Source organism: Neomonachus schauinslandi, chromosome 15, assembly GCF_002201575.2.
Source record: "Neomonachus schauinslandi chromosome 15, ASM220157v2, whole genome shotgun sequence".
NCBI lineage: Eukaryota > Metazoa > Chordata > Mammalia > Carnivora > Phocidae > Neomonachus > Neomonachus schauinslandi.
Genome location: NC_058417.1, coordinates 2,466,130 through 2,527,141, shown reverse-complemented (window position 1 = coordinate 2,527,141; position 61,012 = coordinate 2,466,130). Strand labels below are relative to the sequence as shown.

Here is a 61,012-nt window from a genome sequence, read left to right as displayed (position 1 = left end):
GGAATCCTGTCCCCCTGTACTGTCCACCTCACCCCTCCAACCATCCAGCCCAGTATCCCTTCCCCATGTATCACCCCCCTCACCCCTCCAACCCAACCGGCTCCCCACCCTTCCCCTTGGCTCTATGTGAGCCAACTCTCAGCTTGAAAGCCGTTCTACCCGTCCTCCGTCCCAACTCCCGCCCAGTCATTCTCCAGCCTTCTTGTCAACTTTTGAAGTTTTTTATTTTTTTGGTTTTTGTTGTTCAAATTTCCCTTTTACAGTAAAACTATCGAGGTGACGGCCATACCCCGCCACCTCCCCCATGGCAATATCAACTTCCTGTTCTCTGGAAGGAACGATTAGAAAAATCAGGAAGGAGCTGGGAGCTACAGCACCAGAGAGATGACTGGACCTCTGGTCGACAAAGTAACCATCCTGGCTGGTGATTGAGGTGGCCGACGTGGTGCCCAAGGGGCAGCTCTGATCTAATGAGACTGAGCCGGGAGCAAAAGAGGGCAACACCCAATCTGTGCACTACGGGGCAGACAGAGGTACACGCTGGTCGCTATGGAAACAGTGACAGGGGCTAAGTACCACCGTCCCCTAGACCAGTCAGTAGGCCACCATTTTGGTCACTAAGAAGGGAGCTGTGTCGAGTCTGAAGGGACGAGGAAGTGGACGATGTGATGAACAAGACAGCCCTCTGGGTTACTGGGGACAACACGCGGGTTCTTGGGATAGTCCTGTTGATTAACAGAGATTATACTGGGGTGGGGAGAGGGAAGAAGAAGACAAACGGGGCCTGCTACACCTGGTGGCAGTCACCTTAGCCGTCCTAAAAATAGCACAGGGAGTGGGGAAGGGAGGTCCCGGGAAGTGCCCCTGGGGACTGGGAGAATCCTCCTCAGTCCACCCTGTCTTCTAACGGTCAGTTCCGGCTTCCTCCTGAAACAGGAAGTACTTCCGGCCCCCCCCAACACACACACTGCTCCACAGAGTAAGAACCATCTGCCGCCCCCACCCCCGCCCCCCAAGACTAAGCCACTTGGAGTTCCAGCCAGACCACTTCCTATTTCAGAAGCGCTACTTCCTGTCCTGGATGAAGGCACTTCCAGTTCCTGCTGCACCGCTCCTGCCCCTTGACCAGGCCACTTCTGTCCAGGCCTCCCCCGGGCACTTCTTGTCTGCAGCAAGTCACTTCCCGTCCCAAGCGGGCCCGTTCGGCATCAGACCAAATCCACACGTGTGCCCCGACCGGGTCGCATCTTGCTCGTGGCCACTGACAAAACAGGACACTTCTTCCACGGCAGCTGTCACAACCCAACCACCCCAGATGGGCTGGAGTAAGAATGTATAGGCCTGCGGCAGGGCAGAGAAGGAGGCCCCGCTGCCAGTGCCCGGAGCTGGGGTGGAGGGCCCGAGCCTGCCCCATAAGGCCCCCACTTTTGGCAGACTGAGGGGAGCGGCTGGTGAGAGAGGTCAGAAGAGGGAGCTCAGGGGGGAATGCTTGTGTCCCCCCACCCGGGAGATGGGAGAGGCCGAGGAGAGGAAGCCGAAAAGGTAAAAGGAGACGCAGGGAGGAGGGTGCTAGGAAAGAGGAACAGACCTAGAGACAGGAGAGAAAGAGAGAGAGAGAATACGAGAGAGAGAGAAGAGAAAAACAGTGAGAGGCAGAAAGGAAGAGGTGCCAACCAAAAGACAGACTGTCCCCGCCCCTAGTCCTGGGGGGGGGGGCATAAGGACGGGTCACGGTCAGAAGAGGAGGCTGAGTCTCTGCGGGGGCCACGCGCGGCCAACCGAGGGCAGGAGTCTTAAGGAATCCTAAACATGGGGAAGGGGTCCACAACAGCAGGGGCACAGGAGCTGGTGGGGCGAGGGGGCCAAGGGGATGCTAGAGGTGTCCCTCCAACCATGACTTAAACTGGAGGAACACCCCCAAGAAGGGCTGGATCCGGGAGAGCCAGGTAGGAGAAGCCCTCATACCTTGTAGTAGATGTTGGGAGGGCTCTGGGGGGGCCCATCCTGCACGATGTACACAGGATGCCCATAGTCACCACTCACCTTCTCATAGTGGGGACAGAATGGGGGGTCTGCAGCCCCACCACCCCGTAGAGCTATCCCTAGCTCCCCAGGCTCAGCCTCCCGAGGCCCCATCCCACTTCCACCTCCCAGGCCCAGAGACCCTCCCCTCCCGAAGGAGCCAGGACCAGGGTGGCGACTCTCCGAAGGCTTGGCCCGCCGTCTCCGCCAGCACATGGCACCCCCAGCCCCTGCCACGCCCAGCAAGAGCAGCGCCAGCCCCCCCGCTGCCCCGGCCACCGCGGGCATGCTGGGAGGGGGCAGGGGGCCTTCAGCACCCCGGGAGGTTGCATTGCTGGTGGGGTCACCTGGCAGGGAAGGGGTGAAGGAGGAAAGAGGGGGAGGGGCTGAAGGAGCCACCTGGGCATCTGGACACCCAGCCTTGGGGGTCCCCATGGGCTTCCCCAGCAGGGCCCAAGCCCCCTGGGGACCCCACCTTCCCTTCCCCCCCAAATCCCACTCAGAATCCAGGTGTGTCCAGCCCTTCAGCTCGGTGCCAAATAGTCTTCCCTACTTCTCTGACAGCTCTGATTGAATTGGCTAATTAGTTCTAATTGAGTCTTTTCCTCATTTGGTTTCCACTCTCCTCCCACCCTCCCAACCTCTCTTCTCTTTCCTGTATCATCCCCCCCAAAACTGAAGGCGGAGGGAGAGGGTGAAGGCTGGGCAGCTGGGGTCCGAGAACAGAGGAGGCAGGGGGAAGGCAGGAGGCTGGACCCCTGGCTCCTACCTGGCATGTTCTCTTTCCCAGGCTCCAGGCTGTGGGCTGCGCCCCGGTCTCTCTCCATGGGGATTTCAGACACAGGCTTTCTGGGGGCGGCCCCTCCTCGGGGACCTGGAGATGGGGAAGACCCAAGAGAGAGGGGCTGAGACAGCAGCCCCCTGACCAATACGGGACTACCCGAACCTCCCTCAGCTCCTGGGAGGTGTGCCCCAGCCCCCACTCACTTTGTCCCACTCGGAGAAGCACCTTCATGCCTCTAGTGAGGCACACGCCTCCCTTCAAACTCTCCAGGCCTTCCCGGGTCCCATCCGACGTGGCTGGGAGAGAAGAGCCAGAGGGAGAGGCTGGCAGTCCAGAGCCGAGCCCCTACTCCGTCCCCGTTCCCGGGCCCTGACACCTCCCCGGGGAGGGGGGCGGTGGTGGGAATCAGGGGTCTCTCTGGGCTCCTCCTCTGCCCTCAGTCTCGGGGGCACCTCCCCCTGGACCCTGCCCTCTGCCCGGCAGTACCAATTATGTAGTAATCGTGGTGCGAGCGGAACTCATGACCCCAGAGGTTAGGGCTATACTCCTGGAACTTGATGGTGAAGCGGAGATCCAGGTCCGGCCGGTCACAAGTGAGGAGCAGGTTTGGGGCAGGGGGTGCTTCACAGCGCCGGCCCTGGGCACCCCCGACCAAGTACAGCTTGTAGAACTCGTAATTGGGAGAGGAGTGGGGGCCGGGAGGCCGGGCCCGGGGGCAGAGCAGGTCGAGCCGGTCCCCGATCTGCGGGTACAGCACGTAGCCACCCTCCGCCTGGAACCTGTCAAGAGGAGGGCGAGGTGGACGAGGAGAGGTGTCAGCGGTCTGGCCCCCCAGAGCTTCGCCTCCCTCGCCGCACAGCCCTGCAGGCCAGCCTTCGACAGGGCAGGCCCTGAGGACTCAGCAGCAGCAGGAAGCCAGGCTCAGAGGTCTCCAGCCCCTTGGTGTGCCCAAATGCACTCTCCAGCCCGCCCTCGCCACACACACACACTGCCATCTCTCGCTCCATCACTAGCCCCGTTGCCATGGCAACGGGATGCCAGTTACCAAGGAGCTGGCCTCTCTGGAACCACACAGCCCACCCATCCCAGGTGATTTCACTATTCCACGGCAGTCAACCATGGGGGCAGAGCCTCCCCTTCCCCCAGGCCACCAGTGAATTTGAGGGATCTCAGGGCAAAGGAGGGGTGGGGGTTGGAGGGGGGGTGCCGAGTGTGGAGGGTAATCCGGACCAGTGTCCCAAGTTAGCCAGGCAATGTGACAGGAGTTAAATGCCTGGTCTGGCAATGGCCCTCAATGAGGCCAATGGGAAGCAGGGTCTGGGGGTCAGCTGCCCCAGACATCTCCCTGCTCAGTACCCCTCCTGCCCTGGGGCTCAGACTTCCTAGGGAAAGGGCCCTATTGCTCTGGAACTGACTTTCCTAACCACAGCCTCCACAAGCCCACGCCTCCCTCTGCCCTTGACTGCAGCCCCTCCCTGTGCATGAATGGGGATGGGGTCCCAGAGCTGGGTCCCCGGGGGGGAGGGGAGACGGCTGCTCAGGATCTTCCCAGACTCCCAAATGACCCACTCCCTCCCACCCCACATCCCAAAGAGCCCCCAGCACCCTACCTCCCTCTGCTCAACCCTATAATAAGCCTAACTTAGATCCTCAGGCTGCACCTGATACTCAAACCGCAGCTGGGAGTTGGTGGGTAGCAGACTGAGAAAAGATATTTGAGATTATACCCAAAGAGACATAGTAGGGAGGGAAGCTGGGAAGTCAAGAGAAGACAAACAATAATCCTAGTTCTCCTTTAACGAGCATGTAATATGTTCAAACACCTTACCTCTCTAATCCTCATGAAAGGTGTGAGGACTGAGGATACAAACTCAGAAAGGTTAAGTGACGTGCCCAAGGCCACACAGCTGAAAGCAGCGGAGCTAGGACTAAGATCTTGGATGTTGTGGGCTCCAAAGCCCACCCCCTACCCCTTCCCGTGGCCTCACACAGCCTCTCCCAGGGAAGTGGGAAGTTTGCAAAACACAGAACTCTTTTGCTAGCGGGGAGAGGGCTCTGCATGGAGGCCCAGGGACCTGGATGACCTCCCAAGGGTTCCGTCCTACCCAGTGTGACTTGAAGTTTCATGTGAGCCCTGGCCTTTTTTCAGAGCAAAGCAAGCATGCCAGGGAGGGAACAGAGGGTCTGATGGAAGAGTTTGCAGCAAAGATGGGGGAGGGGGCAAGGGAGTCCTCGGGACTCTAGATGCAAGAGAGAAAGGGGCTCCAGGTTTCTTCCAAAAAAAAAAAAAAAAGTCTCCACGCCAGGAAGGCAGGAGTATCTTCTGCTTGGGAACTCCATCGGCCAAGGGCTCACTGACCCTCTGGCTGTGGGCAAGAATTAGGGGACAGACGGTGTGGAGAGTCCAGAAGCCTTGGGTGAGATGTCCCCAGAGCCCCCACGCGGAGCCCCCTTCCCTCCCCTCGTCTACACAAAGTCCCTTCTGGGGAGGGAGACACCCTGCCCTTCCCCTCTGCGCTCAGCGGCACCTACTCAGCGGCTCTCCCGAGAGCTGACATTAACCAGGCTCCCTCCAAGCCCAGCCCCCGACAGGACACAGGTCCCTCACAAACCCAAATAACCACTCCACCACCCTCCCGGCGGCTACCCAGGAACTTTCTCGGATCCTTGCCCCTGTGGGGTCCTTCCAACTCCCGACACATGGTTGTCGCCACCCACATCCAGCTCTGTCTGTCTGCGACCCAGGAGTCTGGCTCCCAAGATCACCTCTGTGTTGTTACCCGTCAGCTCGCATCAGAGCACTAGCACCCCTCCCTCCGGCCTCCTCCCAGCTCCGAGAACCAGCCCCCCCAAATCCCCAAAGCGCCCCTACTGCCTGCCCGAAGGGTGTGGGGTCTCCCCAGCCGGGGCCACTCACCTCTTATTCGCCGAATTCCAGTAGACAGGCTCCAGGCTGAGCCCAGACACCAGCCCCAAAACGCCGAGCAGCAGCAGGGCCCCGACTCGCACGCCCCCCGGCCCAGAACGGGGGGCCCCCATGACCCCGCCAAGGCCTGGGGGGGCGGGGCACCAACTCCCCCAAAGTCGCTCGCCCCCTGCGGTGACTGCCTCGGCGGCCCGGGCTGCTCGGCCCCGACCACCCCAGCGGCGGCCGCCCCCCGCTCCCACGCGGACCCGCTTCCTGCTCTGCCCGCGCCCCTGCCGCGGAGCGCTCAGCCCGCTAGAGCCCTTCCAGGGGCCGCCTGCGGGCGCCCTACGCCCCCGGCCCGCGCTCGGGCACCCGGGGATCGCAGGGCCGGCCTAAGTGGGGGACTGGGGCAGCCGGGGGCCGGGCGGGGGCGGCATGGGGCGCCGGCCGAGGGAGCGAGGGAGGGGCGCGAGCCGGAGCCCCAGCCTCGCCGGGATTGAGGGCAGCGGGCTCGGGGAGGAAACCAGTGCCGAGCCCGGGAGGGGGGAGTTAAAGGAGTGGCGGGGAGGGGGAGAGGATGGCGGAGGGAAAAGCCGGAGCTGGAGCCGGCGTCGGAACGGGCGGCGGAGCCCGCAGCCCACGCCCCCCGCACCTCCCTCACCTCGCGCCCCTCCCGCGCGCCCCGCCACCGCCCCCCGCGCCCCCTTTGTCCCCGCCCCACCCCACCCACCCCGCCGCCGCCCCGGCGCGTCTGCCCTCCGGCCCGCGGGCCGCCCGAGCGGCTGGAACCTTCCGCGCCCAAATCCAGAAAGGCGCTCGCCCTCGCCGCCCGGAGGAGCCCAGCCCCTCTCTCGCTCCCGCAGCCTCCTCCCCCCGCCCCCCCACCCCGGCCCGAAACGCCGCCGCGGCTCCCGGCAGGTCTGGAGAGAATAGTAATAACCTTGAAGGCTCCGCACTTTACAAAGTGGGCTGAGTTGGTCGTCACGACTACCTGTGTGAAGTGGGAGGGGCAGAGCCACCGGGCCCCCATTGTGGGGATGAAGAAACTGAGGCTCGGGCCTGGGGGGGGGGGGGCGGGGTGCCGAGACGGGCCCAAGGTCACACGGGGAGCGGGCGGCACAGGCGGACGCCCGGCCCGGGTCGCCGCACTCCTCCTCCTCCTGGGCCCTCTCCCCGTTACCTGGGGCTGGGTGCGAGGTAAGAGTTCGGGGGGTAAACCGGGGCCCTCGCTGCCTGGCGGCGGGGAGAACCGGGGCCGGGGGAGAGGAAAGGGAGTACCTACAGCCCCAAACCCACATCAGCCGGAAGGGCTGTTTCCAATTATCCTGGGGGAAGGGAGGAGGATTTGCCTTTTCGGGTGTAAGAACCCTCGCTTTCAGCACCTCTGGGCAGAGGTGACATTCCTCGCCCCGCTCAGCCGTCGCAGGCCTCCAGGCCCCTGGCTCTGCAGAATGGCGAGGTCCCACGTCAGATCTCCTGCCCGAGGGCTCTTAGGAGCCCCCTTCTCGGTGTTTGGCGAGGTTGGGGGTGGGGAGGAGCCCCTGCTTGCAACCACACAGCCGCCCCCCACCCCCAAAGCGAGCAGATAAACGGAGACACAGGCCCGGTGACAGCTGCCGCCTGAGCCGCTCCCGCCCCGGTCCCGCACCTAGAACGGGACGTCAGTACTTCTCGGCACCTCTGCCCTCTCGTGTGTGTCCTTGACTCGGGCTACTCAGTCCCTGCCTCCTGGGGGAGCCCAGGGGAGGCGGGCGGGGGGCCCTGCGGCTCCCCTCCCCCCCGGGCAGAGTAACGGTCCCTCTGCTGCCGGGTGGTGGTAACCAGCGTGCCGCGCGAGTGAGCGGGCGTCCTGTCTGTCACTGTCTGCACGGTCTCACGCAGTCACACCCAGCAGTCTGACACACGGCGCCTGCCACCGCTGCTCAGCCGCGCTCACCCTGACCCTGCCGCCCCCACCTTGGGAGTGAGATTTCAAACAGGTTCCCCCTTCAGTTTACCGAGTTGCCTAGCAACCCGCCAGTCAAAGGCATGGAGCCCCACCCCCACTCCCTTGACTTCACACCGAGCTCCGCAGCCCCATTGGCTCGCGCCTAGTCCCACCTCTCACCCTGGTTTGGGGAACAATATGCCAAGCCCTACCGCTGCTGGACAAGGGAGCCCGCGGGTACCCCTCCCGGCCCCATCTCCATCATGCGCCTCCCAAAAACAGACACAAAGCCTCCGGTACCACACAGAACCTTTTTATACAAACTCGCCCCCGCCTTCCTCAGTCTCCCCCGGCCCCTTCTTGCCCTGGCGAGCATCAGCCGCCCTGGCGTCGGGGCCCCCCCCACACCACCAGAGCTGAAGCTGACATTCAAGGTGGACGTGGCGCATGGAAAGCAGGGGAAGGTCTGCGCCCTGCTCCCCGTCGTCCTCACTGTCCGCGGGCTCCGGAAACACGCGCTGACCCGAGGCAGTAGCCAGCAAAGGCAGACTAGGGTGCAGGCTGCGGGGAGAGGGGCGCGCAGGGCGCGTCAGCACCTCAGCGCCCCCCGCCCCCCAGCCTGAGCCCCCAGAGCCGGGCGGCACGGGATCACCTCACTCCATTGGTGCAGTCCTTCTGGGGCAGAAAACTCAGCACGGGCTCCGGCTTCCCCTCCTGTCCAGCCCCGCTGGAGTCCCACACAGACACAGCCCCGTTAGTGCTGCCACTCACTAAGAACTGCCCAGTCCTGGGGGAGAGAGACGCCCGGTGACACGGAGTCCTCACCCCCGGGGCTGGGACCTACAGCTGGGCTCCGGCAGCCCTGGGGCATTGGTACCCTGGGCCGGAAGGACCCGGTCACTCACGGATCCAGATCGAAGTAGATGCGCTGGTTGGTGGTCACCTCTCGACTCAGGGACCACAGTGGGTGACCAGGCTGCCGGAGGTCCCAGCACAGCAGCTCGGCATCCTGGAGACACAGAGCAGGGGGGGCCTGGAGTCCATCCCTCCCCTGCCCACCCCCTCCACCCCCCAAGACATCCCTGCTTCCCTCAAGGTTTACAGACGCTCCCTTAGCTTGGGTTAATTTTTTCCCACGTCTGTCCCCCAACACAGCACGGACTACGTCCCCATTCCTGCCTTCTGTGCACCCTCTTTGGAATCTCGGGACGTGACCCCTACCTTGCGGGCTCCTGAGAAGAAGCGGTTGCCATCGGGGTGGAAGCAGAGGTGAGTGACACCTCCTTGGTGTCCTCCCAGCAAGGCAAGAGGGGAGCCACCATCACAGGCATAGAGACCCAGGGACCGGCCGTAGGAGCCACAGGCGTAGAGGGGCTGGGCTGGGCTGAAGGCTATGCAAGATATGATACCACTCTGGCCCTGCTTTTTGGCTAGACAGGGAAGGAACAAAGTTGGGCAGAGGGCAAGGACACCTGACAGTAGCGGGCTAATCAGAGCTGCATCTCTGTCTCCTGTCCCATGAGCCGGGAATGAACGCCTCCCCTGCCCCGTTTGTCACAGCAGGATAAAGACCTCTGAGGCCCCCCAGATCCTTCCATCCCCACAAAGGACCGAAGTGCTCAAGACTTATTTCTTCCTTCTCAAACCTGTGTCATCTTGGAGGGATGGAAAGCTGAAGGCTTACAGGAAAATGAAACAGCTTCACCGCCAATTTCCTAGAGATACCAAGATTTTGGAGAGCAAAAGGGACACCGCCGACAGGGCCTGCGCTCAGGAGTGAAGCAGCTCCTTACCATGCAGCTTGACCCTGGGACAGGTTCACCCCCTCCCTAAATCTGTTTTCTCCTCTGCCCACTGAGTACAACCTGCCTCCCTGAGCTGTCCTGAAGATGATGGGCCACGCCCGGTCCCCTGGCTCGCACAAGGCCCCTCTGCACAGGGCGGTGCCCTTTTCCTTCCTCCTCCCCTGGGGGGCACAGATGCTTACCAAACGTGGCTCGGACCTCACAGTCACGGCCAGGTCGGGCCGTGGAAAAGATGCGCACGGTCCTGTTGAAGCCACAGAAGAGCTGGGAGCCATCCGGGGAGAAACAGAGCGAGTGGGCTGCCGTCAACTCGTCCTAAGGGAAGGAAAACACTGCAAACAGGCCCAGCAAAGCCTCAGCGGTCCCCAAGGAGGGAGAGCGGGGCCAGGATGAGCCCTGGGCCTGGACGGGGAGGCCCCTACCAGGTGGTTGTAGGCCCGAAAGGAAGCCCGGAGCTCTCCGGTGAATGCATCCCAGATGTGAATGGGGTTCTCCCGGCTGCTGCTGGCCACGCTGAGAGAGACACGGACACTGAGGTCCCGGTGCTGTCAAAGGAAGGGGAGGAAGCCAACTGACCGGCCCTCTCTGCTTGCATCTGAAGGGTACACCAAGCTGTCCTCCCACAGAAATCCCTGGCACCCCTAGCTCCCTCTCAGTTGAGGGTCCCCTTGAAACAGAGGTGGGGGCCGGGATGGGAAGGGAAGGCGGGGGCAGGCAAAGGACATCACTTACTAGGAGGTGTCTGGCTCGGTTGAAGACATCAGAGAATACCAACAATAATCATAGATGGTGTCACCTTCCACCATGCGAAGGACAGGGGCCTGGACAGAGACGCAGGGATGCCTGGGTCACTGGCAGGAGAAGGAGGCCGTCATGCCTCCAGCAGTACCGTGATGGGGGGCGGGGGGGGGCTGTCCGTCGGCACTTAACCAGGCAGAAGGCAGACGGGGTTAATATGAAGAACAGAATCCTGATCTCAATGTTCCAGGGTCAGCTCAGACTCTGACGTCAGATTTGGGCCGCCAAAGCCATACAGGTTTATCCTTTTGCTTTTTAAACGCTTAGGAAGAAGCAAAGAACATATCCCAACAAAGAAACCAAGAACCAACCATTGATACAAATACTTACTGAGCACCTACTAGATGCCATTTGATCCTTTAAAAAAATTATTAAACGGTTCAAACATGCACAGAAGGTTTTTTTGGTTTTTGGTGGGCAGCAAAACCAAGTTTATGGAGCGATGGTACAAAGCTCCCGAAGAGAGAGGGGACCTGAGAGGGCTGCCCAGCAAAGAAGTATTTTTAGAAACTCCTGTGACTTCTCCAACCAGCTTAAAAAATAAAATATAAAACAGTTAAAACTTCTTCCCAAGAAAACCTTCCCTCAGAGGTAAACACTATCTTGAATTCATCATTCTCATCCATCTCTTTAGAAATACATTCTTTTTTTTTTTTTTTTTAAGATTTTATTTATTTATTTGACAGAGAGAGACACAGCGAGAGAGGGAACACAAGCAGGGGGAGTGGGAGAGGGAGAAGCAGGCTTCCCACGGAGCAGGGAGCCCGATGTGGGGGCGCCTGGGTGGCTCCGTCAGTTAAGTATCCAACTCTTGATTTGGACTCAGGTCATGATCCCAGGGTCCTGGGATCAAGTCCCGCATCGGGCTCCCTGCTCGGCGGGAAGCCTGCTTCTCCCTCTCCCACTCCCCCTGCTTGTGTTCCCGCTCTCGTTGTCTCTCTCTGTCAAATACATAAAAAATCTTAAAAAAAAGAAGAAACCACCACCCAAACGCAAAGTACACCATTGTCCTGCATGCCTTTCCGTTTAGTACCAATGGTGCAGACGGTCCACCTCTCTGTGACGGGGGCCGTGACCACGATGACGCACCAAGCTCTACAGCTCAAGCACCTTCGCCGCTGGGCAGCCCCGCTCACTGTCCTTCTCTGCGACAGCCGCGGCGTTTCTCCGCATTCCGGCGGCTGTGCTTTCAACATTCGGGAGCAGGGGTGCGAGGGCAGCTCTACGGCTGCTCGTCGCCCGCCCCGCAAGAGGGAGCCACGCTCGGGCCCGAGTGCCCCCGCCATCCACTCTCCCACCGGCAGCCTGTGAGTGTCTGGTGCTCGGCGTCCTCTTGTATGCCAGACCCTCGACTTCTTCCCAGGTGGCGGCTGTGAGAGAGAACCCCACCGTGGTACAAACCGGCACCGCCCTGGCGACCTGTGCTCAAGGTCACACAAGAACACCTTTTCGTAACTTCTGCTCCTCTTTCTACCGGGTTGTTGTCTTGTCCTTACTGATGTGAAGGGACTCTTTTGAGACATCTGGGTGACCGTCCTTTGTCAGCTGTTCCCTGGCCTTCGGCGTGACGTCATGCCCCAGGACTTGCGTCTCCACTCTGAACCCACTTATCAGACCGCCCGGCACGCAGCTCCAGGCGCACAGCCCACAGCCACCTCAAACTCAGCTGGTCTGTGACGGACCCAGCTCCCGCCTCCTTCAAACCTCCTGCTCCCCCCGGGCTCCACACCCAAATGTCTAAGCGTCCAATCCGAGCACCAGCCCGGACCACTACGGCTCTTCGCTCCCTTTCCACTCCTGACCAAAGAGCAGCTGGCGACACGAACCTCGCCAGGCCCGCCTCCAGGCGCTCCTGAACGCGTGCACTCCCTTCCAGTCCCGTGCCAAGCCGCCGCCCTCCTGCTAACATCACTGCAATTCTGCAAGTTCTCCAGGCCTCCCTGCACCGTCACGCTCCAAGCTGCCCATCCGTTCTCCACGCTGCAGCCACGGCAGGCCCCAGAGACCTTGCTAAGTTGGCATTCTGTCCAGCATCATGCTCCCGCTTAAAACGTTTAATGAGTCCACGTAACCCTCAGTACAAACCCCAATCTCCTTACCAGGTGGCTACCCCCTACTCACCTCTCATGGCTCATCCCTCCGGACTCACTCCTTTAAAATCTCTATATCCCACCATTTTGACTCCCAGTCCCCAGAAGGTGCCAACTCACCACACCCTCGATCTGCAGGCTTTCACTAGCATCCAGGTCTGGAATATTCTCCCTTCACCTCCCTCAACAACTCCTTCTGGTTGAATCCTAATCACTCTTCTGGTCTCTTAGATGCTTCTTCCACTGGGAGGCCTTCCCTAACCCCTCAGCAGAGCAAGCTGCCCCGCTCCAGGTTCCTACAGCCCTCCGTGCTCCTCACTCCACACCACGCCCATCAGAGGAGGCAAGAATCCTATCTGTCTGGTTCACCACTGTTTCCCCAACACCTAGTATATTATCAGCAGTCAATGACAAATGTCTTAATGAGCAAACAAAGACAGGAGACTGTTCCAGTAACATAAGGACCCCAATAATAAGACCTGAATTAAAGCAGGGGCAGCAGAGTGGGAAGAAGCAAATGGATCCGAAAGATTAGGGGGACTCGATGGAATCTGGCAATTAATTGGATGTGGGGGTCAGGGAAAAGGAAGATTAAAGGATGAGACCCGGGCTTCTGGTTTGGATACCCAAGGTCACCAAGATGGTGGAAAGACTTGGGGTGCACAGGAGAGCCATGAGGTGTTAATGTCCTTGGTGGATAAAGGAGACTCACAGAGCATAAGCCTCAAAGGAAAAGTTTTTACAAAGAGAGAGTGCAATTGTCTGAATATACCATCTAGGAACAAGGACAGTCCCCGCACCGAACCTGAGATACGCAGGGCACAGAGGATGTGCGGTCTCCCCTGGCTGGGCTAGAGGGAGTGAAGGCCTCGAGCAAAAGCTCCAGGGTAGGAAAAGAACTCAGGGGCGAGGTTGGGGAGTTAGGAATGGGAGTTTCAGAAAGCTCTGTGAAAAGTCAGAGAGGAATTAGGAAACTATGTTGGGAAGAAGAAACGGGTATATGGAAATACTCAAAATCGGCCTTCCCCGATTTCCCCACCTACACTAACTGTGTCCATTTCCAAATACTGAGCTTGCAGACACAGAAAGTGAAATTCTCTAATGAACGAAGCTGTGATGGATCTGGTACACTCACACTGCTAACAGCAGATCAAAAGCAAAAAGCACGAGAGCCTTGAAGACAAGTCGGCTACCGGTATCATGAGACATGAAACAACTACGGGGTACTCCTGACCCGGAGTATCCCTTACTCATAAAATGTCTCTTACGGAAAGACTCTCCATCAAAACACATGAAGATGGTCACTGAATAATTTATGATACAACAATCCTGGAAACCCAGACGTGTGAAACGGGACTAGGTACGGGGACTGACTGATCAGAGGCACCCAGCGTAGCATCGGACACCAGGACACACGACTATGGAGACCAAAGCACCACGGAAACCACTCAGGATACGACTGTTAAGAAATAAAAAAGCAGGGGCGCCGGGGTGGCTCAGTTGGTTAAGCGACTGCCTTCGGCTCAGGTCATGATCCTGGAGTCCCTGGATAGAGTCCCTGGATCGAGTCCCGCATCGGGCTCCCTGCTGGGCGGGGAGTCTGCTTCTCCCTCTGACCCTCCCCACTCTCATGTGCTCTCTCTCATATAAATAAATAAAATCTTTAAAAAAAAAAAAAAAGAAATAAAAAAGCAGTCTACAAAACCATCTGCTATAGGATCATAACCACATAAAAAGCTTCCACGCAGTACAGAGCTTGGAAAGAATGGACAAAAACGTAAAGGGCTGACTTTTGTAGAGTGGTGGCTAATGATGGTTTTTCCCTTAATAATCCTGTTTCTCATAAACGAGCTGGTGCAATCCATTCCCAACCTGCCATGGTTCCAGAGGCTCTTCTCACTAGCCCCGCTCCTGGGCTCCTGCAGGAGAGCCCCGGCATGCTCGCCCGGCCCTGAGACACCCCCGGTTCCTGCTGCAAGAACCAGGGGCGAGCGCAAGGAGGCAGACCGCCTCCCTGCCTCACTCCCCACAGATTCTCCTGTGGTTCTCGGTGACGTTCACTCCCACAGCACCCTGAGAGCTCGCTCCTCTCTGTGCCCAGCATATTCTTCCCCAAGATGTCAGCCAGTTCACTCCCTTCCTCCCTTCAGGTCTCTGCTCGAATGTCACCTTAATAGCGAGGTCTTCCTTGACCATCCTTTTTAAAATTGCAGTCCATTGCCCCAATCCTCTTCCTTGCTTTATTTTTCTTCATGGCACTTGTCAGGTATACCTTTTACTTGGTTATTTCTTTATTTTCTATTCCCTGCACTGGATTATAAGCTATCGCGCAAAGAGGACAGGGGGACTTGTGTCTGTTTCTGTTCCCGACTAAGCCCCAGCACCTAAAATAGGGCCTGGCCCATAGAATGAGCTCAACAAAAACGCGTTCACCAAATGAATCAATGAAAGAACGAGTGGGTCCCTCCGACACTCTGGTCTCTCCCAGTGCTTGCCTTCTGGAGCACCCACAGCCACGGCCTTCCCTTGACCCTGGCCGCCCCTCCCACAGTCGAGTCCCAGGCCCTGTCATACCACAATCTCCAACTACCGTCTCCGACCTATCCAGCTGACTTGCTCTATTTCTACCACCACAATTATTCTGCTTCATCAAAAACGCATTTACAGTCCATTTCCTTACCTGCTTTACATTCCAGTCAACCAACTACACACACCCTCTGCAGATGCTCTAAGGACACCCTTGTTTTTCACTGCCGGCAAATCCCAGCCCATGATCCTCCTATTCCATGCTTGACTCAACTAATACCAACGACTAGCGTTTACTGAATACAAAACAGGCACCGATTCGTACACGTTACATTAATTTTTTTAAATTCTCACAACTAGCCTATGAGCTGGGCGCCACGATGCTCATCCTCGCTGTACAAACAGAGAAAATACAGCCCGTTCACTTGCTGGGGAGAGAGCGATGCACAATGAAGTCACCAGACCTCACTTTAAATGGGTGACAACAGGGGCGCCTGGGTGGCTCAGTCGGTTAAGCGGCTGCCTTCGGTTCAGGTCATGATCCCGGGGTCCTGGGATCGAGTCCCACATCAGGCTCCCCCTGCTCTGCCGGGGAGCCTGCTTCTCCCTCTCCCTCCTTTTCTGCCTACTTGTGTTCTCTCTCTATCTCTCTGTCAAATAAATAAATAAAACCTTTAAAAAAAATAAATGGGTGGCAACAAATTTCCAGTGGGCCCTGAGCACAGAACAGCAACGCTACCACGTTCCTTGCTGCCTCTGATTTCCAACTCCCCAGGACCAATCATTCACACCTTATGCGCTCTCCCCACAGACCCTCTTCCTTCAACTGATAACCTCCCTTCATGCTTCACTGAAAAGTCAGGTGAGGAGATGTGGAAATCCTCCAACCACTGAGCAGCTGCCTCACTTCCTACTGCAAGAGAGGACTCTGCACCTAACAAAGTCCTCTGCTGTGCTCCGGATCCTGTCCCCGGTCAGCCGCTCAGGGACCTGCTACCCCCTCTCTCCTCCAGCATCAGTTCCTCCCTGTCTCTTGGGTTATTTCTGACCCTGCAGAAGCACCCCATTAACCCTTCTTTGGCCCCATATTCCCTCTGGTCACCATCCCATTTCTCAACTCCCATCCACAAGAAAACTTTCCAGAGAATTGTCTCCAACTCCTCTTCCCCCCGCCCTACTTGGCTTCTGCCTCCATCACTCCTTGGAAAGTGCTCTTGCCAAGGTCACTAATGTCTTCTTGGGTCATTCTCTAAATTTGTCTCACCCTCAACAGCATTAGACCTGACTCTGCCCCTGCTTTTGTCATCCCTCTTGCCCTCCACTCAATCTGCTGGAGCGCTCGGGGCTCTGTTAGAGCCTTCTTTTTATTTTAAAGATTTTATTTATTTATTTGACAGAGAGAGACAAAGCAAGAGAGGGAGCACAAGCAGGGGGAGTGGGAGAGGGAGAAGCAGGCTTCCCGCTGAGCAGGGAGCCCGATGCGGGGCTCGATCCCAGGACCCTGGGATCATGACCTGAGCTGAAGGCAGATGCTTAACAACTGAGCCACCCAGGCGCCCTAGAGCCTTCTCCTTCTCCAGCTACACTCAAGACTGAATCCGTTCACAAGATACCAGGTACCATCTACATGCTTCTCCGCTTCCCAAAGTACACCCCCAGTCCCAATTTCTCCCTTAGCTTCACATTTCACAGATCTAAACACTCTTGACTTGTCCCAATACCTCTTCATATCTGTTTCCTCCTGAGTTAAATCGTACCACCACCTACCTGGCTGTAAACACCTGGACCCTTGATTGTTTCCTTCCCTGCACCTTCACATCCAATTGACCTCCACGTCCTACAAAATACACTTTGAATCAGCCACACCTCTCCATTTCTCCTGCTGCCACTCCAGCCCGAGCCACCACCGTTTCTCACCAGGACCATGATAGGTGCATCCCAATGAATCCCCCTGATTTCACTCTTGTTCACCACAATCCATTCTCTAAAAACTTCAGCCATCATTTCGCTCTTCTGTTTTAAAACTCTCCTCTGGTTTCTCAAACTCCAAATGGCCTACCCACCAGATCTGACATGGGTCACGGGTCATGGGATCCATCCTCACACTTTCCCCCTCACTGGCCTCAGTCCAGGCACGCTGGCCTTCCTTCTGTTCCCTGAAAACACAAAGCTCCTGCCCCACTCTGGGGCTCTGTAATGTCACTGCCTCTTCCTGGGATGCTCTTTCTACAGCCCCTCACATGATTGATCCCATCATCCTTCACGTCTCAGCTCAAATGTCGCCTCTTCAGAGAGCCCCTTCCTTATCTAAAGTGGTCTCCTCAAGGTAGTCCTTCCTCATTCTGTTTCTTTTCTTCACAGCATTTAGCATAATACGTGATGAACTTCGTTATTTATCGCTTTACGTGTGTGTCGTCTAGCTTCCACAAGAGGAAGCAAACCAGCTCTTCACCTGTCTGTTTCAGCACTTTATCCCAGCACCAAACACAGTAACTGATCCTTTGGCGGTCATTCAGTAAACATCTGTAAGTCAATTAAATACTGTCCTGAGAAACGCACTACTCTTTTACAGAAAACAAGTATCCACAACTAAAGGAAGGAAGGACACCTCTCTAAACTTCACATCCTGGCTAGAAAGTGCCACCTGCATACATTCATGAAAAAATGTTCTGTTTGTGAACAGGAAACATGTGGACTCAACTTTCTCCACCTACTTGAAGGACTGAAATGTGCAGCATTGGTGAAGGGTCACAGGTAGTCCCTACCCTTACCATCTCTGCATATTCCAGCTGCTCCCCGTCATTGTACAGCTCCGGGGGTAGGTTATAAATCCGTAGGATATTATCGGCACTATTAGTCAAGATGCAGGAACCATCAGGGGCCCTGTAGGAATGGGAAAGAGAAAGCTGGACAGGGCTCTGTTTTCCAAGTGCGGGGCTAAGACTCAGCCTATGCCTGGGGTAGGTAAGCCCCCACCCTACCCAAGGCCTTGAGGAAAGCAGAAGACACATAATCCTAGATGAAATTTAAGCTCAGTCCAAGAGAACTCTTACTCCTTCTCCCAGATAACCGGGGTTGTTTTATGGTGAAAATCCTGAGCACGGTTATCTCCCGCCCGATTATCCTTACTTACCACTTACAGCCTTTCAAGAAGTTCTCGGGGTGGCTGCTGAACTCCGACCAGGAACCACTGAGAAACCGAGGTAGCTGGGAGAAGCTGTAGTTCCAAGTGCTGGAAGGAAGATGGGGGGCCAACAAACTAGGTCGGCAAAGCAAGGAGGAAGCGGGCCTGCAGAAGTGGGGCTGAGGACCGGCGGATACGCGTGCAGTGCACTTCCACGCATCTCCCACTCCCGATCCCGATCCCCTCGGGCCCCCACGGTCCTGCCATCACCACTTACGCGTATCCCTCGTCCTCCAGGGCTGGGTCCTCAGACACACCTTCCACGGCTTCTCCGGGCCGCGACTCTGGCCCGTTCGCTTCTTCTGCAGGAAGGCTCACGTCTTCACAAAGTGCTGGCTCCTCGCTTCGAGGGCTCAACTCGCTAGGAGCAGCGAAGCCCGCCTCCGGGGCGGTGGAGGCAGAAGCTGAGCCGCCCTCCCCCGGCTCCTGGGAACCAGCCGTGCGATCCGGGGACGAGCGGGGAGGGTCGTCCCCAGCCGGTGGTGGTGGCGGCAACACTTCGGGATCCGTATTTTCTTCCGTCGGGGATGCCTGAGCGGGGGCCTGGTCCGCAGCAAGGCAGTCCGAGGCTAACCCGGGCGCCCCCGGTGCGCTCATGCTGCCGAGGAAGCAGGGACACCGGCCTCGGCCGCAACCCTCGTCCCGCGTGGCCGACACGACCCCAAAGTCCGCTCGGCTCCCGGACGCAGACCTGGAGAACGCGCCGGGGCCTTCCTCCTTCTTCCGGGAGGGGGCGGAAGACCCCCGGGAGGCGAGCCGGACAGGTGGACAAGCCGAGGCTGCAAGCACCGCGCCTCTCCGCCGGGTCGGTCGCTAAGAGCCGCTCGCTCTCGCGGGATTTGGCCCCGCCTTTCCATTGGACCTCCGCATCCCGGATCAGATTTCGCGGGCGACCCACGGGAGGGGCGGGTCACGCAGGCTTACCGTTCCCATCAAGCCGTGGGGCTCCTGGTGGCTGCTGGGTATTGTAGTCCGAGAGTTTCTGCCTCGGCGAGAAGTGCCTGCGCTCCCCCTGCCGTCTCCCTCGGGCACTCTTAAAGCACCTACTCCCTCCGCCACCTGCAGAGGGCGCCACCGCTATATTTGATTTTACAGGTTTTGACCGTCTTTTGCTTCTCATTCCGCCAAATTCCTGACTTCCGTCTCTTTTCATTCATTCAGTGTGTTTATTACCGTGCTCTTCCTTTCTACCCGGTACTGTACTAGGCACTGAGAAATACAACAATGAATAAGACAGTAGACAAGGTCTCTGCCCCCAAGGCTTACGCTGCTGTGTATTTAAGGCAAGGAACAGATCTTTGCAGAAAACGGTCAGGGCTGTGAAGGAAATTAAACAAGACGGTGTGATACAGAGTATCTGAAGGCATTCGTTGCATTCGGATGTTAAGGGAGTCCTTCCTAAAAGCTGACGTTTTAGCTGCTGAGAAGAAACTCTCCAGCTATCTGGGAGAGGAATGACATGTGCAAAGGACCCTGTTCCTTCCACCTTCATGTTTGACACATGGCAGGAGTCTTCTAAAATGGTTTCCACCAACTCTGCCCTCGCAGCTCTGGCTTGTCGAACTTCCCCCACCCCAACGTCAAGGAGCAACAGCACCAACACGGCGAGAGTCCCGACTGCCTCCCTGTCCTCCCCGCGGACTCCATCCCCACCTCCTCCGCCCCGGCGAACTGCTTGCCCTTACTTGTCATGGCGACTGTCCAGCTTTGTGCCAGGAGCCTCGCGGGGGTTGCTGGGATTGGGGTTTTCCCCTCCCATGTGCTCCGACTGGCGCTAAAAGTTTTGAGCCTCTCAAAAGTCCAGAGCCACGATCCTGGGCGCAGGTGGCCGCTGGGCTCCGGGGTCACCTGGCGTCCGGCCTCGGAGCGTGCTTCCCAGGACGGTGACACGCTCCCCTGAGGTTCGGGTAAGCTCCTGACTGAGCCAGATGAGTCCTCTCTGAGTCACCGGCTCTCGGCTCCGTGTATTTTCAGCTTGGGAGAATTGAGGGGGTCTGGGGGTGGGGCACTGGGGACTTAGCGATTTGCGGGAACGGACGTTTGGCTGGCGGCACCAACCTAGGAATGCAAAGTTGGGAGGCCTGGGTGTAGGTGATGGGGATGTTAGGACCAGCCGGACTCGGAGCTGAACAGGAGAGTGGGACCTGCAGCAGGCCTAAGGGGTCCTTCCCCACCCCACCCCACCCATCCCAGTGCTCGGTGTGGGGAACCCTGAAATAAGACGCACAAAGCATCAGGGTCTGAGATTTTCGAATCTCGGAATTTGGGGGGCCCGTGGCCCCAGATTTTCGAGCCCACCGCATCCTGGTGGAACCTCGGCTCCATTCCGAAATGACTATTCGGGGGGTTGATCCAGGAAGCCCAAGCTGCTAAGGTCCCATAACTTCCGGACCTTTGTCCTTCCTGGACGGCTCTTTCCAACCGGTCCCCGGCTCCGCTAGATGGAGAAAATCCAGTTAGACTGTCAGTCGTGGAAGTGGGAAGCGCTCCACGGGAGGTCGGCCCGCGAGGCCGGGGAGGACTGTCCAGCTCCGAGAGGCCCGCGAGCCCTGTTATTGTTTGGCTGTACGTTTACATTTCTGCCACTTTGCCGCAGTGTTTCCGGTTTCTTTTTTCCGGAGCAGCTCACTGTCCACCCGGTTGGAGGGAAGAAGAGAGAAAATGTCATTTAGCCCGGCTCCGCTTAAGTGCAGGAGGAGCGGCTAGCCCCCTCCCCTGCTTTTTTTTTTCCCCTTCCTGGACCACTTAGCTGCCACTCTGGGGTGGGAGGGAGGGTCTGTCTTGATGCAAACCTCAATCCCTCCCCCTCTTTGAATGGTGTGCTCCACCCCGTCGGCTGCAACCCGGGCGGGCGCTACCATTGCGAGGGACGGGGTTTTAAAAAGCGTGCCGACGGCAGGCCCTGGGTATTTTCGAGAACGGGTTCATTTGAGAATTAAATGATGACAGAGTGCGACGGTGCGCCGCTTGTTTATGGTCGGGACCCGGTTTCTTTGGCATCCGGCTCCGGGCTCAGCCATTCCGATTTCGGACGCAGAGCGAACGTCGTGGGGGCGGAAGGGGCGGGGGCTGGAGGGGGCGGGGCGAGCCGAGGAGAGCCGGGCCGAGCCGAGCGGAGCCGAGGGGAGCCGAGGGGAGCCGAAGGGGCGGGGGTCGGGCCTCCCGCCCGTCCGTCACTGCCGGCGCGGCGCTTCCAGCCTGCGCTCGCTCACCTGCGCACCTGCTGCGCACCTGCTCGGTACCGGCCCCCGCGCGCGGGGCGTGTGTGCAGCTTGTTCCGAAATCGAGGTAGCATTGACACCCACTGCAATTAGACGAGTTTTGGCAGCTAAGCCCCAGCCTGTCAAAATGCACATTTTCATCGCCCTAGAGAAGGTTCTCGTGCCTCTACCCAATCGGTCTCTGACCCTCGTCTTTATTTTGAGTTCTGTCACCAGTTTTGCCTGTTGGAGAACATCGTGTAAATGGACCCACACAGGATATGCTCCTTTGTGTAGGTTTCTGGTGGGCAGCATAATGCCTGTGACATGCATCCATGTTACTAAATGTATCAGTGTTTTGCTCCTTTGTATTTAGCACATCTCATCGGATGAATAAACCATGGATTGTTTATCCATTCTCCTTTCGGTGACCATTTGAGTGGTTTCCCGTTTGGGGTTATTTCGAATAAAGCTGCTATTAACATTCTTGTACAATTCTCTTTGTGGTCATATGTTTTCATGTTTTTATTATTATTATTATTATTATTATTATTATTATTTGGATAACTGCTTGGGCATGGAATTGCTAGGTAAGAGAGGAGATATAAACTTGACTTTTTAAATTCTCATATTTCAGAGTGGTTGTCCCGGTGTTACATTCCCACCAGCAAGAGCCATCCTTCCTCACATTTGGTTTGTCAGTCTTTCTAATGTGGTACATCATTGTGGTTTTAATTTGCAATCCTCTTAGCTAGGATCAGTTTTCATGTGCTTATTGGCCATTCCTATGTCATAATGGAAGCGGCTTTTCAAATCTTTCCCCCATTTTTTTGAAGTTGGTTTATTTGCTTTTTTAAATTGTGTTCAGCTGCATGCAGTTCTTTATATATTCTGGATAGGCTTCTTTTGTCACTATTTGTGTTTTCTCCTGACCTGTTACTTGCCTCTCTGTCACTGTCTAAGAAGGAGCAGCAGAAGATTCATCTTCTGTCTTTCAAATGTTTTCTGTGACCTGTTTAGAAAATCTTTGCTGACCCTAAGGTCATGAAGAATCTCTAGGATATTTTCTTCAAGAACCTTTACGGTTTTAGGTTTTATACTTAAGTGTATGAGCCATAATTAATTAATTAATTTTAAAATAATTTTTATGATGTGAGGTAGGAGTTCTGTTTTTTTGGGGGGGGATTCCTATATAGATATCCTGTTCCTCTAGCTCCACTTGTTGAAACAGCCTTCCTTTCCCTCACTAAAATGCTTTTAATTGGAGTGCTTGGTCCATTTAATTTAATGCAGTTATTGTAAGGTTTGGGTTTAAGTCTACCATGTTAATGCTATTTTCTATTCTATTTCTTCTTTGTTCTTCTCTTCAAGCATTTGAGGAAGAAACAGTACCAATCTTATGCAAACTTTCAGAATATAGAAGAGGTAACATTTCCCAACTAATTTCATGATATCCTGAGAATCCTGATACCAAAACCAGACAAGGGCATTACAAGAAAAGAACATTTAGACCAATATTCTTGCTAATATATACGTATATATATGCAAATATGTATATATATACATATACATATGTATATGCAAATATGTATATGCAAAAATCTTAGCAAATCAAATCTGATAATCTATAAAAGTGGTAAATACATCCTGACCAAGTAGAGTTTATCTCTAGACTGCAATGATGTTTTAACATTTAAAAAAGCAGTATAATTTGCCACACTAACAGATTGAAGGATAAAAATCCTATGATCATTTCAACAGATGCATAAAAAGCAGTTGACATTATGCAGCACCTATTCATGATTTTAAAAAGAAAAGAAAAGCCAAGCTCCCAGCAAACTAGGAAAAGGAAAGCTTTCTCAGTCTGATAAAGGGCACCCCCAATCAAGTTACCATCAATACATAATCATGACAGACTGAATGCTTGTTTTCTAAGATCAGGAACTAGAAAAGGATTTGATTCTCACCCCTTCAACATTACACTGAAGGTGTTAACCAGGCTAATAGAAGATCCATTGAAAAACAGCACCCGGCTGGCTCAGTTAGTAGAGCATGCAACTCTTGATCTCAGGGTTGGAAGTTTGAGCCCCGTGTTGGATGTAGAGATTATTTAAAAAATAAAATCTTTTAAAAAAGAAAAACTATCATGACTGAAAAGTGATGATAGCAAGGTCACAGGTTTCAAAGGCAATATACATAAATTGTATTTTTATATAATAGCAACCATTGAATCTGAAGTCGGAAAATGAATTGTAAAAACAGTGCCACTTACAAAGCATCCAAAAACATAGCATACATACCTGGGGATAAATTGAACAAAAGATGGACAAGGGTTCTATATTAAAAACTGCAAACTATTGCTGAGAGAATTTAAGGAAGATTTAAATAACAGAGTACCATATTCATGGATGGAACGCTCCATAGTGTTGAGATGTCAGTACTCTCCAAAATGATTTAGTTTGATCTCAATCAAAATCCTAGCAGGTCTGTTTGTAGAAACTGACAAGCCGATTCCAAAATGAAAATGTAGTACAAAGTTGGAGGTCTTAAACTAGCTGACTTTCAAGATTACTATAAAGCTACTGTAGGACAACAACCGTGAACAGAATAGAGCCCAGGAAAAGACACGTGAGTGTAGTCCAATGGTTTTCTACAAAGGCCCCAGAATGAAGCCATGCTAAAACAACTGGAAGTGGAAAATGGACTTTGACCCCTGACCCTTAACCCCTACCTCACACCATACAAAGTTTGAGATGGATAGTAGACCTAAGCATAAGATGTATAACTTTCAGAAGGAAACAGGGCAAAGTGTCTTAGGCTTGGTAGGGCTAGGTTACAAGGTTGTATCAAAATGTGTCAAACTGGTTTTCTAATTGGTAAAATTAAGATTGTGCATTTCAACTTATGTAGATTTTACCTCAGAAACATCTGGGGAGGGCGCCTGGGTGGCTCAGTTGGTTAAGCGACTGCCTTCGGCTCAGGTCATGATCCTGGAGTCCCGGGATCGAGTCCCGCATCGGGCTCCCTGCTCGGCGGGGAGCCTGCTTCTCCCTCTGACCCTCCCCCCTCTCATGTGCTCTCTCATTCTCTCTCTCTCAAATAAATAAATAAAATCTTTAAAAAAAAAAAAAAGAAAAAAAAGAAACATCTGGGGAGCGGCTGGGGGTTTAGGGGAGACAATAAAGGCAGAATGTTGATTATTCTTGAAGCTGGAAGATGGATACACGGGAGTACATCTTTCTTTTTTAGGTTTTTTTATTTTAGAAAAACACAGATGAGAATAATACAACACTCGTATTCCCACCAAAGAATTATAACACTTAACATTTGTCTTATTTGTGTCCCTATTTTAATATACAAGTAATGTATGAATACCATCTTTTTAAATTTTCCTTCATTAATCAAGCCAGAACCCTGTGATGGTACCCCCAGTCCCATGAGCATACATACCTCCCTCTCTCTGAGACCATCACTATCATAGTTTGTAAGTGTTTATTCTTGCCTGTCTTTCATACTTCCACGTATATATGTTTATAAGCAATAAATACAGTTGACCCTTGAACAGCACAGGTTTGAACTGCATGAGACCACTTATCATGGATTTTTTGGATAAATAGAGTATAGTATTGTGAATGCCTTTTTTTTCCTTGTGATTATCTTAATAGCATTATCTCTAGCTTGCTTTTTTTTTTTTTTTTTAAGATTTTATTTATTTATTTGAGACAGAGAGCACATGAGAGAGGGGAGGGTCAGAGGGAGAAGCAGGCTCCCTGCCGAGCAGGGAGCCCGATGCGGGACTCGATCCCGGGACTCCAGGATTATGACCTGAGCCGAAGGCAGTCGCTTAACCAACTGAGGCACCCAGGCACCCCTCTAGCTTGCTTTTTTTAAGATTTTATTTATTTACTTGAGAGGGAGAGCGAGCATGAGCAGGGGGAGAAGCAGGCTCCCCGCTGAGCAGGGAGCCCCACGTGGGGGTTCAATCTCAAGACCCTGGGATCATGACCTGAGCTGAAGACAGATGCTCAACCGACTTAGCCACGCAGGCACCCCTCTCTGTAGCTTACTTGAAGAATATAGTATATATATCTAAAACTAATGATGTAATGTATGGGGATTAACATAACAATAAAAAATTTTTAAAAAAAGAATATAGTATATAAGAGGTGCCTGGGTGGCTCAGTCGGTGAAGCATCTGCCTTCCGTTCAGGGAGTGATCTTTGGGTCCTGGGATCGAGCCCCGTGTTGGACTCTTTGCTCAGTGGGGAGTCTGCTTCTCCCTCTCTCTCTCTCCCTCTGTGCTCTCTCCCTCTGTGTGCTCCCTCTCTCAAATAAATAAATAAAATCTTTAAAAAGAAAGAATATAGTATATATAGTACATACACAAAATATGCGTTAATTGTTGATGTTATTGGTAAGGCTTCTGCTCAACAGTAGGCTATTAGTAGTTAAATTTGGGGGCAGTCAAGAGCTACACATGGATTTTCAACAGCACAGGGGGCCCCGCCCCCAACCCCCACATTGTTCAAAGGTCAACTGTAGTCATTTTGTATTTGTAATTCACATAAACTACCTACATTACTGTGTTTGGCTTTTTTCCCCCCCTGCAAATTGTATTTTGTAATCAACCTGTTTCTGAGCTATATCTAGTTACATATATACAGATAAAGTCATTTCCTTAAACTGTTGTAGTAAATGTCTCTCTCTTGTCGGTATTTCATGTAGCCATTCCCTACTGGTGGATAGTAACGTTTCTCGTCACCTGTCATCGAGAACAACCCACTGACGTGAACATATTTGTGCAAAACTCCTGCTGCCCCATACAACACTCTTCTAAGGGGGTTTACCTAGAAGTGGTTTTGCAAAGCAGTAAGTTGCCTGACCCTGCCTTATTATTTTCCAGAATCATCTTGGTTGTTGTTTTTTTCCAACCAAATAGCTTTCAGCCAAGAAAATTTTTTACACCAGACTCTGGATGAAGGCAGAGGAGCATAATTATTTAGAGCTTGGGTGTGGGCTTTGGACAGCCCAGGTTCAAATCCCTCGCCCTGCCCCTCGGGAGGTTTCTGAATCTGGATAAGTGAGATAATTCTTTCAACCTCCATTCCCTCAGCTGGTGATACCTACCGCTAAGGGCTTCTTGAGAGGATTAATGAGATAAGCCTCTGGGAGCAGTGGGCCCCTGTGGGGATGGATAAACATCAGCCCTTGTTGGGATGGTGGTGGGCTGGGCCCCTCGATGGAGTCCCAGCTGATTTTGTGGCCTTCCCACCAGGGATATCTATGTAAACGTCCTGCCTCCCTAGCCATTTGGAAGGTCTGGTTCAGCTTCTGAAAATTTAGTTTAATGGCCCTTGGTGCTCATCCCTGGGAAGGACCGGCTCTGAAAAGGTTTCCTAGTGATTGTACCTGCAATATAGAACTAATAAAATGGGATAATCCTATAAACAAACACATTTGTCAAGCTTTTATTATGTGCCAGGCACTTTTCTCAGCGCTCTACCTTACCCATAATAAGTAGGGTACTACTTTAGAGCAGAGGACACTGAGGCACAGAGAAGTTAAGTATCTTCCCCAAATTACACAGCTATTACGTGGTGAGACTGGGATGCAGGCCTAGCCTGCCGCTCATGGCTCCCAGTCCTGGGTAGTTTTCACTAAACACATAAAGATGAGGAAAACTCAATGCCTGTGTGTGAGGAAGTCAAAAGGCTAGCCCTTGAGGTAGGTAAAGTTGGTAAGGTAAGGTAAAGTAAAGGCGGGTAAAGTTGCACAGCAAATGTAAGTAACATTTAGGGCTTTCGACTTCTGAAGCTCCCTTCCATAAATATCTCAAAGTTCTTTTGATCATAGAAGGAGCAGGGTCCTGGTCCTTCCCCACCAAGCAAAGATTTGGGATCACTTCCCCTGCCGCCCGCTCCTGCCTTCCTCCCTCCACAGGCATTGTCCATCCTCCCCCCCCACCCCCACCCCAGCATTGGCGGCTGTGATAAGGAGCCCTTTGCCAACCTCTTCATTGGAGGACTTTTGTCAGCCAAAATCTGCACCTCCAGCCTTAACAAAAGAGAGCTCTGAAGAGAGAATAGTCGGTGATGAAGTAAGCATCCTCCTGCTAGATGTCTGAATGGTCATTTTTAATAAAAGCTCATTTGTTCGCCTATGTGTGCTGTGGGCGGGTTTGGAGACTCAGTTTCCTCACCTGTCGCGGCGGGGGGTGGGGTGGCTCGGGGGCGGCCAGAGTGGTTCTTGGGACAGGTGAATTAACCCACATGAACGGATTTCACAAACTCTGAGTACATAAGAAATCAGGCCTGGGCGCCTGGGTGGCTCAGTTGGTTAAGCGACTGCCTTCGGCTCAGGTCATGATCCTGGAGTCCCGGGATCGAGTCCCGCATCCGGCTCCCTGCTCGGCGGGGGGTCTGCTTCTCCCCCTGACCCTCCCCACTCTCATGCTCTCTCTATCTCATTCTCTCTCTCAAATAAATAAATAAAATCTTTAAAAAAAAAAAAAGAAAGAAATCAGGCCTGGGAGCAGGGGAATGTTGGGGGGAGGGGGCGGGGGGGGGGGGGGGGGGGGGGGGGGTGATGGGCTTGTCATGCTCTACAAGACAAAGAAGTAATGAACGGGACGTCCACAGGGGCTTTTTCTCAAAACTCACGGCAAACTTGGTGTCAGGGAAGATGCCACGAGACGGTGGCCGCAGAGCCTGGGACGGAGCCCCGGCCGGGACTGGGACTGCCCCTGTGAACAGCTCGCTCCTTGGACAGCTCACAACCTGCTCACGGCCTGGGCACAACCATTCACTTACTCCCCGCAGTCTTTGCCTGGGCGGTCTGGGCAAACATCCTTGAGGAGCTGTGACATTCAAGACAAGGTCCCAGAAGATGCCTCCCCTGCAGCAGTGGCTGGACCAGGGTTCCCAGTAGAGGGAACCACCAGCCGGCTAAACCGGGCTGTGTCTGGCAGCAGAGAAGGGCAGCCCATGGCTGGAGCGTGCTAGAAGATGAAGTCAGAGAGGCAGGCGGGGGAGTCCTGAGGACCCTGTGCGCCAGGGCTGGGAGTGGGATTCCAGTTCTTCAGGAAGCTTCGTGATGAAGGGGCTCAGGTGGGGAATGTGGGGGTCCCTGGAGGTATCTTCCCCCAGGAGGGGGTGTAGGCTGACATGCTTCATCCTTATTACCAGGACAGAGGACAGAAATAGGGTACCCTTCCAGGAAGGCTTGTGGACTCAGTGGTGGGAAGGCTGAAATTCCCTCTCTGGTTATCTTTGTACCTTGAGGCCGGGTGGGGTGGGCTGGGCTGGGCTGGGCTGGGCAGGAGCAACCCTGCGCCTGGGGAGGCCAGGGGCCACGGCATCTCAGGCCCTGGTACGGTGTTGGTGGAGAGGTCCCTCCTGCCTCAGGGTTGGGGGGCCCGGGGTTGGCTGTGTCTCATACTGGACCCCCCACTTTGCTCTCCACAGCGGCTACACTCCCTTCCCAGGAGCTGCGATGCAGGACCCACAGTCGGAGCTCACCATCGACCCCCCTCTGAGCCAGGAGACATTTTCCGAATTGTGGAACCTGTAAGTGGAGGGCAGGGCAGGCTCCCCACCAGCCTCCCGGCATCACTGCCCCATCCTGCCCGTCCACCCCAATCCCCAGCCCCCTGGTAGAAGCCCGTGGGAAGCAAACACCAGCACTGACTTTCTGCTCTTGTCTTCCAGGCTTCCTGAAAACAATGTTCTGGTAAGGACTGGATGGGGCGGGGGGGGCGGCCTGCGGGGCGGGGGGCTGGGGACCTGGCCCTCCGACTCTTGTCTCTCCACCTGCAGTCTTCCGAGCTGTCCCCGGCAGTGGACGAACTGCTGCTCTCAGAAGGCGTCGCGAACTGGCTGGATACAGGGTCCGATGACGCTCCCAGGATGTCCGCAGCTCCTGCCCCCGCGGGTGTCGGACCAGCCACCTCCTGGCCCCTGTCATCCTTCGTCCCTTCCCCGAAGACCTACCCTGGCACCTATGGGTTCCGTCTGGGGTTCCTGCATTCCGGGACAGCCAAGTCTGTTACTTGCACGGTCAGTGGCCCTCACGGGCTGGTTTCCATGGGACTGTTCCTCGCCTGGCCACACTTTGGGCCTCTCCAGTCTGCACTTCTCCTTAGTCTTTGATCTTGGGCTTTCACCCTTCCCATCATAACGGGGCCCTGGAACTCTTCTTCCTTTTCCTTCACTCATTCAGTCCTTGGCTTTTTTAAAGTAAGCTTCTGGGATACGGACCCCAACCCCGCCATGTCTAGCCATCGTCCCCACACGGCGCGTGGCTTCGGGTTGGTGCTCCGGCTGTTTGTCCATATGCGCCCCCGCCCCCCCCCCCCCCACACTCATCCCCTGACCTGTCCGCCCCTCCTCCTCTCCTTACAGTACTCCCCGTCCCTCAACAAGCTGTTTTGCCAGCTGGCAAAGACCTGCCCGGTGCAGCTGTGGGTCAGCTCCCCACCCCCACCCGACACCTGCGTCCGCGCCATGGCCATTTATAAGAAGTCCGAGTTCGTGACAGAGGTGGTACGGCGCTGTCCCCACCACGAGCGCTGTCCCGACAGCAGCGATGGTGAGCGGCGGGGGCAGGGGTGGGGGCGGCCGGCGGGGCGGGCGGTGCCCCGAGGCCCCAAACCCCTGATCTCCTGATTTCCTCCCCGACTGCTCGACTGCTCACAGGGCTGGCCCCGCCTCAGCATCTCATCCGGGTGGAAGGAAACTTGCGAGCCAAGTACCTGGACGACAGAAACACTTTCCGCCACAGCGTGGTGGTGCCCTACGAGCCGCCCGAGGTCTGGTTTGGCGTCTGAGGTCTCTGGGAGGAGAGGGCTGGAGGGGCCCATCACGTGCGACATGGGGGGGGGGCTTTCTCCTTATTCAGCCTCCGCACGGCCCCGTGAGGTGTGCAGAGCCAGGCGGGTCGTCCCCGTTCCGCGGTTGGGGAAACTGAGGCCTACGGAGACTGCAGGCTGCCGGGGGCGGGGTGGCCTGACCTTGGGCCTGTCTTCTGGCTCAGGTCGGCTCTGACTGTACCACTGTCCACTACAACTACATGTGTAACAGCTCTTGCATGGGGGGCATGAACCGGAGGCCCATCCTCACCATCATCACCCTGGAAGACTCCAGGTAGGGCCCTGCACGCCGCCCTGCCCCCGGCCCCTCCCTCCCTTACTGACACCCATCTTTCCCACTCATGCCTGCCCCACACCTGGACTCTCCTCTGCTGTCCCCCACCCTCGGCCTCCCCCAGTTTCCTTTCTCCGGCTTTGGGACCTCTCTGACCTGCGGCTTCTCAGTAGTCCTTGGCTCAGGCTCCGCAGAGGACGAGGGTGGTTGGGAGTTAGGGGGTGGTTCACCTCCCTCACCGCCTCCCGCTTTGGTCTCCTTGACGGGGTAGTGGTAATGTGCTGGGACGGAGCAGCTTTGAGGTACGCGTCTGTGCCTGTCCCGGGCGAGACCGGCGCACAGAGGAGGAGAATTTCCGCAAGAAGGGGGAGCCTTGCCCCGAGCCGCCCCCCGGGAGCACTAAGCGAGGTAAGCAGGCAGGACAAGAGGTGGTAGGGGAGGCGCAGAGGGTGCAGTTCTGCTCAAAATGTACTCTTCTCTTGTCTTTCCTCTCCTCTTTCCCAGCACTGACTCCCAGCACCAGCTCCTCTCCTCCCCAAAAGAAGAAGCCACTGGATGGGGACTATTTCACCCTTCAGGTACCAAGCCTGGGAGGGACAGAGAGGCAGGCTCTTGCCCCCACTCAGTGGGCCCGGATGAGGGAAAAAAAGCTATGAAGGGAGCAAACGGGAGGCTAGGCCCTGTTCCTGTATCCATCCTTTCCTCTGGTCCTGTCCCCGATTCTGGAAGTGAATATTCCTGGGTTGAATATTGTTTTCAAGCCCAGCGCTGAGAACGCTGTCTTTTTCCTGACTGCTCTGCCTGCAGTTAGGGCACTTGCCATCAGGGCGCGGCCGTCCCTCGATGCAGACTGCCACACCACACCACGGGGGTTCCATGGTACCGGGGCTTCGCCTTCATGCTTCTTTCTCCCCCTCCTGCCCTGCCACAGATCCGTGGACGTGAACGCTTCAATATGTTCAGGGAGTTGAATGAGGCCTTGGAGCTGAAGGATGCCCTGAGCGGAAAGGAGCCAGGGGGAAGCAGGGCTCACTCCAGGTGAGTGACCGGGGGCCTCTCCCAGCCCCACACGCCTGCCTTCCTACCTTGGAAAGACACGGGATTCCATTCTAATCCTACCTTCAAGGTCAAAGGGAGCTGACGCCCTCACGGTGGGACCCCCCCCACCCAGCCCAAACATGCTTCCGTCTCCCCCTAGGCGTATCCCGCAACCCCATTCCTGCCTTGGGAGGTCCCCAAGCCCCTCCAGGGATGAGCAGGGGTGTTTCTTTGTCATTTCCAACAACCTCTGGCGCAGAGCTGGGGGCTCAAATCGGGGCCTGATAACCATGTGGGAGTATTGGACATGGCGGGGTTGGGACAGACCCCCAGCCCTGCCGAGTACGAGCATCCCTGGGGCCTTGCCACTCCCCTTCTTGGGCTCGGTTTCCTTGCTTGTCCGACGGGGTGGGGGGAAGATGAAGAGAATACGCGGAAGTGACCCGGGTCTCAGCAAACATACCTGCAGTTGGCGATGACCATTTTAACTGAAATTCCCTTGCTCCCGCCTCGGGCCCTCCCAAGCGGAGGTCTAGGACAAGGAGCCCCCAGCCTCCCACTCGCTGATGTCATCTCTTCCCCTCCCCCTTGTCTCCCCAACAGCCACCTGAAGGCTAAGAAGGGGCAGTCTACCTCCCGCCATAAAAAACTGATGTTCAAGAGAGAGGGGCCCGACTCAGACTGACGTCCCCTGCTTCCTGTGTCCCCCTCTCCCGCCCCCCACTGACCCCCTCCCCCTTGCCCCTCTTTCCCTGGCATTTTTGGGACTTGGGAGCTTGAGCACACCTGCTCGGTGTGTGGACTGCTTGGTACAAGTGTGCCCCAGAGATGCTCTGGATTCTTCCATTCGCCTTACCCTAAGGCTCTGCTAAAGAAGTTGGCCTACAAGGTCGGTTGGTCGGGGGGGACGTAGGACGTTCCAGCCTGGTTTTTTAAAGATTTTTACTGTGAGGAACCATGGGAGAGGTAGGAAAATGTTCCTGAACGTCAGGAGCGTATTAGAACTAATCACACGCTGGGCTGTGAGCCCAGTTCTCTACTGTTTTAGCCAGTGATTGAAATTTCCTAATTTCATAGGCCATTTTTATGAAATGCTGATAACCATACCTACCTCACGGAGTTTGTTGTGAGGGTGAATGAAATTATGTATGTCTGACCCCCCAAAACAGCCCTTTTACCCCATGATGTCTGCGACGTGGTGCCTCCGAGGCTGCCGGTCCCCTGTCCGTGCTGGTGGGCAGGGCGACAGCTCGTATGAGGGGGCAGCTGGTGAGGGGTCCCCTTCCTGCTGACCCGGCCAAGTTCTGTCTGACCTCTTGGGGAGCCCCGGCGCCCAGGAGGAAATCTCACTCCCATCTCACAGCCTGGAGGATTCCATCCCTGGTGTAGGATCTGTATCTGCTGAGGTCTTTTTACGTCCCCCAATCTCTCAGGATCGATTTCTTTTGCACTCTGCATCCACACCCCCTCCTCCTCTTCCCTTTTTATATCCCGTTTTTATATCGGTCTCTTATTTTACAATAAACTTTGCTACCACCTGTGTGTCCGTGGGGTGGGCGCCTGGGCAGGCTGCGTGGGGCCCGCGTGCCGCAGCGGGGAAGAAGGCGGTGACCCTGGGAGGCAGCCACCTGAGTCTCCCGGGAGTGTGGGCTGGGGGGCCCAAGGCCGGGGCTCCCAGAGGAGAACAAAAGCTGGAGACTGGGTCAGTCTGCGGGCTGCATGACAACAAGGGAGGGGGGGCGCTCCATTCATAACTCGGGAACCAACTGTCCCTCCTCCCCTCCTGCCAGGCCTGGCACGAGGTTCTCTCCTGCCCCTGCATCTAGGATTGGGCTGCTACCCCCTCCGTCAGCCTCTCACCAAGGATTATGGGATTTAAATGTCTGATTTAGCAAGGCTGGGCCTCTGGGGTGGCCATCTGCTCCGCAAGAAAGGGGCAGGATACCTGGGTCCCCGAGGGGAAAGGTGGTGGGTGCCGTTGGATGAAGAGAGGGAGCAGGGGAGGCCTGCCGGCCTGGGTCCCAGGAAAGTGGGGGCGGCTAAGGTGAGGGCTGGGGTGTAGGGCTGGGGCCTTCCCGGCATCCCCTCATCCTGGGCCTCATGCCAGGCAATTCAATGAATTGAAGCTTTAAACTCTGCCAGGAAAACCTTTCAAAGGGCTTCTTGGGGTAGGGAGGAGAGCTGAGGTTGGGGAGCTCAGCACCCCCGCCCATCCTATTCCTTGGTGCTGTTGGCTCCCAGGGAGGGGGGCTGGGGGCAAGCTCTCCCCATCACTCACTGCTGGCTCAGCCAGTGCTTGGAGGGATGGCCAGACAGTAGGGACATGGCTTGGCCCACCTCCTCCCTGGAGGCAGAGGGAGGGGTGCTAAGGTCCAGAGAAGCTTCTGGGGCCACTGTCTTCTCAGCCTTATCGACCAGGCTTCAAGTGCCTGTGGGAGTACCTTGGCTTGCCCCAAGGATCCCAGATGGCTGTGCAGCCACCAGCCTCCCTGGCCTCAAAACCACCTTCTTTCTCTTTCTCACCAGGGAATGCCAAACACTTCCCAGGAGACCTGGAACCATCTCCCTCAGAGACGGTTCTCCTTCATCTCTCCCTACCCACCGGGGCCTTGGCAAACCAGACCTCTCGAAACTCATTCCCTCTCTTCGCTCTGCTACATGGCTCACCTTGAAGCTCCCTTCTGACCAGCGTCCAGCACCCCTGACTCCCATTTCCCTAGACTGTCCCTGGCTGTTTTGGATTCTGCTCTGCTCCTTCAGAAAGCAGATCCAACTGGCTCTGCCGAAACCTTTGTGAGCTGATAGATCACGGGGCCAGAAATGAGGCTGGGTTTGCAGACTTATAATGGGTCCCTAACTCTCTGGTCCCACCTGCTTGCTTCCTTCCCTTGCGTTCATTCAGTCATCCGTGGGCATCCGCTGGTGCTTTACTCTGCCTGGCTCTGTTCCAGGCCATAGGGTCCTGTAGCAGACACGGCCTCTGCCCTCAGGCTCAAAGCCTGAGCCCTGTACCACTGAGATCTGGACTCCTAAACAACTTACCTCCCTGATTTCAGGAACACGGAGTTCCCAAAGCTGTGAGACCCAGCAAAAGTTGTACTCTGAGGAAAATGTATAGCCATAAATGCTTTCATTATTCTTAAAAAAGAGAGAGAGAAAGAGAAACAAAAGGAAGCTAAAAAAGATAGAAATTGTTGAAAGAGAAAGCGAACTTGGTTGAAAAGGTAAATCCAAAAGCAGGAGTTTAGGGGGAAAAAAAAAAGATAAATTTAAAAAAGGAAAGAAGGGTACCTGGGTGGCTCAGTCAGTTAAGCGTCTGCCTTCAGCTCAGGTCATGATCTCAGGGTCCCGAGATCAAGTCCCGCACGGGGCTCCTTGCTCAGCGGGGAGTCTGCTTCTCTCGCTCCCTCCCCCCCTCTTGCTCTCTCAAATAAATAAAATCTTTTTTAAATTTTTAAAAAATAAAATTAAAATTAAAAAATAATAATTTAAAAAGAAAAACTCAAGAGCTTGTTGAGGAAAACACAGCAAGGACCATCAATTGGTCCAATGCTACTTAAACTATTCTGTACCACAGGAAAAGAATGAAATCTCTAATTTATGTGAAGTTTTTGTGGTTTCGTTAATAGAAAAACCTGATAAAAACCGTAAAAACCCAGAAGCGAAATTAACTTACGTAGATGCAAAACTCTCAAAACAGTACCAGAATGCATTGATGAATCAAAAGAAGATTAACACTGTAAGTAAAGGTTTATTCCAGGAGTACAAAGTTTGTTTAAGAGAGAATCTATCAACATAATTCATGACATTAACAAATTAAGGAGGAAAAATACGATCATATCAACAGATGCTGAAAGGAATTTGATTAAATTTCAGCATCCGTTCCTTTAAAAAAAAAATCTTAATTAAAAATAGTAGTGGAATACCAGGGGGTCTTATCCTAATGGTTAAATACTAAGATAATTTCAGTTAAAATAAAGAACCATACAGGAATGCCTACTGACAGTGTTACAAGGCGTTCAAGAGGATCAAAAAGAAAAGAAACCAACATTGGTGAAATATCTCTTTGCCTTTTTGATCGTATGTCTATGTACCTTAAAAACTCAAGAGACCAGGATAGAGAATCGTTGGAATTAAAAGTAAATGGACAGTAGATAGAGAAATATATCTTTTCAAAAATTAGTACTGAGAGGGGCGCCTGGCTGGCTCAGTCGGTAGAGCATGCAACTCTTGATCTTGCGGGGTCGTGAGTTCAAGCCCCATGTTGGGTGTAGAGATTAGATTCTTAAAAAAGTAAATAGATAATTTTTTAAAGCGGGGAGGGATACCTGGCTGGCTCTGTCCAAAGGGCATGCGACTCTTGATCTCGGGGTCATGAATTTGAACCCCACATTGGGGGTAGATTACTAAAATTTAAAAAAAAAAAAAAAGCAATGGAGGGAAACCTACTCTCCTTGCTAGATATCAAAAAACACTGTAAAACTATTGGAATAAAATCAACATGGCTTGGTGTGTGGAGTCATAGACAAGCTAGGGGCAGTAAGTACCAAATCTGAAAGCAAATCTTGGCACACAGGAACTTTTATTATATGGCCAAAGTTGGCATTTCACCTCAATGGGACTAAATTACAGATTTTTAAAAAATATTTCTTTTATTAAGTAAACTACGCCCAACCTGTGACTCAAGCTCACCACCCCGAGATCAAGAGCCGCGTGCTCTACCAACTGAGCCAGCCAGGAGCCCTTGATTTTTGACAAGTAAAGCGAAACTGACAAAACTAGAAAAATAAAATAAAATTGGACTCCCATTTACACCACACACAAAAAGAAACAAAAATCAGAGGGATTAAAGTGAATGTAGACGTTTAAATGAAATGAAAATCCTGCCCACCCCCCCAAAAATCTAGAAAATATGAGTATACTCTAGTGACTGGAAACCCAGGAACTGCAAAAGAGCTAAGCATGTTGGACTATCTGAAGAGGGACACTTTTTAAGGGCGAAGCAAACAATCGCTTGGGGCGGGGGGGATTTTTGCAATGCAAAAAACAGTTTATATCTACAGCTGTCAAGGAGCTTGAACAAATCAATAAGAACAACCCAACAGGAAAAATATGACACAGCCATCTAAAAAAAACAAAAACAAAAATATTAGAGCTCTGCCAGGTGAAATAGTGTCACAAGAAATTTATTGAGTGAAGAAAGTGAAATGCACAAAAGTATATAATATGATGCAATTTCGGCACAACAGTGTCTAAACCCAGTGGTCCTAGTGTGTACGACGCATTCATGATAAAATTGTGTGGATCTGGGAAGCCTGGGTGGCTCAGTCGGTTATGCGTCTGCCTTCGGCTCAGGTCATGATCCCAGGGTCCTGGTGGCTCAGTCTTTGTCTGCCTTCGGCTCTGGTCATGATCCCAGGGTCCTGGGATCGAGCCCCGCATCGGGCTCCCTGCTCCGCGGGAAGCCTGCTTCTCCCTCTACCCCTCCTCCCTGCTCGTACTCTCCCTCTCAAATAAATAAATTAGGGGCGCCTGGGTGGCTCAGTTGGTTAAGCGTCTGCCTTCGGCTCAGGTCATGATCCCAGGGTCCTGGGATCGAGCCCCACATCAGGCTCCCTGCTCAGCGGGGGAGCCTGCTTCTCCCTCTGCCTGCTGCCCTCCCCGCGGCTTGTGCTCTCTCTCTGACAAATAAATAAATAAAATCTTAAAAAAAAAATTGTGTGGATCTGTGCCTATATACTAAAGGTATTTTTCGTGGCAAATACTAAGACTAACTCGTTGTCAACCAACCAACAAAAACAAACCCCAAGAAAAATAAAAATGGGCTCTAGACCCATCCCTGTATGTCACAATAAACATTGTTAAGCGGACCCCCCCATCCTTTTTTTCTATGCTTATGTGTATACTCTTTTTTTTTTTTTAAAGATTTTATTTATTTATTTGAGAAAGAGAGTGAGAGAGAGAGAGAGCACAAGAGGGAGGAGCGGGAGAGGGAGTAGCAGACTCCCCGCCGAGCAGGGAGCCCGATGCGGGACCCGATCCCGGGACTCCAGGATCATGACCTGAGCCGAAGGCAGTCGCCTAACCAACTGAGCCACCCAGGCGCCCTTATGTGTATACTCTTACGCAAAATTAGGATCATACCGTTCTGAGGTCTGTTTCTTCTGGTCAGCTTTTCTCACGTCCCTGGGCATTTGCTGACGCTATGCTCTCTTCCCCAAACACCCCATCCTTTAAGCCTCTAGGAAACCCGCCATTGGAAGCCCCCGATAGAAAATAGATGTCCACTCTGAATTCTGTCCTCGCCGGCTTTCAGCTTTCTCCCATTCCTGGAAGCACGTTTGTGTAGGTCTACCTGGTAGGAGAGTGTTTCGTGTGCTCCTCACCTCTCCCGTTAAACTGGGGAGCTCCTTGGGGGCAGGAACTCTGCCTCTCTCATAAGTGTGTCCTCACGGTGCCTGGAACGCACACAGTAGGCACATCCTAAGTATTGTCACTGTACAAAGGGGTGTAGGCTTCCTGCCTCTCTTGCACTGAGTGATCGCAAAGACCATACAGGTGAAGGAGCGATCTAGTTGCTTGGACACCGGACGGAGAGCTCGGAGCTGGGAAGGAGGCCTGACGGAGCAAGCCCCGAATCACCCACACACACCACCCCCCACTCCCTTTCCCAGAGCCCTTCCAAACGCTCGGCAAGGAACCACCCGCACGCAGGGCTCCATGTATGATATATATTTATATATATAATTGCTCTCATTTTATTGTACTTTATCCTCTTTTTACAGTAGATCTGACACAGGCATTAAATAACTGCAGAGAGAGACCACGGGGGCGAGGGCAATGCAGGAGAACATGGGGACCCGAAGGGAAGAGACTCAGAGCAGCGAGAGGGAAGGAGGGAAGGGTCCGTCTGAGGGTGGGGCGTGGGGGCTGCAGTGTCAGAAAAGAGATGGACTGTTAGAGAGGGCAGAAATGAAGGGCACTATCGCTCAAGAATACCAGAGGCCCCTCGTGGAGCATTCTATGGACACTATGGGGTCGTTTAAAAACGCCAAGGGGTCTGTAGGAGACGGGGGGCCGAGACATTCAGAGCCTAGACTGAGGGGCTGTTTGCAACCTTCAGGCTGACATGCGGAGAGGGAAGGAGTTAGTGATTAGTTGATAACATGCTAAGAGAAACCAGAGGGAGGACGGTGGGGGTAGCTCTGGGCCCGGGGCGGGGGGGGGGGGGGGGGAAGGAGGTGAAATAATCCCAGAGCCAGCTGACGTTTCCAAGGTGGCCACTGGGGACCCAGCCAAAATGGCTGCCCCTCCCCCAGGGCTCCGGGGAAGAGTGGAACTTGAAGGATATTCTGGGAAAACAAACAGGGAGAAGTGAGCCATCGGCAAAAACAAAGTGGACATTCAGCCTAGGTCAACCCCATCCCTCTGAGGAGTGCCTATTGACAGGAAGAGAATTTTCAAGAACCAACGGGCACTCCCCTCCAGACCCTGGTTCCCAGCGCACGCCATCACCAGAGGGTGAGAAGACAGATGTGCCAGAGAACAGGGAAAAGGCCACAGAGCCACCTCGTCCTCGATTACAAACAGTTGTCTTTCAGAGGAGGGAATGGGGATGGGAGGGGGTGGGGACAGGCCGGAGGAGGAGCCGGATGCATCCAAAGCCACCAAGACAGGGACCATGTAGATGAGGCAGAAAGTGCGGGAGAGACAGAGAAAGGGGTGAACCGAGATGTGTGTGTGTGTGTGTGAGGAGGTGGATGAGTGTGAAGGCGGGTGTGAAGGTGAGCGGGCAGGCATTTTCTATAGCTCTCTGGGGACGGAGGGGTGGAGACACCCCACTCACAGCTAAACCAGAACCAGAACAGCTAACTCCCCTGGGGCCGTCCCGGGATCCTGTCTCCCTGCCTGTGACCGAGCTAGAATCCGCTAGAATCGGGAGAGGAAGGGGGGGAAACTGAGGGCTGGGAATCACAAACGGCAGTCAGGCTGGGTTCACAAGTAAAGAAAAAGGGCGTGAGGCTCCAACAAGTCATAGCTCTGTTATAAAAAATACCTTTGGGGTGGGTGAGGGAGGGATCAGGCAGGGTCAGGGACATTCCAGAAGCATCCATAGGAAAGAGGCGGGGGCAGGAGGAAGGGGCCTCAGGTTTTGTTGATGCGGAGTTTGAAGGCCACGCGGCCGGCGAACTTGTCTCGCTCGTCGTCCGTGGCGATGTTGGCCGCATTGATCCGGCATTCCACGTTCACCTCCACGTTGGGGGTCACGTTCAGGAACTTCACGGCCACCAGGGGCTGCGTGTAGTTCACCTGGGCCAGAGGAGGAGAGCAAAGGTCCAGGCCCGTGGCAACTCAACCTCCTCCCCAAGGACCCCGCTCCCCTTGGGGAGCCGCCAGCCCGGGCCCCCCAGCGGGACTTACGTGGAACTTTTTGCCATAGTAAGGGAAGTACATGAGGTCGATGTTGCCATTGGCAGGGAACATGACAAAGCTGCCGAGATTCTCAGCATCTTCATCTCTCTGTGGGGGCGCAGAAGGGTGGGGGAGAGCATGCTGGGGCGCCAGGAACCCGAGAGCTCTCCAGACGTCCCTCTGTTCTTCCTTCGCCCCCAAATAATTTCTGTCTCAGATCAGTTTCCCTTGGGCTGTGAGCCTGTATGTGTGTGTGTTTGCCTGTCTCCTCCATCAGACTGGGAAGCACTGAAGGGCGCTAATGATACTGAAAGCCGTCCGCTACACTCCCACACCGAGTTCTTACCCCTGTCTCAGGAATCGGTTTCTGGAGCAGAGCCGAGAGAGAGAACAGATAAATGAGTAAGGGCTCAGTAGGCCGGGGAGAGGGGAGCGGTGTGAGTGAAGAGGGACAGAAAGTTTCTAGAGAGGACAGAGGTGGGGCCCAGGGACACTGAGTGGCGGCGGGTGGTGCTAACTACCTGACACCTAGAAAGAACCGAGGAAGGAACAGGTGAGCTGCTAGAGGGAGAGTGGAAGTCATGGTTATCAGGGACTAGACGAGAAGGTGGAAGGGTTAGGGATAGAAGCCGAGGGCCAAGGCTTGCGTGGAGTCAGGGAGGCGGGTGTCTATCCACACAAGAGCGAGCTCCTGCATCCTAGAGAGAAGCAAGAGGGGTGGGAGCCCCTTGGGAGTTCGAGTCACAGTAGCACCCACTCTTACCCCCTTGTCCCTATAGTGAAGGGGCCTCTGAGAGCAAAGAAGATAAGGAGAGATCAGTGCATTAGGTGGAAACCACGAAGGGCACGCAGGTGGGCAGGTGGGCAAGGCCCGACAAACTCACCTTCCCCACACAGGTAACGTTCATGCTCTGATTGGCTCCGGCGTAGAAGTTGATGACCTGGAGGGAGGAGAGAGGGATGAGCGAGAGAAAAAAGATGGTGAAGATACAGGTACCCAGCCTTCCCTCCACACACCCCAGCCTCCGACGGCCCGATCTCTCCTGTTCTCCCAGCCACTCAAACATCCAAAAATCTCTCCAGCATCCAGCAGCCCCAGTGAAAGAGAGCGTCTGCCAGCAGAGGGTGGGCCCGGCCCCCTCCTCCTTACTCCTCCCCGGTGACCACGTTCACACGTACCCGGTTCATCTTGATGAAGACACAGGGCTGCCCAGTGCTGTAACCGTAGTGGGTCGGGTCGCCGAGGCCAGAGCAGTTGCCCAGCTGGGTTCGGTTGAACTGGCAGGCACGCTTCGGGTAGTTGAGAACTCCATTATCCGGCTGTTCATAGTAGCGTCCAGGGCGGCACACGTCATTCTTCTGGGCTTGGATGGAATCGTTGTAAGCTAAGGAGGTGGGAGAGACAGGGTCATGGGCCCGCTGTTCTGCCTCCTGGGTCCCCCAATCCCCTGCCCGAGCTCCCGCACAACCAACTCACGCTCCAAGAACTTGTTGAGCTTCTGAACGTGCTGGTCCCAGCTCTCAGCATCACTGACGTTGACAATGACATCAAGATTCTCCGTCTTGGGGCGAATCATCAAGCCTATGGCCGACAAAGCCGACATATATATATATATATGTATATATATATATATATATACATATATATATATACGATGAGAGACCACACACAGAGTGAAGAAGATGGACATAGGGAGCTGCAGGGTGATGGATGGGTGGGGTGAAGATGTGAGATCGTCTTCACAGGAGGACGATCTCCTGGGGACAGAGAGCACCTCCCCAGGTCACAAAGCTCTCCGCCGCAGGAAACGGGAAGAAAGGCGGACTTCAAGCACTCCCTTGTACATGGCAATCGGGCCACCAGAACCAAGCCTCTGTGAACTGTGAGTTCTTGGGCTTGGAAGTTCTTTTTTTGGAGGCTTGGGGGGCACAGGGCCAGTTAATGGCGGGTGGGGAGCGTGCATCACTCACCCGGTGTGGCCAGGCGGTCCTGGTACTTGGGGGTATGGTCAGAGACAGTCTGCAGCATGACCCACATGGTAAGGGTGAACATAGCCGTGAGGAAGCCATAGAAGACGAGGTAGAAAAGGAGGATAAAGGCTAGGGAGGAGGAAACGAGGTCAGCAGGTTCCAAGGCTCCCGGGATGACCTCGCCTATCCCCACACACCCGTGTTCCACTCGGAGGTTCAGCACGGGGACGGGTCACAGAGTCTTGGGGACATCTTAGAGCCTTCCCTTGGGAGCAAAGGGAGACAAGCTGGAAACAGGCAGTTGCGTCTGGCTTCCAGCCATGGCTCCCAGCCCCCTCCGGTCCTAGGGCACAGTGAAGCCCAACCTTGCGGAGGCCACAAGAGACCTAAATTCTCGTTGCTGGGACAACCCCAAGTATAGGCCACAGTCATTTTGCATCAGATTATGTTCCCAACTTCTCGACCATTCATGGCCCTGAAAAGGCACCACATCTGTGATTGCTGCATTGGTCCTCGTGCTTCAAGCTGTCCATCCAGAAAAAGGACTTTTTACACCAGCACTGACCGCCATTCACAACTACACTCTCACCCCATCTCTCAGACTACGGACCCTCACATTCAAACAGCAAAACCTTCTCTCCCCCGGCACCCTACACAAGTCAGACCTTGCACGCGAATCCTGTCTACCTAGGACATCTCTCAGGGCTGTCCAGAACCTTCAACAGTCACCCCACCCCCAACTCACACACAGCTCCCAAGGCAGAGGCGGAGAGTAAAGGTGGACTATCCCAGAGCCTTCCAGGCAGAGAACAGGTGCTTGCTGCATGGACACGGAACTCTGTCACTCCTCAGCCTACTGTGTCTGCTGTTGCCACCACCCAGGACCCCCAGTCCTTCCATCTCAGAAGACACATTCCGCATGAAGCTTCTCTAGATTTCCCCAAGCAGTCAGGGACCCCTCCAATCCCAGGGGCTGGGCTTCCAGTCCCCCCCACCCCAAGGCAAGGACTGCACTGGACCCACCTCCAGGGCCCCGGGTGGGGGATGCTGATGGGAATAGCGTGCAATCAGCGTGGATGAATTGCAAATTGTGTCACATAGGGTCCCCCATGCTTCGACTTCCCCGCTTCACAATCCCTTTTGGAAGACTGCCACCCCTCACCTGCACTCAAGCCCATTACCAGACCCCCCCCCCCGACTAGCGATAACTCCCTCTACACACCTCGAGTCCTGCTATGGGTTGGGGAGGTCCCAAGGCACCCCAACCCCACAGACACGTTCTGCCGGATGATGTACGCGTCTCACCACCGCTGGCATCTACTCCTCCCTCCTCCTGAGACATCTGAGCCTAACATCCAACCTCCAAAATCTCCCAGGGCCACCCCTCCCCACCCGCCCCCCACCCACAAAGCAGCCACAGAAAGCTCCAAACGCTCAGCAGTGGGATACTGACAACTTCCGCTGTGAAGAACCCCCCACACACACCCCCACCCTCCCAAGACCCGCCCCCTCATGAATGTTCCCAGGGTCCAGGGGATGGGCACGAGCTAAAAATAGACGGGCTTGGCTAGCTAGTGAGAGCCAGAGGGAGGGAAGGGGCGCTCTTCTGGGGAAGGCGGGGGGGGGGGGGGGGGGCGACCATGCGGAGCGGACCTGCCCCGAGAGGGAGCGCGAGCGCCACGGCGCGGACACGCGCGCACGGCCCGCGACCCCCCGCGCGAGGGGGCTCCGCGGGGGGCGGGAAGGCGGCGGTGACCTACTTTCTCCGCCTCCGCAGCGGCCGGCCGGGGAGATTAGACCGGCGATTCGGTCCCCTCCCAGGCCAGAGCCCGGCAGGGGGGCCGGACGCCGGGGACCCGGGAAGGGAGCTGGGGCCGAGCCGGCGGGACCCGCTGCCCCCCCCCGCCCGGCGTCGCCCGGCGGACCCCCGCCCCGCCCCTCGCGCGGCCCGCCCTGCGTACCCCAACTGGTGCCGGTGCGGCCCATGAACTGGTGCGTCCTCGGGTTCCACACGAACTCCTTCCACTCCTCAACCACCTGCCCGCAGCTCTTCTTCTCCTTCTGGATGACCATCTTGGCGGCGGGGGGCGAGTCCCGCGCGGGGCTGGGGGCTGCGGAGAAGCTGGGGTGCGGCGCGCAGAAGCCCCCCCCGCACGCTCTGGAACGCGCGGGGAGCAAAGGCAGCGGGGGCGAGGGAGACCCTCCTCAGCTAGGCAGCTGCTGCCAATTCCGGGGCGCACGGCCACGCGCTGCGGGGTGCTGGCAGCGCGGCGTAGGATGCACAGATCCCAGGCCCCCCAGCTACGATGAAAAGGGGGACTGTCAGAGCAGGGGAGGTTAGAAAGGGGAAGGGGTGCGGTGCAGCCTCACCCCCGCCCCAAACCTTCTAGAAACAAAATGAAAAGGGATGCAAAAATAGACGGCTGCAAAACCGGAGCTAAACGCAGAAAAAATAGGGGTGCAAGGAGGCCAGGGAGGGGTGGGGGAGGGGGCTGCCCCGAAATCCGAGATGCAAAGAGGCTGTGGAGAGGGGCCGGGTGACCGCTCAAGGCTCTTCCGCCAAGCGGAGACCGCCACACCAGTGGTGGCTCGGCCGCGGGGGTGGGGCAGGGACGCGCAATTGGGGGACAGCCAGGGATGGGGGTCCCCCAGGCGGAGGCTCCGCTCCTCAGCAGTGCGGGGCCGGCGGTCGCGGCGCGCAGTCTTTATACTCGGCGGCTGTGGGGGTGTCCGCCCCCTTCCCACCCCCAGAAGCCCCGCCTCCTCGCCGCTGGCCCGGGCGACCTCATACATATGCAAATATGGAGAGAGGGATTGGGTCCGCCCCCCTGCCGCCTCTTCAGCACCCGGAGGTCTCTCCCCTCCCTCCACCCCAGGTACTGGACGGGATCAGGTGGATGGAGGGGATGGAGGGCGTGTCGGGGCGGAGTAGAGGGAAAGATAACCCCGGAGTGACACGGAGCTGGAGAGGGAAGCCGTTCTGGGCTGAGAAGGGGCCCCAGGCCGGCCGCTGGAGACGAAGATCCGGAGACGGACAGGGCCAAATGTGAGAGGAATAGAGAAAGCGCCAGAGACCAGGACAAACAGTAGGGACTAGTGCTAGAACAGGCCACACAGAGATGGATAGAGGTCACCACAGGACGGAAATCCCCTTTGGGGAGCAGCTACCACCCACCCAGCACCCCCATACCTCCTTCACAAGTTCCGCAGCCCCTGGTCCTCTCCAAGCCTAGAAGCTTCCCCATGTCCCTACCCACTCTCTGGGCGAAGCCCTTCCGGACACCACATTCCCATTCCCGGGCCCTAGCATTGCCCTGAGACCCCGGCCCTGGACCCAGGTGTGCTCAGGTGTTGTGTCTCCCCACCCCCATCCCCATATCTGAACTCCCCCTTCCCCGTTTGCCCATTTGGATCGACAAACATTTATTGAGTACCTACAAGAGACCTTATGCAACTCTAGCCCTGGGGAGGCACAGTCACGGTTCTCCTGGGGCTCAAGAGACCCACAGACTAGTAGGGGGGTACGAGAGCCTCTGGAGACCTCGACTTAAGAATCATTATCTGTTACTTTTCATCTCTCTTCAGATCTTGCCACTTTCCCTTGGAGAAGTGTTTTTTCTCCTTTCAACTATCACCTAATATCCTTGGCTCTCGTCCTCAACAGTGCCTATTCCGATTGTCAGCTTCCCCCTCGGATGCTCTCCCCCACCTTCCCCGAGCCTGGCTTCATGAACCCGGGCTCTGCTCAAACCAGGTTGGTGCTCAGAATAGCCTCGTGCTTGGGTTTGTGCTCTGCTGTCACTATCTTGTAACTCTTCATAATTTTATCTTTGAACTTGTAATTTGCAAGTGAAGTCCAATGGGACAATGGAGTGTGCGTGTGAGCAGAGGAGATGCAGGTAACATGCCGTTCGTGAGGCTCCCTGGGCACAGACCCACCACACACGGGAGCTCAGCGAGATTCAAAGCGAGGACGAGGTAAGCGTGTTATGCATACACCTGAACCACTCGGGGTGCTGATCACCGAGAGGCCACACTTTACGTTCGAAGCAGACCTTGCTTGGAATATAGAAAGAAGGCAGTGGTGTTCTAGAAGACATGGGTGACTGAGGCGTCTTACTCTACCCTTTCTCCGTCGTGCAAGCTACCTCCTGACTGAGCCAACCACTTCTGCTAGCAAGGATGACATGGAAGGAAGGGGAGCGCTGAGTTGCCCATAATTCCTTTTCTTCTCAGTCCTTCTGTGCTCATCCGAAAGCTGAAGGTAGAAAAATGGTAGTTTTTCTTTATTTCGAACAACGTTAAATAGCAGAAAGTCCCATGAGAATTCAAGGAAAGAACGGCAGAAGAAAAGGAAAACATTTTCTCTTTCAGGGCCTTGACTGGCCCTTTTCCCCTGCTTTTTGAACAAGGGATCCCACATCTTGGTTGTGCGCTGGGTCCTGCAAATTATACAGCTGGCTCTCGAGCAGGCTCTGGATTAATTTTCTCAAGATACAGTTTTAATTAGGCCACTCCTCAGCTCAGAGGTCTTCAATGGCTTCCTGTTAGCTTGCAGGATGGAGTCCTGATTCTTTTGTCTCTCCTTCAGGACATTCCACAATCTAGACCCAGCCCGTGTCCCCAACCTCCTCTCCCACTAGGACCCAACTCGTCTTCCGCTGGAGCTTTGCCGGCCACTCCCAGGACAAACTGTGCTTACTCCTGGCTTCACACCTTTGCTCATTTCATTCCCTCATCCTGGAAGACGGCCTGCCCTTCGGAGTCCAGCCCCAACTCCCATTCATTCATTCAGTGCGTAGGCTAATGAGCAGTTACTTAGAGCCAGGCACTGTTCTGGTCCCTGTGCTTCCGGACTCCCGTTCCAATAAATAATAAAAACCAGCAAACAAATGAAACAATGCATTATAATATTATGCAGGAAAAATAAAACAGCGTGATGTGCCAGAGAGCCCCTGGATGGTCCAGGAGGGCCCTACCAAAGAGCTTAAGGGTCAGTGTGGGACCCGACTAACCCAAAGGAGCCACAGGGACCTGTAGGAGAAGACTCTTCCTTCCAGGAGGAGGAAGATGAGCGCAAAAGCTGGCCTTCGATGAGGGAAGGCAAGATGGGTACAGCCAGAGATCCAAGAGGGAGGCAGGAGCCAAATCATACAGGTCAAAGGGCATAGTTTGGATTTTAATCCAACGATCACAGAAGCAATTCTAGGGTTTTAAGCAGAGGAGTGATGTGATGAGAGTTCATGAAAATCACCATGGCTGCAGCGTGGAGCGTGGACCACGGGAAGCAAGGAGACCAGTGGGGAGGGCTTCACAGGAGACTGTGCAGGAGATGCGGAAGTTCTAGAGGAGGGGAGCAGGTTTACAGGTGGAGACAAGAGGAAAGGTTCAGGATCTACGGTGGAAGGACCGTCACAGGAACCATGGGGGTGACAGAAAGAGAGGAGTCGAGTCTAATGCCTGAGTTTTTGTCTGGAGTAACTGGGCTGAAAGCTCAGACTTTGAGCACTTTGTGAACAGGCCTTTGTCTCAGACTTCATATATATCCTCCTATACCCAAGCAACCCACGGAGCTATGGAAGATAAAGTCTGGTTGCTGAATTGTGCTTCAACACGGAATGGCTCCTTCTAGAAACCGCAGGGGGGCACTTGCCCTTTCTTTCATCAGGCAAGGAGCATTGGAATGAGCCAGGCTCCATCCGGAGAGATGAGGCCTGGATGCTACCCTCAACCCACATGGCCTGGCAAACACAGGCCTGGGGAGAGCCTCCAGACCGCTGGCTCAGTCTCCGTCCTATACACAGGCTCCCTCAGAAAAGAATGAATGTCTTCTGTGCGTTTCAGGGTGAGGCCGAAGGTATCTGTTGCACCCATGTACGTCTTCTTCTCCTATAGGTGCGGGTCAGCATGAAGGGGGGCGGGAGGGAGCATGCTACCAAATGCAGCATTGGTGTTCACAGGGAAATATGGTAAGGAAGGGGTGGGGGTCAAAGAGCCATTACAAACCGGGGCGCCTGGGTGGCTCAGTCGGTTAAGGTTCTGCCTTCGGCTCAGGTCATGATCCCGGGGTCCTGGGATCGAGCCCCGCATCGGGCTCCCTGCTCCGCGGGAAGCCTGCTTCTCCCTCTCTCACTCCCCCTGCTTGTGTTCCCTCTCTCGCTGTGTCTCTCTCTGTCAAATAAATAAATAAAATCCTAAAAAAAAAAAAAAAGAGCCATTACAAACCTCCAGCCCCTTCCTGGAACCCAGCCATCTCCAGAAAGAAGGAAGGGAATAAGGGCTCCCACAGAAATCGGAGGGAGAGATGAACCATGAGAGACTATGGACTCTGAGAAACAGACAGGGTTCTAGAGGGGAGGGGGGAGGGGGGGAGGGGGTACGGGTTAGCCCAGTGATGGGTATTAAGGAGGGCACGTACTGCATGGAGCACTGGGTGTTATACGAAAACAATGGATCGTGAATCACCACATGAAAAACTAATGATGTATTGTATGGTGACTTACATAACATAATAAAATAAAATTAAAAGAAAAAAAAAAGCACTCCTACAGCCGCTCTCCCAAATCCAGAGGCTGTCATGAGGTCTGTGCCCCTTGGTCCTCCTCCTGCCCCCGAAAATCCCAGGGATTTGGCTATCTGGGTTCCCAACAAGATAGGTCTTTGCAGAGACAAGAAGAAAGAAGAGAACTCCAACACACAGATGTGGGGATGGGGGGGTGGAGGGTTATTATTTAATGGGCACAGAGTTTCGGTTTTGCAAGATGAAGAGTTCTGGAGATGGATGGTGGTGATGGTTGCCCCAAACTCAGAAACTCAAATACCACTGAGTCATAAAAATAATTAAGATGGTAAAGTTCAGGGTGCCTGGGTGGCTCAGTTGGTTGGGCGACTGCCTTCGGCTCAGGCCATGATCCTGGACTCCCGGGATCGAGTCCCGCATCGGGCTCCCTGCTCAGCGGGGAGTCTGTTTCTCCCTCTGACCCTCCTCCCTCTCATGCACTCTGTCTCTCATTCTCTCTCTCGCAAATAAATAAAATCTTAAAAAAAAAAAAAAAGAAAAGAAAAAGATGGTAAAGTTCAGTCAACCAGAATCAAATTTTAAAAATTTTTTAAAAGATGGTAAATTGTGGGGCGCCTGGGTGGTGCAGTCGGTTGAATGTCCGACTCTTGGTTTCATCTCAGGTCATGATCTCAGGGTCGTGAGATTGAGCCCCACATCGGGTTCTGCACTCAGCTCGGAGTCTGCTTGTGTTTCTGTCTTCCTCTGCCCCTCCCCCCTGTAGAGCTTATGCGCTCTCTCGCTCGCTCTCTCTCTCTCTCAAATAAAATTAATCTTTTTTTTTTTAAGATGGTAAATTGTATGTTATGCCACAATTGGGGGGAAAAAAAAAGGAGACAAACACAGATGTTCTGCCACTGACCAGACCAAGCCCGCCGGCTCCTCAGCGGGACCTACAAGGCCTCTTACCACGTGGCCCAAGGAGCCTCCTCAGTCTGCCCTCACCCCGTCTGAGCCGGCCCCTGCACACCCTTCCTCGTCTTTTATATTCCAAGAACTATGCATGAGGTTAATGATAGCGATGGAAGCAACATCTCTCATATACTGAACACTTCCTATAGGCCAAGCTCAGGGCTAGGAATCTAGTCCACATGATTCATCAAATCTTCACAGCAAGCCTTGGAGAAGAGTAACTTTCCCATTTTGTAGATGGGGAACATGAAAAGTCAAGAGATTTAGGCGTTTGTTCAAGTTCAAACGTCCAGTGGCTCACCTCTTTGATGATCCTTGGTAGAACTCAAAGCCAGTTTCCCTGGCCCTTCATAGGGATCTCTATTCAAGCATTGCCCATGTCTGTCTACCTTTCTCCCAAGACTCTGGGTCTCCAGGACCAGGAGTGAATCTTACTCATCTTCGGGGTCCCTGTGGACTACCTGACACAGAGCTTGGCGTATGGTCAACAGCCAATCAATATTCGCTGCTTAAAAGAAGGGAAAGGAGAGGGAGGGAGAAGGAGAAGGAGGGAGGGAAGAGAGAGGCAGCACGCAAGGTGGAGTGAGTGGGTGGGCCAGGCCTGGAGGCTGCAGGGTATGCTGCCAAGCCCCGGAAAGGTTTGTAGGGGTGTGGGAGAACCAGAGAACACTGGGCAGGCACTGAAGGTGCCCTTGGTGGGGGCCTGGCAGCCTCTGTGTCAAAGCAAAGTCAGTCTTAATGAAAGAGCGTAGACAGCTCTGGACGGTAATCAGGAATCCTGGAATCTAGGGCAGACCGGAGAAAGAGAGGTTGGGGGTGCGGTGTCCTGGACAGGGTGGGGTGCAGGGAGGAGAGAAAAGCCAGGCCCTGGGAGAATCCTCAGGGACAAAAGTTCAGGAGGTTGCTGCTCAGGACCACCCCTTGATGGGGACCCAGGTGTGTTGAGGGTCCTTTAACCCTCCCCACTGGCTCACACCTGAGCCAGGGACCCATGGGACTGGTTTCTTTTCATTATTCAGGTCTTTGCTCAAGTGACACTGCCTTAGAGAGGCCATCCCTGACCACCCGGCCAATGCATGCCCGTCTACCACTGTCCTCGCTTACGTTACAGGATCTTATTCCCTTTACAGCACTAACCACTATCTGAAATGATCTTGCTTACTTGTTTACGGGCTATCTGCCCCTGCCCCTATACCGTGAGCTCCATAAGAACAGGGATGGTGAGGGCACCTGGGCGGTGCAGTCGGTTTCCTTAAGCCTCCGACTCTTGGTTTTGGCTCGGGTCCATGATCTCAGGGTCGTGGGATCGAGCCCCGCATCAGGCTCCACGCTGAGCATGGAGTCCACTAGGGTTTCTCTCTCCCTTTCCCTCTGCTCCTCCCTGACTTATGCTCATTCTCTCTCTCTCTCTCTCTCTCTCTCTCTCTCAAATAGATAAATCTAAGAAAAAAAAGAGAAAAGTACAGGGCTTGTGTCTTTTTTCATCAATGCATCCTCAGTGCCTAGAACAGTGCCTGGTACACAGTATGCGCTCAGTAAATATCAGCTGAATGGACATATCCAAAGGCTCAGGCAGACCCCAAACATTGCCCAGGGGACCAGAGTTGAATTTGGGCTTCCTGGCCCTGCTCGGGGCTCTCCAGAACACTCCACCTGCTGGGGGCAGCTGTAGACCCCCGAAGTCAAGATTGGGAGGGTCCAAGGAGAAGCCTCAGCTTTGTGTCTTCCAGCCCCAGAGACTCTCCTGGAGCCTCCTTACCCTGGGGTCATTTAGGTCCTGGCTGATCCCTGCAGAAGGAGACAGCGGGTCCAATGAGTGACTCACCCTGTTGCCAGGGTGACTGGTAGGAAAATCATTTTAAGAAGCCAGGAGGCTGGGATCCCCATGGGTTCTGGAGATGGGGGATGGGTCAACAGCTCTAGAGAGGGATGAGGATTGAGAGGTGGGGACTGAGGGATGGAGCCCCAGGGCTCCCTAGGGGGCTGGGGGTCCGGGCATAAAGGTTTCCCAGGAAGCTAGGGGCTGAGACAGGAGGGTGCGTGCCCTGGGTAGGGGCTGGGGCACCAGGATTCGGCAGAGGTCTGGGGGCTGAGGGCTGAGTCACCATATTCTTTGAAGGCAGAGATATTCCTGAATCTGTCTGTTTTTCCCAGCTGGGACCAGCATAAACCAGCTCTTGTTTAATGGAGTAGAGACGAATTCGTCTGGGAATGCAGCAAGTGGACCAAGACTGGGAGAGATGCAGGCTGCTTCGCCCCAGGCTCCACTCCTTTTTTCTCTCTCCCGGCTGTTTCCACCCCTTTTCCCAGAACCCCTGCCCCGCTGTCTCCACGGCTCTCTCACACCCCCTGCTGCTTCTTCCTTGCACAGCAGTGGCCCATCTCAGGGACCAGAGAATTCCATTGCTTCCCTTCCCTCTGGACCTCTCAGGACCAGCCTCGGCGCGAGAAAGCTGACCTTCCTTTATGGCGCTTATTGGGTTTCCAATCATCCACTTACTTGTGAGTCTTTGCTGGATGCCTGCCTCCCCCGGGGGGACCGTGAGCGCTCAGAGGCCAGGAACCGGGTGGCTTTTACTCATCAGGACAACCCACTGCTCAGCAGGGCGCCTGGTACATTGCAGACGCCCAGTGAATACTTGTTGAATAAATGAATGAGCAACATTCAAGGGGATTCTTAGGTTGGGGATTTAATGGGTGGTGCTGGTGCTATTGTTTGGGCCCTGGGGACAGCTGTGAGTCCAGATGTCCTGACTTCTGCTCAGGGCCCGGTCCATGTCCAGCTTCTGGCCTTGTGCCCAAAGGCCATCCAAGCAAAAGGAGGCAGAAGAGGCCTCTCCTAGAGGGAGGGGGCACGGAGAGGACCTTAGGGCAGCTTGGACCCACAGGCTGCCCCCCACTTTCCCAGCTCTCTGCCTCAAGTTTTTTAAAGCACTTTCTCGCACTGCCCTTTATCCCTTCTCTTCTTGTGGCCTCTCTTCTCCCTTTCCAGAAGTTTCCTTCCCCTAAAACCACACACTTGCCTGTCTTTTCCTTTCCCTCTAGCTATTTCCAGTGGTGTGCTGAGGAACACGAACGTCCCTGTCTTACCTGACAGAGCCCCCAGGAAGAGGCGCCCCTGCGGCTGGACCCAGAGCTTGAGGAGGGAGGCAAGGTCCGAGTCCAAGGCAGGTAAAGCAAGGATCTCCTTCTTAGACCCCTGGCTCAAGACCACCTCGGATGCAGCCAGCTTCAGCTGAAGAGGGAGTCCCAAGACCAAGGGCAGATCCAGCTCTGGCCCCAACCCAGAGGACAGCACCACCTTCTGCAGAGTGTGCGGAAAAGGGATTGGTGGGGGGGGGAGTGGAAAGAATGAACCGCATCAGCTCCCTGGGGCCCCATCCCTTACTGCCTCAGTGGGGCCTCTGTGCCCTACCGTCTGTCTGCCGACCATTTCAATCACCTAAATGCTGCCTCGATTTCCCTGGCCTGATATTCCATAAAACCACACCTCTCCCAAGTCAATACAATCTAGATAAAAGCCATTTGTAGGGGTGCCTGGCTGGCTGACTTCACAGAGCCTGCGACTCTTGACCTCGGGGTTGTGAGTTAGAGCCCCATGTTGGGTGTAGAGAGTCCTTAAACATAAAATCTAATAAATAAATAAATAAATAAATAAATAAAATGTCATTTGCTTGCTGTGGGCAGCTTCAGGATGCGTCTCTACCCCCCCCCCCCCCCGCCTTAAGCTTTCCTAACACTGACAACTTGGAGTGTCTGCCCGCTCCCCCCTCCGCTGCTCCCAGGCTCCACTGAATACAGGCAGCGCCCACTCTTACTTGATCTTGGAGGTGGAGGCTGAGCCGAGAAGGGTTTTCTGGGGTCCCAAGGGCAAGGAGGCGGCCGGAGCCTGCTGCCAGCTGGAGTCCCAGGTCCAGAGAAAAGGCCCAGGGCTCGACATGAGGCTGGGGAATGTCTGGGGGAGGGGGGAGAAATGATCCCCCTGAGGACTCAAGGCTGGGGACTCATGGAGGGAGGCAGCGACTGCTGGGAGGGAGACCGGGGAAGGCAGACACAGAGCTGGCTGTTCAGGGAAAAACAGCCTTTACCTTGGAGATTGAATTCTGCACGGGTCCCTGGTGGGAAGAACGTCCCAGGTTGGGACTCGACGGCACAGCTTCTGAGGCTGCTAGTAGGAGCAGATCCCGAGGTCTGGGCCTGTGGGTCCAGCCAGTTACCCCGGCGCAGGCAGCCATCCAGGGCAGGGACCAGCTGGAGCCGGTGGAGGGAAGGGAAGACGCGGGGATGTGGCCTTCAAGACATCGGAGCCCCTCCCCACCCGCAGTTCACTCCGCTGTGAGTCACAAGCACTTGGCCTCTCCCACGCAGCGCGCTCTCTCTCTCTCTCTCAAAGTGTGGCCTTGGACGCCCACGGTCCCCCAGCCAGCCACACTTCAACAGCTTTGGTCGGTCCCCAGCCCTGTGATGTAGTTACCGGCAAACGGAGGCTGGAGACGGGGAACAGGAGTCCCCCAGTGCAATTCTGACGATGGGCTGGGGTTTGCTGGCCAGGGGCCCAGAGACCTGTCTCAGGCGCAGCACCTCCTCCCTGTCCACACTCAGTAGCAGCGAATCGTCAAGGATCTTCACTTCCAACTGCAGGGAGGAAGGAGCGGAGCCCAATCAGAACCTCTGTGGCCTGCCTCCACCACTTTCTTCTTCAGAAGCGGCCAAGTATAGCAGAAAGAACATGGACTCGTGGGGCGCCTGGGTGGCTCAGTCATTAAGCATCTGCCTTTGGCTCCGGTCGTGATCCCGGGGTCCTGGGATCGAGCCCCACATCGGGCTCTCTGCTCCGCGGGAAGCCTGCTTCTCCCTCTCCCACTCCCCCTGCTTGTGTTCCCTCTCTCACTGTGTCTCTGTCAAATAAATAAATAAAATCTTAAAAAAAAAAAAAAAAAGAACATAGACTCATGGAGTCAGCTAGCATCCTTGGCTCACTCGGGCCGTGAGCCTCAGAACTCCCATCCGGAAAACCGGGGACAAGCATAGCAACTCCATGGAGGTTTTGTGCAGATTGAATAAGGTGACAGTGGGAAAGGGATGCCTGAAAACTCCTTTCTGTTCCCCTTCTGTGGACCAGCTCGGGACACCCCTCCCCTTGGGACCGGATCTGGCTTACCTGGTGCCACCTGCCATCATCCAGCCGGGGCCCCGCGCCCACTGTAAGCTGGGCCAGCTGATTGTGCAGCTGGATCTCAGACCTGCCATCTCGAAGTCCTAGCACAAACCAGTCATCGTCTGGGTTGGTATCGCCATAAAACATCACCCCCTTTGGATCCCAGGTTCGAAGCTCAAAGGAGGAAGAGCTTCTGGAAGGACAGAGAAGGAAAGACTGTGTATGGGGCATGCCCTCTGGGGGTAAAAGTGGGGTGGGGGAGGCTGGAGGACAGGGAGAAGATCCGAGGGAGGGAAGGTAGGGTCAGGGACTCCATCAAGGGGCTAGGTCAACCTCATACTTCCTGATCTTGGTGAAGTCAAAAGTCATGATGCTGATAGGCTCTTGTCCTGAGCCATTGCTGAGGTGCACAGCAGGGGGGTCCTGGACCCTCTGTCCACGAGAGAAAACAAACAAGGTAGAGTGAGGATGGACGGAGAGGTGGGGGGGGCGGGGAGGAAAAGGAGGCAGGAGCTGAGCCAAGTGCAGCTCACTTAGTCCCCGCACGCGGGCTGAGCACCCCATCCCAACAGCCGCACCTGGGTGGAGAGACCATGTCTCGGGGCCTGTCCCTGGTGGCCGGGAGGTGGAAGCAGTAACAACAGCAGTGACAGCCACCGCGGCGATGTGACCAGCGGGCCTCTGCCCTCCATGGTCAGCTGCGGTCCTCTCTGTGGCTCAGAGAGCTCTGGGGAGAATGTGTGGGGGCAGGCAGCCTTTCTGTAGTTGGTGTTGGGTTGAAGGTTGCCCCGGGGGGAAGAAGGGGGGCAGGAGACCGGGCACTGACCCTCTGGCCCCTCTGACCCCTCTGAGGACAACTCGGGGGGAGGGACAGAGTTCCTCCACCTCACTCCCCCGCCGGGAAAGTGTATGAACTCGGACAGGATACCCCACTTCCCCACTCCTTCTCTACAGCCTGACTTGGGTCCTTGAAGCCTTCTGCCCACCTGGGGAGGCTGCCTCTGCGGGCCTGAGGTCCAGAAACAGTCCTGCCCGCACCCCAAGGAGCATCCTCTGTCAGAACTACAGCTGAGGGGCGCCTGGGTGGCTCGGTCAGTGAAGCATCTGCCTTGGGCTCAGGTCATGATCCGGGGGTCCTGGGATCGAGCCCCACCTGCTCAGTGGGGAACCTGCTGCTCCCTCTCCCTCTGCTCCTCCACCCCTCTCATGCTCCCTCTCTCAAATAAATAAATAAAATCCTAAAAAAAAAAAAGGAACTACGGCTGAGACCTGCGATACTAAATATCCGGCTGGGTGAGTCTGGTCAAGTCATTCCGCTCATGGTGCTTGTTAGTGTCCTTGTTCATAAAATGTGAAACATAGTACCTACTTTATGGGGTTACTGTAGGGAGGACTCATTGAGATAACGCAGGCCCGGTGCCTGGTGTTGGCTCTGAGCTCCTCCCTCAGTGTTTTCCCAGGCCTCCGAGGCTGGCCTCAGAGGGAGGTTCTGTCCCTGACTGTGATTTAGTGGCTACTAAGAAAAGGCCCGTCCCCCACTCCGAATTATCTCCTCTTCTCCATTTATTTCGGATTTCACTATCTACCAATAGAAATGCATCACCCTCTCCCTGACCCGTTTTGAAATCCCAGTGCGCCGAGAGAAAGGACACCTGGAGCCACTCAAGACCCCCTAGGAGACAGCTCTCGGAGCTGGGGGACTTAGGACTCACCCAGGGTCGCGGGGGCCCTTGGATGGGTGAGCGTGACTGAAGAGTACAGCAGAAAATCACTGCACCCTTCACTTAGGGAAGGCCAGGGGAGGTGACTTTTGAACTGCGGGGTTTCACCCACAGAGGCTGGGACACCCGGGCGACAACAGCGAGGGAGCGGGCAGTCCAGCCTTGACCCCTGCCCGGGGGCCCAGTCACGGGGCTGGCGGCGGGGGACAGGGCTAGGGCCTCGGGGCGTGCCTGTTCTGCCAGCTGATTGGCTGGGGGGACGCGTCCCCGGGAGGGTGCAGGGGTGCGGCGCCGAGAGGATCCCCCCGGCGCCCCCGGCGCTGAGCACTCCCCCGGCTCCCCGCGGGTGCAGGGGTGCGGCGCCGAGAGCACCCCCCGCACGCCCACCAGCCTCCCGGGCCCCAGCCCGCGGCGCCCCCAGGCTGTCCCGGCCCGGTGCGTAGGCCCTTTCGCAGGCCCCCTGCCTGCAGGACAGGAGGGGAGGGGCCCGGACTTCAGTCCCAGACGGCGGGGATCGAGATGGCCTCCGTGCGGATCCGAGAGGCCCAAGAGGGAGACTGTGGACATATCCTGAGGCTGATTCGGGTGACGCCTGCGGGCCAGGAACCGGGGGCCCCCCGAGGGGGTGCGGGCGGCGCGGCCGGGGGAGGGGGGCCGGCGGGGAGTCGGGGCCGCCTCGGGAGGGGTCCCCTGCCCTGATCCGGCCTCTGTCCCCCGCTGCCGTAGGAGCTGGCCGAGTACGAGAAACTCTCGGAGCAGGTGCAGATCAGCGAAGAAGGTGGGGGGCCCGGCACCCGCGTCCTGGCCCAGGCGGCGGCGGCGGCGGGCGGGGGGGGGGGAGGGCGGAAGGGAGGGATGGGTCCCCAAGGCCCTAGCTCCAGGCCGGGCGGGCGCACACCCAGGCCCTTTCTCTGTCTCTTTGCCACAATCCCCATCTCCGCAGACCTGAGAGCAGATGGCTTCGGAGGGAACCCCTTCTATCACTGTTTGGCGGCTGAGGTCCTTCCCGCCCCCGGGGAGCCGCAGGGTAAGACCAGCAGGGCCTCGGAGGGTCCCGGTCCCGGCGCTCTCAGAGGCCCCTCCCAGGCGCCCAGTGCCCTCTTCTGTTTCCATCTCAGGGCCCCGTGTGGTGGGTTATGGGCTGTATTACTTCATCTACAGCACGTGGAAGGGGCGCAACGTTTATCTGGAAGACATCTATGTGACGCCGGAATGTAGGGGTACTGAGCTGGGGCGGGGGCAGGAGGAGAGCCACCCACACCCAACCTCCGGCCCCTGCCCCCTAACCCCAGCCTTATGGCCTCTTCTGAGTCCCTTCAACGGAAATAACCCCTCCTCCCGCCCCCTTTTTGTTTTCTCTCCTTTTCCCCACAACAGGTCAGGGGATTGGCTCCAAAATAATAAAAAAGGTGGCTCAGGTGAGGCGAGGGATGGGGCCGTGAGTTAGGCCCTGGAAAAGCAAGCGGGTAGGGGCGGCACAGCAGTCAAATGCAGGGTGAGAAAACCTTTTCCTTTTCGGAAGGAAAAGTCAGCGATGTCTTCTCCCACAGGTGGCCCTGGATCAGGGCTGTTCCCAGTTCCGCCTCGCAGTCCTGGCCTGGAACCAGAGGGCCATGGCCTTGTACAAGGCCCTGGGAGCCCAGGATCTGACTGAAACCAAGGGCTGGCATGACTTTTGCTTCGAAGAAGAGGCCATGAGGAAGTTGGCGGGAAAGTGAGGCCATTCCTTGGGGATCTCCGGGGTCGACCTCCTTCCCCACCAGCTCAAGCCCTCTGCACAGGCCTCCCTGAAGGAAGAGAGGTTGCGAGTGGCTATCCCCAAATTAGGAGCAGAGCAGTATCCGGGCGGAGGCCTTTCCTCCTCCTTGTTGAGGGTGAGAAATAAAGCAGAATTACTGTAAGCGCGTGACTCGATAAGCTTCAGCCACCCCCAGACCCTTCTGGAGTGTTCTGGTCTCCTGGTGTGTGTGTGGAGAGGGGGATGCTGCTTCAGGGGGTAAAGGTGGGCCCAAGGCGACGTTCACCCTCAGAGGGCCAAGTGTTGGCTCTGATCTGTGAAATATAGAGAAAAGAAGAGCAAGGGGCCAGCTTGGCACATCAGGCTTGTTGGTCCCACTTTGGGACCCAGACAAAGGCCTCCAGTGTCTGGACTGCAAGGTGCAGGACCCCAGGCTGAGGCCGGCCCAGTGGCTCAACCCATGGAGCAGACTGCCACCTGCTGGTGGTGTTTTGGGTGTGCAGGGAAGGAACACTTGCCTCAACTTCCAAAAAAAAAAAAAAAAAATCAGCTCACCAGCACTTTTTCTTTTTCAAAAGTCACAAAGTCCTTATTTTCAGTTCAGGAAAACCAAACAGACCTCTAGGACCCATGCAGAGAAGGAGGGAGACAAGCTCCTGTCCTACTTTCATAATTAACCCCTATTACACAGGTACTGTGGGTTTCTTGTAGGAAAATTGGAACCTACATATAAAATAAAAAAAGAATCCATAGCCTTACCTACGTAAGTGTTGTTAACCCTTTGGTATCAATTCTGCAGATTTTTTTTCAGTGTCCGTATATACACATAATTAAGTGAGTAGAGGTGGGATCATATACCTTTCTTTTTCTTTCTTTTTCTTTTTTTTCTTTTTTTTTAAGATTTTATTCATTTATTTAAGACAGAGAGAATGAGAGACAGAGAGCATGAGAGGGAGGAGGGTCAGAGGGAGAAGCAGACTCCCTGCCGAGCAGGGAGCCCGACGCGGGACTCGATCCAGGGACTCCAGGATCATGACCTGAGCCGAAGGCAGTTGCTTAACCAACTGAGCCACCCAGGCGCCCTACCTTTCTTTTTCTTTTAGTGAGCTCTACACCCAACGTGGGGCTCAAACTCATGACCCCGAGATCAAGAGACACATACTGTACAGCTGTGGAACAGGTGCCCCGGGATCATATACTTTTTAACAATATATCAGAAACATCTATGTTCCTATGCTATTAAACATGCATCTGGGGGCGCCTGGGTGGCTCAGTCGTTAAGCGTCTGCCTTCGGCTCAGGTCATGATCCCAGAGTCCTGGGATCGAGCCCCACATCTGGCTCCCTGCTCAGCAGGAAGCCTGCTTCTCCCTCACCCTCTGCCTGCTGCTCCCCCTGCTTGTGTTCCCTCTCTCGTTGTATCTATCTCTGTCAAATGAATAAATAAAATCTTTAAAAAAATAAATAAATAAAAATAAAAATAAACATGCATCTGTCATCACTTCTGACGGTGGCATATTATTCCTCTTGTTGATGAACCATTGGTTACATGGCCATAATTTAGACACTGAAAGGGGGCAGGCAGGTAATATAAATGTGTACATTGTAAGAAACGGGATCTCTAGATTTCTATGGAAATGTAGAGAATTGAAGATCCACCTTAAAATTTAAATTAAAAAAAAAAAAAAGATTCGGCCGAACAGAACACATCAGGGGCTCAACTCTTCCTGAGTGGTGCCAATTTGGGGCCCTTAAAACCAATTTAGGGCAAAAGGGCCTTTAGGACAATCTTGATCAAGAGATAATGAAGCTGGTCAACCCCTTCCACAGCTGGGAGCCAGAAAAATCCAGTCTCATGGCCTTGGCCCATCTCAATCTGACAGGGATTTATATCTTTTTTTTTCTTTTTATTTATTTATTTATTTTTTAAAGATTTTATTTATTTACTTGACAGAGAGAGACACAGCGAGAGGGAACACAAGCAGGGGGAGTGGGAGAGGGAGAAGCAGGCTTCCCCCTGAGCAGGGAGCCCCATACAGGGCTTGATCTCAGAACCCTGAGATCATGACTTCAGCCCAAGTTAGATGCTTAACTGACTGAGCCACCCAGACACCCCCTTTTTTTTTTTTTTGATAGAGAGCGCTTGTGGGCACATGTGTGAGCGTGCAAGCTGGGGTTGGGAGGGGAGGGGCAGAAAGAGATTCTTCAGCAGGCTTCACACCCAGCACAGAGCCCGACTCCGGGCTCAATCTCACAACCCTGAGATCATGACATGAGCTGAAATCAAGAGTGGGATGTTTAACCAACCGAGCCACCCAGGTGCCCCTAGAAAAACATTTTTTCAATTCTTATTTTTGGGGGTACCTGGGTGGCTCAGTCGGTTAAGCATCTGCCTTCGGCTCAGGCCATGATCTCCGGGTCCTGGGATTGAGCCCTGCATTGGGCTCCCTGCTCAGCAGGCAGCCTGCTTCTCCCTCTCCCTCTGCCTGCCAATCCCCCTGCTTGTGCTCTCTCTCTCTCCGATAGATAAATAAAATCTTAAAAAAAAATAAAAGAATACAAATTTTAAAAATAAAATAAATAATAAATTGTTATTTTTTGGACAATTTCTTCCCCTCCATATTTCTGTTATTTCTTTCTGGAACTTTTGTTTCTCAGACGTTTAATCCCATGGGCCAGACGTTTAATTTTCTTGTATTTTCTTTCCTTATTTCCTATCTCCTTCATTTTTTGCTCAACTTTCTGGGAGATTAATTTTATATTCCAACCCTTCTATTGAATTTTTTTTCTGATTTCATGTCTTTAATTTCTAAGAGCTCTTTTTTTTAAAGATTTTATGTATTTGAGAGAGAGAGAGAGAGAACAAGCAGGGAGGAGGGGCAGAGGGAGAGGGAGAAGCAGACTCCCCACTGAGCAGGGAGCCCTACATGGGGTTCCATTCCAGGACCCTGAGATGATGACCAGAGCCAAGGCAGGTGCTTAACTGACTGAGCCACCTAGGCACCCCCCTAAGAGCTCTTTTTGTTTTTGTTTGTTTGCATTTTACTTATCTTTAAATGTATTTTTAAAGATTTTATTTATTTATTTATTTGAGAGAGAAAGCGTGCTCACGCACATGAT

General features: G+C 54.7%; 6 protein-coding genes across 10 annotated transcripts; 2 read left to right on the top strand and 4 right to left on the bottom strand.

Annotated features, from left to right (window-relative positions):
• Window positions 1-1,932: 1,932 nt before the first annotated feature.
• Window positions 1,933-5,878, bottom strand: EFNB3 (ephrin B3). The gene is made up of 5 exons (XM_021694767.1): window positions 5,724-5,878; window positions 3,293-3,585; window positions 3,010-3,102; window positions 2,792-2,896; window positions 1,933-2,369 (listed from the first exon to the last, which is right to left on the bottom strand). The coding sequence occupies exons 1-5, from the start codon at window positions 5,843-5,845 to the stop codon at window positions 1,960-1,962; spliced, it is 1,023 nt and encodes a 340-aa protein (XP_021550442.1). The 5' UTR covers window positions 5,846-5,878; the 3' UTR covers window positions 1,933-1,959.
• Window positions 5,879-7,948: 2,070 nt separating this feature from the next.
• WRAP53 (WD repeat containing antisense to TP53) lies at window positions 7,949-19,368 on the bottom strand. Of its 3 annotated transcripts, none has more exons than XM_021694620.1 (10): window positions 18,262-19,368; window positions 17,994-18,092; window positions 17,632-17,743; window positions 10,179-10,267; window positions 9,869-9,959; window positions 9,629-9,761; window positions 8,863-9,071; window positions 8,547-8,650; window positions 8,294-8,428; window positions 7,949-8,202 (listed from the first exon to the last, which is right to left on the bottom strand). In XM_021694620.1, the coding sequence occupies exons 1-10, from the start codon at window positions 18,639-18,641 to the stop codon at window positions 7,956-7,958; spliced, it is 1,599 nt and encodes a 532-aa protein (XP_021550295.1). In that variant the 5' UTR covers window positions 18,642-19,368; the 3' UTR covers window positions 7,949-7,955. The 3 variants fall into 3 exon arrangements, with proteins under 3 accessions (XP_021550295.1, XP_021550296.1, XP_021550297.1); XM_021694621.1 differs by having other exon boundaries at window positions 8,863-9,032; XM_021694622.1 differs by having other exon boundaries at window positions 8,183-8,202; window positions 8,299-8,428.
• A 421-nt stretch (window positions 19,369-19,789) lies between these two features.
• On the top strand, window positions 19,790-32,954 carry TP53 (tumor protein p53). The gene is made up of 11 exons (XM_021694492.1): window positions 19,790-19,951; window positions 28,708-28,809; window positions 28,951-28,972; window positions 29,059-29,298; window positions 29,644-29,830; window positions 29,938-30,050; window positions 30,275-30,384; window positions 30,656-30,792; window positions 30,889-30,962; window positions 31,316-31,422; window positions 32,026-32,954. Exons 2-11 carry the CDS (start codon window positions 28,736-28,738, stop codon window positions 32,105-32,107), a joined length of 1,146 nt encoding a protein of 381 aa, XP_021550167.1. The 5' UTR covers window positions 19,790-19,951; window positions 28,708-28,735; the 3' UTR covers window positions 32,108-32,954.
• Window positions 32,955-39,155: 6,201 nt separating this feature from the next.
• Window positions 39,156-43,950, bottom strand: ATP1B2 (ATPase Na+/K+ transporting subunit beta 2). Its single transcript, XM_021694794.1, has 7 exons — window positions 43,767-43,950; window positions 41,806-41,934; window positions 41,312-41,416; window positions 41,014-41,219; window positions 40,719-40,775; window positions 39,844-39,942; window positions 39,156-39,732 (listed from the first exon to the last, which is right to left on the bottom strand). The coding sequence occupies exons 1-7, from the start codon at window positions 43,876-43,878 to the stop codon at window positions 39,568-39,570; spliced, it is 873 nt and encodes a 290-aa protein (XP_021550469.1). The 5' UTR covers window positions 43,879-43,950; the 3' UTR covers window positions 39,156-39,567.
• An 8,009-nt stretch (window positions 43,951-51,959) lies between these two features.
• On the bottom strand, window positions 51,960-55,162 carry SHBG (sex hormone binding globulin). Its single transcript, XM_021694758.1, is given in 9 exon segments — window positions 51,960-52,115; window positions 52,367-52,580; window positions 53,095-53,231; window positions 53,365-53,527; window positions 53,751-53,791; window positions 53,794-53,911; window positions 54,438-54,627; window positions 54,775-54,866; window positions 55,013-55,162. Coding segments are annotated over 9 exon segments (1,218 nt in total). The 5' UTR covers window positions 55,127-55,162; the 3' UTR covers window positions 51,960-51,966.
• Window positions 55,163-56,617: 1,455 nt separating this feature from the next.
• On the top strand, window positions 56,618-59,024 carry SAT2 (spermidine/spermine N1-acetyltransferase family member 2). 3 transcript variants are annotated; one of them, XR_006541290.1, is made up of 8 exons: window positions 56,618-56,740; window positions 56,882-56,933; window positions 57,099-57,182; window positions 57,274-57,375; window positions 57,533-57,573; window positions 57,706-58,029; window positions 58,493-58,584; window positions 58,997-59,024. XR_006541290.1 is itself a non-coding variant. In XM_021694796.1 (6 exons), exons 1-6 carry the CDS (start codon window positions 56,675-56,677, stop codon window positions 57,871-57,873), a joined length of 513 nt encoding a protein of 170 aa, XP_021550471.1. In that variant the 5' UTR covers window positions 56,618-56,674; the 3' UTR covers window positions 57,874-58,086. The 3 variants fall into 3 exon arrangements, 2 of the variants coding, with proteins under 2 accessions (XP_021550471.1, XP_044777623.1); XM_021694796.1 differs by lacking the exons at window positions 58,493-58,584; window positions 58,997-59,024 and having other exon boundaries at window positions 57,706-58,086; XM_044921688.1 differs by lacking the exons at window positions 57,274-57,375; window positions 58,493-58,584; window positions 58,997-59,024 and having other exon boundaries at window positions 56,675-56,740; window positions 57,706-58,036.
• The last annotated feature ends 1,988 nt before the right edge of the window (window positions 59,025-61,012 follow it).

What these genes read in the sequence shown, in the direction of transcription:
- EFNB3 (XM_021694767.1), bottom strand. Translation starts at nt 5,845, where the DNA reads ATGGGGGCCCCCCGTTCTGGGCCGGGGGGCGTGCGAGTCGGGGCCCTG. An exon ending in CCACGATTACTACATAATTG is followed by an intron (nt 3,103 to 3,292) that starts GTACTGCCGGGC and finishes CTTCTCTCCCAG; the next exon opens with CCACGTCGGATGGGACCCGG. An exon ending in GCTTCTCCGAGTGGGACAAA is followed by an intron (nt 2,897 to 3,009) that starts GTGAGTGGGGGC and finishes CCCCATCTCCAG; the next exon opens with GTCCCCGAGGAGGGGCCGCC.
- SAT2 (XM_021694796.1), top strand. Translation starts at nt 56,675, where the DNA reads ATGGCCTCCGTGCGGATCCGAGAGGCCCAAGAGGGAGACTGTGGACAT. An exon ending in GGTGCAGATCAGCGAAGAAG is followed by an intron (nt 56,934 to 57,098) that starts GTGGGGGGCCCG and finishes CCATCTCCGCAG; the next exon opens with ACCTGAGAGCAGATGGCTTC. An exon ending in TAATAAAAAAGGTGGCTCAG is followed by an intron (nt 57,574 to 57,705) that starts GTGAGGCGAGGG and finishes CTTCTCCCACAG; the next exon opens with GTGGCCCTGGATCAGGGCTG.
- WRAP53 (XM_021694620.1), bottom strand. Translation starts at nt 18,641, where the DNA reads ATGAGCGCACCGGGGGCGCCCGGGTTAGCCTCGGACTGCCTTGCTGCG. An exon ending in TTCTTGAAAGGCTGTAAGTG is followed by an intron (nt 17,744 to 17,993) that starts GTAAGTAAGGAT and finishes CCATTCCTACAG; the next exon opens with GGCCCCTGATGGTTCCTGCA. An exon ending in TGAGGTCCGAGCCACGTTTG is followed by an intron (nt 9,072 to 9,628) that starts GTAAGCATCTGT and finishes TTCCCTGTCTAG; the next exon opens with CCAAAAAGCAGGGCCAGAGT.
- ATP1B2 (XM_021694794.1), bottom strand. Translation starts at nt 43,878, where the DNA reads ATGGTCATCCAGAAGGAGAAGAAGAGCTGCGGGCAGGTGGTTGAGGAG. An exon ending in CCGCACCGGCACCAGTTGGG is followed by an intron (nt 41,935 to 43,766) that starts GTACGCAGGGCG and finishes CCTCCTCCCTAG; the next exon opens with CCTTTATCCTCCTTTTCTAC. An exon ending in GGACCGCCTGGCCACACCGG is followed by an intron (nt 41,417 to 41,805) that starts GTGAGTGATGCA and finishes TGTCGGCCATAG; the next exon opens with GCTTGATGATTCGCCCCAAG.
- TP53 (XM_021694492.1), top strand. Translation starts at nt 28,736, where the DNA reads ATGCAGGACCCACAGTCGGAGCTCACCATCGACCCCCCTCTGAGCCAG. An exon ending in TTTTCCGAATTGTGGAACCT is followed by an intron (nt 28,810 to 28,950) that starts GTAAGTGGAGGG and finishes CTTGTCTTCCAG; the next exon opens with GCTTCCTGAAAACAATGTTC. An exon ending in CCCCGGGAGCACTAAGCGAG is followed by an intron (nt 30,793 to 30,888) that starts GTAAGCAGGCAG and finishes CCTCTTTCCCAG; the next exon opens with CACTGACTCCCAGCACCAGC.